Source organism: Microcebus murinus, chromosome 19 (genome assembly GCF_040939455.1).
Source record: "Microcebus murinus isolate Inina chromosome 19, M.murinus_Inina_mat1.0, whole genome shotgun sequence".
Lineage (NCBI taxonomy): Eukaryota > Metazoa > Chordata > Mammalia > Primates > Cheirogaleidae > Microcebus > Microcebus murinus.
The window spans coordinates 42,372,734-42,444,822 of NC_134122.1; the positions used below are offsets into that span (position 1 = coordinate 42,372,734).

The 72,089-nt window shown below is 42.4% G+C and overlaps 1 protein-coding gene across 1 annotated transcript; it reads left to right on the forward strand.

Moving 5' to 3' along the window:
* The first annotated feature begins 6,934 nt into the window (after nt 1-6,934).
* On the forward strand, nt 6,935-56,806 carry KCNK1 (potassium two pore domain channel subfamily K member 1). Its single transcript, XM_012738243.3, has 3 exons — nt 6,935-7,376; nt 50,883-51,278; nt 54,357-56,806. Exons 1-3 carry the CDS (start codon nt 7,022-7,024, stop codon nt 54,614-54,616), a joined length of 1,011 nt encoding a protein of 336 aa, XP_012593697.1. The 5' UTR covers nt 6,935-7,021; the 3' UTR covers nt 54,617-56,806.
* Nucleotides 56,807-72,089: the final 15,283 nt, after the last annotated feature.

The following is a 72,089-nucleotide window of genomic DNA, read 5'->3' on the forward strand; positions in this document are numbered from 1 at the left end:
ATTGTGCCGAATGCTTGAGGTTGGCAAAAAGAATCCATTTTTCATCACGTGTAACAATACAGTGTAGAAATGGTTTACTTTGTGTTGTGATAGCAAAGAAAGGCAAGCTTTGAGATGATTTCTCTTCTGATGCTTGTTTAACTCATGCAGGAGCCATCTACCCAGCTTCTTTAGCTTGCCAATTTGTTTCAAATGGTCCAATAGTGTTGGAATACTAACATCAAACCTTGCCACTCATTCATACATAGGTTGAGATGGATTCACTTCCACTACACCTTGCAGCTCATCGTTATCTATCTTGGTCCTAGGTCACCCACATGACTCATTTTTAAGCGTACTATCACCAGAATAGAATTTCTCAAACCACTGACATACTATGGGTTCATTGGCCACATCCTTCCCAAACACTTTGATGATATTTCACACTGTCTGTGCTACATTGGTTCCGGGACGGAACTCACATTCAAAAATAACATGAATTTTTGACTTATCCATGGTTTCACAAAAATTGCTCTAAAAAGAAAATTTTGAAAGATAATCACAAGCCAAAACATATGTTTGAAAGAATGAGGGTGTATCTTCACAATAAAAATAAAAAAGCAAAACAAGATGTGTTAAAGTGAAATATCAGAGATAATCAACTTAGTACTTAAGGAAATTGGACATTCCATACTTAATAATCTAATAATTTGTGGTTGTTTGTCTTCTGCTCACTGTTTCTGGAAGCAGCTCATCCCACTGATAGCCAGTTCATAGGAATGCAATGTTCTCTCTTATAGTGATTTTTAAATCTTACACTGACTCTTCCACCCATTCAAACTAGCTCTGCCCTTTGAAGACATACAAAAGAAACTCACTTTTTGTTTTCCAATGGAGCTATCAGATTCTACTAAGTTTTCTTTACTCGTGGAAAACTCTTGGGATCATCCACACATTTCTTAAGCCAAGTTTCCAGACCTATCACCAGCCAGGTGCCTCTCACTTGGGTTTGTGCCAGGTCCCTTATCCACCTAAACCATCCAGAACTCTCTGGAAGTGGAGGCTGTCTGTGTCTTCAAGGGCTCTATTTCACAGGTACAACCTGGAAGCTCACTGGCCAGTGGGAGAGCTTCAGCCAGCTGTCAATGCTGTGTCTCCACTGTCAACCCAAATGCTAAGTTTAGGTTGGGCACGGTGGCTCATGCCTGTAATCCTAGCACTCTGGGAGGACCAGGCGGGAGGATTGCTCGAGGTCAGAAGTTCGAAACCAGACTGAGCAATATCGAGACCCCGTCTCTACTATAAATAGAAAGAAATTAATTGGCCAACTAATATATATATATATATATAGAAAAAATTAGCCAGGCATGGTGGCGCATGCCTGTAGTCCCAGCTACTTGGGAGGCTGAGGCACCAGGATTGCTTGAGCCCAGGAGTTTGAGGTTGCTGTGAGCTAGGCTGATGCCACAGCACTCACTCTAGCCTGGGCAACAGAGTGAGACTCTGTATCAAAAAAATAAATAAATAAATGAAAACAAATGCTAAGTTTAAAAAAAAAATTGTGCTAAAATACATATAACACAAAATTTACCATTCTAACCATTTTTTAAGTGTAAAGTTCAGTGGTTTTAAGGACATTAATATTGTTAAGCAACTATTTCCATTGCCTACCTATCTCTAGAACTCTTCATCTTGCAAAAGTGAAACTGTGCACCTGTTAAACAATATCTTCCCATCCTCTTCTCCCCCCAGTCCCTGGCAGCCACCATTCCATTTTCTGTTTCTATGAATTTGACTACTCTAGGTACCTCGTGTAAGTGGAATCAAACAGTATTCATGGTTTTGTTACTGGCTTATTTCACTTAGCATAATGTTCTCAAACTTCATCCAACTTAACAGCATGTGTCAGAATGTCCTTCCTTTGTAAAACTGGACACTGTTCAACTGTACGTATATATCATTTTTGTTTTTCCATTCATCTGTGGATAGACACCTGCGTTGCTTCTACCTTTTAGCTACCGTGAATAATGCTGCCGTGACCATGGATATACAAGTATCTGTTCAAGTTTCTGCTTCCAATTCTTTTGAGTGTATACTCAGAAGTGGACTTACAAGTGCTAAATTTCTATACTCGTTGCTGATTGATTGGATTTCCCTAAATCCATATTTGTGAATTTCATTTTGATCCAAAGTGAAAGACTTTCCCATAGGGCTACCATCTCTACAAAACTGATCTCATCATCTCAACCTGTTGAGATAATTAAGCCTATTTATGCCTAATTATCAGACAACACATTAGTGATCATTTACATCATTAGCTCTATGTCAGATTAACTTGCAGGGATCTGTGCCAAGTGCAAGGTTGGTTTTCACAAAGCATGGTCACCAGTCTACAAATTATGTCAATTAGAGGCAACACCAATGCAGAAAACAGCTGGGATTGCTTCCTCCACTCTCTCCCCTCTCCCACTCCACACCTGTACCCTCTTGTATATCTCTGCACTTATCTTTGAGTTATCTTCCATATTCCCTTTCTCTTCTGAAAAATGCTTAGGTATGGCCTCTGGCATCAGGAGTGTGGGTGAGGCAGCAGGGATGCCAGCTCAGATGATCTCCTGAATCCATGTTGGGAAGAGGCCTGGGGGAAGTAGCTAGTCAGCAATGAGGTACATACAAACCATATAGGGTAAAGGTTTCAACAGAAGGAAAAATCCTAACATTTCTGAGAGTGCTAACTTCCTTGAAGATAGGTGAGTCTGCCCAGAGCAGTGGGCCAGAAAGAGGAAGGGAGACAGCCAACCCATATGATCAGGATTCACGTCATCTCTGAGAGCCTGAACTAGAGACGTCTTTGCGTCCCTCCACCCCACACCCAGGCTGTACTCCACAGATCTCACCCTGCAGGGCAGGACCTATGCCCCCATTAGCCCATGCTCCTGATATGTCCAGTTTCTACTTGTAGTCTGAGGATAAATATGATCTGAAAGTATTTGATATCTTTGGCTTAGTTGCAATACAGAACTGGGGCACAGTCTTAGCTAGAGAAGTGACATATGGAAAGAATGGCAAATTCATTAGAAGAAAACTTCTAGTGAAAAAAAGATTTTTAAGGTCCAGCCAGATGCATGCTGTTCATTACCTATTATTGTATAACAAGCTACCCCAAAATTTAGTGGCTTAAAACAAACATCTGATTTCATCATTCGGATGGAGCTCAGCTGGGAGATTCTTCTGTTCTAGGGGGCATGGACAGAGTTATGTCACCTAGTGCTATTCAGGAGGTAGATGGCCTGGCCTGAGGGTTGAAGATGGCTACACTCATGTCTGGTCAGAAGGCTGGGCTCAATTGGGACTATCACCTGGTTATACCTATGCGTGGCCTCTCCAGCATGGCAGCCTCAAGGTAATCAGACATCTTATGTGACGGCTCAGAGCTCCAAGAGAGGAGTGTTCCAGTGAACAAAGTTGGAAGCTGCTGACCTTTCATGATCTAGCCTTAGAAATCACCTACTATCATCTCTGATGCACTCTGTGGGTTGAAGCAGTCACAAGTGCACCCAGATTCAGAAACAGGGGACACAATGCCTATGTTTTGATGAGGGAGTATCAAAAGCTGCCATATATGTGCATGTATATTTGAGCGTGTGACGATATAACCACACCTATACATGCATTAATCCCTAGTACCCGCCAAACTCTGGCATTCAAAGAGTTACATGGTTTGAGAGGAGGAAGAAAGCACATCTTCTTGGGGCACTAGAGGTTTCATGGATGATGTATGGCATCCAGGCCAGGCCCTGAAGTGTAGAAACTCTATCACAGGTGGAGAAGGAGGAGGAACAGTCTGGGCATAAGGAATCATGTGAGCAGAGATATGGGGAGGTAAGTTACCACCAGAGGCGGGAGGAGAATTATGAGGGTGTGCTGCAGGAGGAGATGGCCTCAGGAACAAAAAAGTCCCTCGGCAGGTCAAGTAGATCAAGGTTAGAGTGAGCAAGGGTTACAGAGCACCTGCAGAGGACAGTGCAGGATGGAGACTTGACATGATTTGCAAGCAAAAAAAAAAAAAAAAAAAGGAGCTAGTAGAGAAGAAGAAATTCATGTTTTAAAAGAGTAGAGCAGGTGGGGCACAGTGGCTCACACCTTTAATCCTAGCACTCTGGGAGGCCAACGCGGGGCGGATCACTCAAGCTCAGGAGTTGACACCAGCCTGAGCTTGTCGACTCAAAAATTGGCCAACTAATTTTAGCTTGGCCAACTAAAAATATATAGAAAAAATGAGTCGGGCATGGTGGCGCATGCCTGTAGTCTCAACTACTCGAGAGGCTGAGGCAGGAGGATGGCTTGAGCCCAGGAGTTTGGGGTTGCTGTGAGCTAGGCTGACGCCACAGCACTCTAGCCCAGGCAACAGAGCAAGACTCTGTCTCAAAAATAAATAAATAAATAAATAAAAATAAAAGAGTAGGGTACTCACTGATAAGGTAAGGTTTCCCAGAGGCTGAGGGACTGGGAGTGGCAGGTTAATAATGTCACCTTGAAAATAAGGAGGTACCTGTTTTTCCTGAGGGTAAACACAGAGGAAAGAAATAGATTACTGATGAGATTTTGAAGTGCAGAGAAGTTAAGTGGAGGGATGACGTCAATCTTCTGAGTAACATAGGAGGTGAGGTTATTTAGTGAAAGTGAAAAAAATCACTGATGCGTATGTTAGACAATTTCATGAGTTTCTATGAAAATACAAAATACGATCTTGTTTTGTTTCAGCATATTACAGAGGTACAAATGTTTAGGTCACGTATATTGCCTTTGCACCCATCAGGTGTGAATATACCCATCCCTTCCTCCACTCACACACCTGCCTGACGGCCAATGAATGTTACTACTAATGTGCAAATAAGTGTTCATCAGTTAATATCAATTTGATGGTGAGTACATATGGTGCTTGTTTTTCCATTTTTCTGATACTTCCCTTAGTAGAATGGGCTCCACCCCTATCCAGGATAATACAAGTGGTGCTAGATCAGCATTATTTTTTTGTGGCTGAGTAGTACTCCATGGTATAACATAGACCACATTTTATTAATCCACGCATGTATTGATGGGCACTTGGGGTGTTTCCACATATTTGCAATTGTGAATTGTGCTGCTATAAACATTTTAGTGCAGATGTCTTTATTATAAAATGTCTTTTTTTCCTTTGGGTAGATATTCAAGAATGGGATTGCTGGATCAAATAAATGGTGATTCAAGTTATATTTCTTTGAGGTATCTCCACATTGCTTTAGAAAGAGGTTGTACTAGTTTGCAGTCCTACCAGCAGTGTATAAGTGTTCTTATTTCTCCGCATCCATGCCAACATTTGTTGTTTTGGGACTTTTTGATAAAAGCCATTCTCACTGGAGTTAAGCGATATATCATTGTAGTTTTGATTTGCATTTCCCTGATGATTAGAGATGTTGAGCATTTTGTTTGTTGCTCATTAGTCTGAAAATATGACCTCCTTAAAAAGAACCTCAGGCTACATTTTGTAATAAATAATTGGACAATTCGGTTTTATTTATCTTTAATGTTTTTCCTGATTACAAAAAAAATGTCTACTGTAGAAAAATGAAAGATAAGAAACAGATACAAGAAATGAAAGTCACCTACGTACTCCATCCACTACTACCCAAAGACAATTGCTAGGAGCTGGTTTTTAATTTTCATGCAGTATATCAATTACGTAGATATAGTTCTATTTTACAGTACAAAATACAAATGTTTTGCATATTTGAGATTCTACAGTTTTACTTCAGTAGTCTTCAACACATCTTTAATGGCTATACAGTATCCATGCTGTAGAGATACCGTAAGTTATTTAACCATTTTCTATTTTGGAATATTTAGGTTGTTCCTGATTCTACATTATTTCATCTACACAGTAAATATCTCTAAATATAAACATCTCACATACTACATATGTGATATGTTATAGAACATATGCATGTATGCACAGATACCATTTATGAACAGCTTTGCATATAAACATTTGCCCGCTTACTTTTTCTTAGGACACATCACTGAATTAGAACACAAACTCTGTCAAGACTCTCGGAACATCCTGCCAAATCGCCTTTCCAGAGAGGTACATGGATTTTTACTCTCATCCACAATAAGGCAGCTCACCAATCCTTGTCGACATTTTTGACACCCTAAAAAGAAACACCTGGGAAAGTTCAGTTTCTTCTGGTAGTTGACACATTGGGACATTTCTTCACCATAAAACCTAAGGTGTCACGTTTTAGAGAATTAGAGCTCAGAAATAGGACCTTACTAAAACTTTCCTTTGTGAGAGAGTGGGCAGGTGGGAACAGTCTTTCCTGAGCCAAGGTGTCTTCCACTCTGAGCTTCTGGTGTTTTCACCATCATCACTGGCCCCAGATTTCTCAACCCTCCAGCCAATGAGGCAGAGAAGGAAAGTATTTCAGCGCTCACTATTTCGTAACGCTGGCTTTGATTAGGAGGAAACACGAGGGAGACAGGAGTATCTCCGGGACAGGGGGCTCGGCCGGCCAGCGCGTCGCCCAGAAGTGTCCCCACCACACTCCAGCGCGCGGGACACACGCACACGGACACACACACGCACGCGGACGCGCACCCACCGCGCGGGTTTGGTTACCGGACCCGGGGAGGGAGCTAGAGCAGCCGCGGTGGCCGAGCTGGGGTCTGCGCGCCGCCGAGCCCCCGCCCCACCCCTCGGGACAGCGCCAAGCGCTGGGGCGTCCCGGGCTCCGGCCAAGTTTGCGCGCGGTCTCCGCTGACTCTCCGGTTACCTGAGCCGGCAACCACGTCAGCGCCACATCATCTGGGCTTTTTATATTGCGAGGAAACAGGAAAAGAAGGAAGAAAAGCAGCGCCCGAGCCGGCCAATCGCAGGGAGCCGGCTGTGCCCGGAGGCGCGGGGCGGCGCGGGCCGAGCGCGGCGGGGGCGGCGGGGCGGCGGGGGCGGCGGGCCGCGCTCGGCCGGTCTGCGGCGGCGGCCTTGGCTTCGGCGGCGGCGAAGATGCTGCAGTCCCTGGCCGGCAGCTCGTGCGTGCGCCTGGTGGAGCGGCACCGCTCGGCCTGGTGCTTCGGCTTCCTGGTGCTCGGCTACCTGCTCTACCTGGTCTTCGGCGCCGTGGTCTTCTCCTCGGTCGAGCTGCCCTACGAGGACCTGCTTCGCCAGGAGCTGCGCAAGCTGAAGCGGCGCTTCCTGGAGGAGCACGAGTGCCTGTCCGAGCAGCAGCTCGAGCAGTTCCTGGGCCGGGTGCTGGAGGCCAGCAACTACGGCGTGTCGGTGCTCAGCAACGCCTCGGGCAACTGGAACTGGGACTTCACCTCCGCGCTCTTCTTCGCCAGCACCGTGCTCTCCACCACAGGTAAGAGGCCCGCGCTGGCCCCGGCCCTCCGGCCGCCTCGCCCCCACGCCCGCCCCGGGACCCTCCGATCCACCCACCCCACCCGCGCCTCTGCCACCCGGCCGCCTCCCGCCGCCTCCCTCTACCGCGCCCCGGCCCCTCCGACCTTCCCCGCCGCGGCGCCCGGCCCCTCCCGGTGCGGCTTCTGCGGTGACTCCGGGAGGGCAGGCGCCACCGAGCCGGAAGCCAGCGAGGTGGCCCTCAGAAGATGACTTGGGCGTTGCGCGCAACTCTTGGAAAGTGCCCCCTAAACCCTTCGGCCCGGGACCCTGCAGGGGCTTCCTCCTGCTGCGTTCATTTTTGGGGGACACTCTGTACGGCACCAAACGGCCGCGTTGGAATCTGTAGCAGCCTGGCTGCCCAGCGGCGGGGGCAGTGGGGCGGTGGAAACTCCGAGTGCGCGCACCTTCCTCCCGACCCCAGCCCGGAGGCCGCAGAATCCAACCACACTTTTGAAAGGGTCACCTTCCGGGGCGTGTCTTCGCTTTATGTTGAGCACAAATATTTCGGCTCTTTAGTACCTTGGAGGAGGCAGTTTGGGGGGTAACCGAGTGACCTCACTCTGCTCTTTGCAGGTGACCTCTGTCTGAGAGGGCAGGCAGATCCGGTTTCTTTTCTGAGTAAGAAGAGGGGTGGGGGGGGGAGGAAAGGGAGCATCTCATTGCCTAGGATCTGACACATTGGGGGCACCTTGATTCAGCAGTTCTTTCAACTGAAGGTGTGCGAAGATCCCCATAAACTTCGAAGAGCTACTTACTTGCACTGCTTACCCTTAGGCCACTCAGCCACGGAGGAGCGTCCTCAGGTGAAAGTAGAGGCCGGGGGCATGGCCCAGGGCTAGGGGGCTGTGTTAGATCTGATGACTGAAGGGTGAACTTTCGCAGCTGGAGTTAGTGGGACCCTTTCCCTGGGTGGAGATATAAATTGGTATTTGGATACTGGAAAGAATCTCAAAGAGCGGTCAACACAGCCCCTCCTTTTTTATCTATGAGATGCAGTCTTTGAAACAATCCATCTTGGTGTGCACAAGGTCACACACTTCTTATTCTTAATTACTGGTGTGTTTACCTGGCCTCCTGATTTCCCTGCCAGGAGCACTTTGTAATCCTCCACCTTCAGCCTTTGTTGGGTTCAACTTCCCCTCCTGTGACTCCAACTCTTCCTTCATTCCCACCCCCTCTCCACCTCCCAGGGTTTATTTGTTCATAATCCCCTTTGAACTATACCTAGTTGATTGCTAATTACTTTGTAATGAGTAATAATACATTGTTTAAGGTAGATCACAGAAAACAATTATTCACAAGTCTGAGATGAATTACTGCACAGATATAAATTTACCCTGCAATAAATAGAAGTAGAATTCAAGCTTGTATTGTGATATTTTTAAAGCTGTGTTAAACATGTCCCCAAACAAGACAGACCTGTTATCTTACTTTCCAAAGAATGTCTACTCCTCTGCCAACACTACTCATTAATTTTTATTTGAACAGCTACTGCCTCCATTGTCTTTACCTAGCTCTCTCTTCCTCAGATCTCTTAGAAGTCACCGTGCCTTTCCTTTGGAGTATTGTTTGTGCTAGATTCAGAGTCATTCATTCTCTACAGAAGTGTTTCCACTGGATTACAGAAAGTTTACAATTGGGTCACAGTGTTGGGTAAACATTTTGAAGAATGATAGCTTTTAGCATTTTCTTACTAATGGTTTCTAAGATAGAACAGGAATAAGAACAGTGTTATTAGGAAAAGGACAAGTTTGCTCTTCCTGGGCAGGGTTTCCATCACTGATGAAGCTCCTGTATAATGTTAACATTGCACATACCTAATTAAATGCCAAAAATTAATTTGCATCTTGAATAGACAGAGACCTGGGAAATACTTGCCTATTCAAGATATAAACTCCCTTTTTCTTAATTAGGAAAAGTTTCCGTTCTTGTTTAAAAAAAGGAGGTGGAGTTGGGTTAGATGTCTTTTTATTGGTATTCAGATTGCATTGTAGTTACTAAGAAAGTCTGTATTCATGCAAAACAAGAGTTCATTTAGGAAATTGGTTCAAGGGGCACATAAGGATAAACCAAATGAAAACGATGCCTCTTGATTTGTAAAATTAGCAGGTCAATGAATTCTTATAAATAAAACTCTCCTAAATCAAAGATACTCTTCTATTGGTTTTATACTGGTGCCCTTTTGACATTTGATATTCCTTATGGTCTCAAAACACTGATTTTGTGGCAGAAGATCAGATAATTTTTAGAGTAAAGCTGGTATACTTCATTACTAGAAAAATATTTTCTTGAAAAGTACCAGACAACTCAAATGAATTGAAATAGCTTCTCTTTCAGGTGGATATTAGACATGCTGGGCTAAAAGAAAAAAAAAACAAACAAATCACAAAACTCTTCTGTTAAAGAGTTTCCCTGAAGATTTGCCCTATTGATGGCAAATCACTGAAATAATTGTCACAGGGTTCATCAGTACAGTCAATCCTTGACTTGTCCAGAATGATAATGATGGTCATTACAAAGATGGTGTTATTGGTAGTCACCCTCGCAATGCAGAGCCACGAGTGCATTTATGTCAGAATCTTCTCATCCCAGAAGGCTTCCATTTCTGGAAGGAACTGGGTAACATCTTCATGGTCTATTTGGAAGAAGGTTTAGGTTGGTAATTCACCAATGTTCTCATTCTCTCTTCTGCCAAGGGTATCTCTTTACTTCACCTTGTAGGGAAGAAAATATTTCTCACCCATTGTAAGGTTCATTGCTGAAGCACCTATAAATAAAAGACAGATTAACAAGAGAAAAACATACTCATTTATTTAATGTAAGTTTTACATGACACAGGAGCCTTCAGAAATGAAGACCCAAAGAAACAGGGAAACCTGGGTCATTTTATGGTTACGCAGAAGTATGATTGGAAGACAAAAGGTTGTTATCTAAAGATAATACACTGGGAAAACTTAGCAAGGCCTGTTTGTTTGGATTCTTCTTGGCATCTCTTCTGTCTTCAAAGATTACAGGTATAGAGTGGGCTCCCCTGGAATGAGGATCTTCCTCAAAGGAAGGGCAGAGAATAATTTTATGGTCTGCTTCAGGAGAGACGAGAAAGGGGAAGGTGAGAATGACCTTCCAACTTCTGCTATTTTCTCTAATGCCAAAGTATCATATTTTGGAGGACCATGTCCTAAACTTTATCACCTTTGATTAAAAATGATATAGCAACGTCTACATAGGAATCATATGCGAATGGAAGAAAGAATGCAATATACTTCTGAGCTTTTCAGAAGGAGGAGTTGTATAAAAGTAAGAGGAAGTATTATAGACTGCATTATTCCTCACATTCCTTTTATACTGTGATTTTTTCACCCCCAAGGATTAAAGAAATAATGTCTAGGTGATACTTAGGGAGTAATAAATAATTTTCATTAAACTTATCTTTAGTATTATCTAAAACTTTGGGCAATGTCATTCATTCTTAAGAACATTTTGTGATACTGGTTTACTGTAAGTTTGCTTTTTCATTCATTCCCCTAAGCAAGTCCATATCATGATGATGAATGTTTGGTAAAAATGTAATTTTTGTATTCATGCAGTATATAAGCTGTCAGTTTCTTTTGCTGCTTTGTAAATGTGAGATCCACATGACAGCTCGGATCCTATTCTTGTCATTTGTAGCCAAAGTGCCTCTAATCAAGATGCTGCCTTATGTTTATGAAGTTCTATTTTGAAACTCTCATTTAAAGTGTCCGGTAAAGGAACTTAATTGGCCTAGTTTTAATTAAGTCAAGTAGGGAGCTACTATCCCTTCAGGATTGGTAGTTTTCGAAAAGAGAAAAGTGGGAAGATGTAATGGGGATGCTGGATTGATCCTTAATTTTCAAATTGTTTTCGGTAGGAGGAATGTGTTGTTACCATCAACAAATACTGGTTGAACTTTTAGAGTAGAACTGGGTGTGACTGGGCATGGTGGCTCAGGCCTGTAATCCTTGCACTCTGGAAGAGGCAGGTGGATCCCTCAAAGTCAGGAGTTCGAGACCAGCCTGAGCAAGCAAGATGCGTCTCTACTAAAAATAGAAAGAAATTAGCTGGACAACTAAAAATACATACAGAAAAAATAAGCTGAGCATGGTGGCGCGATGTTGTAGCTATAGTCCCAGCTACTTGGGAGGCTGAAGCAGAAGGATCGCTTGAACCCAGGAGTTTGAGGTTGCTGTGAGGTAGGCTGACGCCATGGCACTCTAGCGGGGGCAACAGAGTGAGACTATCTCAAAAAAAAAAAAAAAAAAAAGAGAGAGAGAATAGAACAGGGTGAAAAAACTCCAGCTTCTGGGTCTAATCTGATCCACCACCTGTTTTTTTGCTGCCTGAGCTAAGAATGACTTTTATATTTTTAATGGTTGAGAAAAAAATCAAAAGAAAAATAGTATTTCCTGACACATTAAAGTTTTATGAAAATCAAATTTCATTGTCCATACAGAGAGTTTTATTGGTGTGCGGCCACACCTGTTTGTTTACACATCATTTATGACTGCTTTCCGGCTACCTGGGCAGAGTTGAGTCAACAGAAACCGTATGGACACAAAACCTACAATATTTACTATCTGACCCTTTACAGGAAAAGCGTGCTGACTTCTGCTTCACAATGATACTTGGAAGGAATGCTAAGGGTAGTTCTTAATACTTTACTTCCTTTTGGCAAACTCTGTATAAGAAACTTCAGCTTCTCAGACTTCTCGGTGCTGTTGTTTCAAGTGGTACGCAAAGTCAAGTAAATTATGCGTCATTGCCGCTGACCACTTCCAAAACAAATGGCTGTTTATTTCTAATGTCACTAGTTTGGGGTCAAATTTATGACACTGCCTTTTTTCCCCTTTACCAGTGACAAAGCCACACTTCACATTGTGATTATCTTATCTAAAACGTGCAATAAAGACTGTATTACATCTGGAATAATAAGTTCAACAAAGATAAACGAGCCATCAGCCAGAAGGGAGATCTGAAATCCCACGCTCCGAAGTGTGTTCTCTTTATTCAAAGGAGAGCCTTTGGTCTCGATTTTGAGTCTTTATATTTAGTTCTATAATTATCTGATTTTTGAGCCCATAGCAGATTAGAGTAGGAAAGGCACAGCTCCAGGCAAACATAAGTGACAGGTGGTGAAAAGACAAATAGTTAAAATATCTTAATACTAAAATGATATTTAAAAATAGCACATTTATTGAGCACTTTGCCTGTGCCAGGCAATGTTTACATGTATTATTTCCTATAGGTATCGTTATTCTCACTTTATAGAGGCTAAAACTGAAATTTAGGTTGAATGACTTCTTTACCTGGGTCACAAAGCCAAAAATGACATGGCCTTAATTTAACCCATGTATATCCAGGAGCCTGAGCTTTGCATAGCATCTGGGCATAGGAGCTTGTTTTGGGCTGAATTTTCTCCCCCCAAATTTATATGTTGACGTTTTAACCCCAGTATCTCAGAATGTGACTGTATTTGGAGGTGACATCTTCAATGAGGTGATTAGGTTAAAACGAGGCCACAACAAGAAGGTGGTCATCTGCAAGCCAAGAGAGAGGCTTCAGAAGGAACGAAACCTGCAGACACCTCGAGCTTGGACTTCTAGTTCCCATCCTGAACTTTGAAGATAAATGACTGTTGTTTGAGCCACTCAGTCTGTGCTATTTCGTTACCACAGCCCTAACAAACTGATATTAGTTGCACAAAAAAAAAAAAAAAACAAATGGTAGAGTACAAGACACAGAATCTTTAAGTCATTATTCTTGCAATACTTTCATATGCCTGGATAAGGCATTATCGTTTTAGAACACAGTATAGTAACTGGTGTCCTTGAATCATCAAGAAAAATACTTCATCATGCTTCAATTTAAGAAGGCAGCGAAGTGTATAACATTATAAATTCTGGAAACATTTCCACCCAATAATGGTCAAAGAGAACAGATATTTAGTGTTTTTAATATGTAAACTCATACCTGTCTATAAAACATATCAGTTCTTTAGTATTTTCAAAGGTTTTTTTTTTTTTAAACTATAAACTTGCTGTTATCTCTGCCTATCTTGTAGCACCTGGAAGATATTGCTACTATCATAACTACAAAAGGCTGTGACTTTTATGACATAACCGTACGTTCTGTGAAGAACAGAATCTTCAATTGAACCAATGACCTAATGGGAACTCTATTGCCTTCAGGACAAGTTGTTTTACGCACTGCTCCTTGCACCGTTGCTGTGTTGGAGCACGCCTACTGTCTGCAGAGTAGGAGAGTAATGGAATTTTGGAGCATGTGAATTGCCAACACACAATTGTTTTGACCCACAGAAATGACAGTTCTATAAGCTTCGACTTACTACAAGGTTGGTTTCAGGGGCAGAAACACCATCTGCATCGCAGGCCGTCTTTGACATAGAGCTGCAATGTGCTTGATTTTATTCTCAAGAGACATCGTTTGATCCCAGTTATATATAGCCCAATCTATGAAATACTGAGGCGGCGTAAGATCTCCACCGACGGTGGGTGTCGTGCTCGTGTTGCTTGTTCCTGGTAGCAGATGAAGGCTGTCTCTCTGTTGGAAAGCACACATGTTTGGGGGGGATTTTCTTAGCTCCCCTGACCCTTCTATCTCCTGGACTCAGTGTGTGCTCCGACTTTCTTTGTTCCTTCTTTGTATAGTCCTCAGAGTTGCTGGCGGCTCTGTCAGCAGCACACTGCAAGGTTATAGCCCCGATCCCAGGTCAGAAGAGAGGAAGGAAGAGAAGGAGGGATTTGGGGGTGTAGCGTTTGTACACCCGAAAGGACTGTACGATTGTCTCCCCAAGCTTGAATCACACCGGCAGGGCTTATCTGTTATTATATTTTCTAGCAGTGTTCATGTTCCCCTGATTTAATTTGTAAAACACAGCCAGTTGTTATACTGATGAGATTAATTGGCTTATGTTAGACGTTGGCAGTGTTTTTCATTTGCTACTGTCTGCTTGATCCCAGATCAGAGTCTAACTTTTTGCATTAGTTCCTCTGACTGAGACTGCCTTGCTGGGTGAAATAAAAGCCCGCCCTCCACCACGTCCGGAGATTTGGTTATATGTACCCGGCAAAGGGCTGTAGCTGGACATCTCTCGGGACCACAGATCCAGGTAATATGGAGCCTATAGAATCATGGCTGGGGGATTCAGAGGACAGAAAGCCGGGAACAGAAAATTAAATCCCACATGTTCTCACTTATATATATGTGGAAGCTAAAGGAAGTTGATCTCATAGAAGTGAAAAGTAGAACAGAGGATACCTAGAGGCTGGGAAGGGCAGGCAGAAGGGAGGATAGGGAGAGATGTGTTCAAGGTTATAAAATCACAGCTAGATAGGAGGACTAAGTTCTAGTGTTCTGTGCTGTAGGATGAGTATAGTTAGCAGTAATATATTATATAGGGTCAAATAGCTAGGAGGAGGATACTGAATGTTCCCATCGCAAAGAAATGATAAATGTTGGAGATGATGGATATGTCAATTACTCTTATCTGGTCACCCTACATTGTATGTATTCAAACATCACTATGTGCCCCATAAATATGTACAATTATTGTATGTCAATATCAATTAAAAAAGAAGAAGAAAAAAAATGTTAACCAAGAAATTAAGCCTAAATCTGTACAGGTATAAAAAAAAACAGTTCCACGTAGAATACCTCTAAGGGATTTTAAAAGAATAAAACATGTCAGTTTTCATCTCTCTTGATTGTGGTCAGTGAGGCTCTCATTGTAATGCTTGTCCCTTATTAATGTTAAGGGGCTTTTGTGACCGGAGTTAAGCTGTTCACTCAGGTTGATGCTTTCCTTTCCTTTCTGCTTTACTGCTGCCTCTTAAGGTTTCTTCAGACACTGGTTTCACTGTTTGGTGTGTAGTATGTCTGAAGTACAGCGTTAGTCTAAATGTGCACGTGGAGTCAGGCACGCACAGGACTTGGGGAGACACAGGCACGCACAGGACTTGAGAAGAAGCAGGTTCCACTCAGGGTCTGCCTTCCCAGACCCTCCCCATTTCTTACTGTTCCTTCTCCCCAAGGGTTCCTGTGACATGATGGCCTCACCGGGCACCTGGCTCCCACGACACCTGTCATGGCCTCACTCTCCAAAAGAGCAATTTAAGGTCCATTTCTTCTCATGCCTGAATCTGCTTCCTTTTCTGAAAAATGAAGGTTCCAGAAATGTTACTCTTTTTCGAGAGACCTTAAATGTAACTTCATTGTGTTGATGAGGAAACAGGCCCAAATTGCTGAAATGACTTTTGAAGTTATTCATATAAAGATAATGATATCATAATTTATTTAGGTATTTTAATTTTTGCTAATAAAGTTCTATATTTAAAAATAAAAATGGTGACATATATATATATATATATATATATATATATATATATATATATATAAATATGCTCAGTGTACAGCCCAGTCCTCACAAACCACCTGCTGGATGCTTGGGCTGACCAGGTACTACTCTGGGCACTTGGGAACATTTTTGGGAACAAAAGCAACAATTCACACTCTCCTAGATTTGTCAGTGTAGTGGGGGGAGAGAGAGACAGCTTTAGGGTCCAAGGGAAAACTTATCCTTCACCCTCTAAAGATTCACTGGAATTCAACTGAAAAAGACAAATTAATAGGACAAAAGTCATATAAATTTATTTGATCATAGTTTCATGTGACACAGGGCCTTCAGAATGCAGACTCAAAGATACTAGGGGAAATGGTTCATTTGTATGCTTAGGTCCAACAAAGTGGGCAACCATGTAGAAATACGATTGGACAAAAGAGTGTGGTCTAATGCTAAACCCAGCAAGGCTTGTCTGTCTAGATTCTTCTAACAGCATTCCTCCTCTGAGTGTGGAGCAAGACCCTCTCTGGAATGGGGGTCTTATGACCTACAGTCAAACCAGTTAGGTGAGATAATTTCTTTGACCAGTGTTACACAGAAAGGCAGGGGGGAGTTAGAGTAGTATTTTGGGGTTTTATGGCAGGCTTTGGGGAAAGGGAGTTCTGGTTTCTATGAGCTGCCTTGGGGAAGAAGGATTCTAGTTTTTATGGCGAGCTTTGGGGAGAATGAAAGACAGAGGGTCAGAGAGAGCTGCTGGTGAGGGCTTCATTTGGGGGAACTGCTTTCTGAGCCTCAACGTAATCAAAGAGATGACTTAGTGGAACGCACACAATGTGCAATGGCACTAAGTGCTGGAGCTAAGGAAGAGGGAGTGTGCAGTCGGTGTGCTTGGGAGCGGGGTGGAGCCCAGGACTGCAGTCTTTGCCAACATTGTCCATGAAGGCCTTCCTGAGAAGGTGGCATTTGAGTAAAGAGTTGGAGGAGGCGGGAGTGCATTATGCAGTTATCTGGGGAGCTGTGTTCTAGAACGGTGCAGCTAGAAAGCCGTGTGGCTGGAGCTGAGTGAGGGCGTGGTGGGGTGAAGGAGAAGGTGGGGTCGGATGCTGTAGGGTGTCCTGGAACACCGCACAGCATCCAGCTCTTGTCTGAGCGACGCGGAAAGCACTGGGGAATTTTGGGCAAAAGCAAGGTGTGATCTGATTATTCTAACACATTTCGTTCATTCTGGCTCGTGTGGGAGGGCCGGGGCCAGGCTGAGAGTTAACAGGAGGCTGTTCCAGTGACCCAGATGAGGCCTGTCGGTGGCTCAGAGCTGGGCGGTGGAAGCCGGTGGTGAGAAGTGGTTAGATTCTGGACCCGTATTGATGGCAGAACAGGGTTTGCTGATGGGTTGCATATGAGGGGTAGGAGAAAGGGTTGTCAGGAACGACCACAGGGGTTTTGGCCAGAGCCCCTGGCATCGTAGGATTTCTCTTCACAGACAGAGGGAAGCAGATTTTGGATGGAGGGTCTGGAGCTTAGTCGTGTGCCTGTTGAACTTGAGATCACTTTTGGGTGTCTGGGGGGATCCACATTAGGCACGCACTCAACTCTAATGGGGTGTCATGAGGGCCACACTTGGTGTGTATGTGACAGTGCCTTCTGTTTGTTCAGCGGGCCATGATGTCATATTACATGCACCAATTCTCTGACAGCAGAGTAGTAAAGAAGGCTTTTGAGGAGTGATATCTTATTTTGACCTTGAAGGAAAAATAGAATGTCAATAAGCAAAGAGGAAAGAAAAGGTATTTCAGACTGAGAATGTGGATTCTGTGGGCTGATTCCCCAGGTAATGAATACATTTAATAATAATCGTAAACACTTCCAGACTAAGAAAGGGTATCTGAACTGTAACATTGTTTTCTAATTTAATATTACATAAGTCTTTATGGAAAACTGGAATAAAAGCTCAAAGGTGAGAAGTATTTGCATTATATTTTCTTAAATCTAACAGTTTATCATTTAGCATTTTATATAACAGTTTAACAAAAAATTATATTTTATATAGCTCAAAGAATAATAATAAATAAATATCTTCACTACATTTTAGGAGTAGCTAAGGAATGAATCTAGGTGGTTTCTGTTTTTAGGAAGTAAATATTAATAAGACAAGCAAGCACCTTTTTTTTCTCCACAAGCGATCTAAACAATTTAAGAGTGTATGCTTCAAATAAACACATTGCAAGTTTTTACAGGTGGGAAAATTATCACGTGCCTCTTGGAAAAAACACCTGCGTGATTTTCATTTCTTCTATGTTGCTGATTTACCGTTTCAAATGATCCTGTTAGTATAAATACAGCTTCTTGCTTCTTGTTGGTGATCAAAACATCTTTTCTTTTCTCAAATACCATATTTTTGATGTAATCCCAACTTGTGAATAACAAGAGGGAAAGTGAAATGTTTTAAGCTAGAATAAAAAGCTTAAAAGATTCTTATAGCTAAAATTCTTCGAGTGTCTGAGCACGGTTACCAAGGCACTCAATTATTTAAAGACCACGGTTAGGTGGATCACGTTAATTAAGGGACCTGGAGTGGCTGTTCCCAACCGGAGCTGCCTACGCATCACACTCAGAAACTCTGAGCGGGGCAGAGAAGCCAGGCATCGCTGCCCACCTGCCACCCAATGCTTCAACAGGAGCCATCTCCAAAAAACGTTCTGTCGCCCACAGCCCAGCTCCAGCAGATGCACCTCGCGGTGGGGGGCGGAGGGTGGGCAGGCGGGATGCGCCCTGCAGTTTCACACCCACAAACAGCAGGGAAGAGCTTGCTGTTGTGCGGATCCTCAATCTGTCATCTGCTGCTCCCCCTTCTCACCCTCCCCTGGCAGCTGATGTTTAAAAATCGAACCAACAAAGATGGGAAGAAAGAAAAAAAAAAGATTTTTTTTAAAGTAGAGAAAAGGGACAAAAAAAACACCAAATTTCTGTTAGCAGTTTATAGGACATGACCTAAAGCTACATGTGCTCTTTCAGCAACTCTGGTGGGAATGAGGCTAAAATGACAGATTATTAACCCTTTGCACTTGGATGTCGAGTGTGACTCGACACGGTTAGCAAAAATGATAGAGATTAAAATTAGTCTTTGACTGTATCAATAATTTGCAATATAAAAAAATCCAAATAAATAAGTTTGTATGAAAAGAAACTCCAGTTTTTTATTCTACTGCGGCGCTTTGTAAAATCTGGGGTATTTAAAAAATTAAATCCCGAGTAGAATAAAGGGATCGAGGAAAAAAAGCAAGCGAGTGCAAAGGGTTAACAACATTTGGCACCTGAACTTGCCCACGGAGATCTCTTTCGCTTCACTCAGAAGCACGATGTGTGTGCGGGTTTGTGTCAGGCTGTGTCCTGTTGACCCAGGGGTGGCAGAGTGTACCAGTGTGTGGAGTTTCTTGTCTCTGTTGCGTGTCGCCGTCTCCACGCGTGGCCGGCCAACTTGTGAATCAGTTGGGTAGCAACATCTTAGAGGAACATTCGCTCGCAGCCCTCATTTGGCTCGGGCAATCGAGTTGGGTGAGATTGTTATCAGTGCCGTTCTCCGACTGAATGAACACTATTAAAAAGTCCAGCCTCGTGTATTGAAAAGTGAGAATCATGAATTATTTTTAGGGAAAATGTTTGTATTCAGGTATGCTGGATGACCCTACCTAGATCAAGGAAACGTGAGAACTGGAGGTGTGAAAGTGTTGAACCGGGGCTGGGCCCGGGTTTCCTTTAGATGAGCCACCATCCACAAAAACTCACTGGTGATTTCTCCAGCGCTCAGTTGCTTAATCTGTACAGCGAAAGGGCTGACTAAGGTCCTCTTCTGGCTCTATCGTCCTGTGATCCTGGGTCTCCACGAGTATTTACTGAGTATGTCCCTTCTCTTTGCCCTGCATGTGGGGATACATAATATACCATAATGGGAGAGTCACTGATCTCAAAAAGCCCACAGCCAGCCGGGGAGACTCTATGGAAACATAAAACCCTCCGAGGGCTGTATAGGATGTAGAGACCTAACTGTTGCTAACCCCTGTAGGATTGGGAGGCAGAGATGGGTGTGGGCCGAAGTGGTCAGAGAAGCTTCGTGAAGGGGTAAGGTCAGGTGGAGTGTGGGAAGCAGAGTTGACACTTGACTGGGTAGGCGATAGGGAGCCACTGCAGCCTCTGGGTCCCACACGATAACGAACAGACTGGAAGGCTGGAGTCAGGCAGCAGAGCTTTGAGGCTTTTGCAGTCTTGCAAACACGAGGTGGCTTGCATGGAAGAAGAGCTAGCATTGACCAAAGGACCATCAGGATATGAAGATGAACAATCATAGGGTTGCTTTGGAACAGCCCTGGGCGGAGCTTCTCGTAGACAGCACCTACGTATACATAAATGGAAGCTCATAGGTCCTGGGACACGGTGGAATGAGGTCTTGGGCTGCCACCGAGAATTTTACTACCCAGACCGACTTGAGGCCTGGGTGCATAGACATTGTTGCTGCGTGTAGGAGTGTAGCTTCTTTTCGAGTGGCTATGTGGAAGGGAATATAGCAGGGGACAGCCCCCAGTTGTGCGTACTTTCACCTCCCTGCACTTCTGTGGGTTGGCCAGACTCCAGACTTGGGGTGTGCTTCTGAGGGAGGGAGAAGGGGGGCTCTGGGGAGCTGGTTCTGCCGCCCAGAATTCTCACGGATTCAGCCATGAGGTGGGGAGTAAGCACTCAAGGCTGCAGCAATAGGATGGTACTTGTCATCAGTATGTCAGTTAGTTACAAATGGGGACTTCTGAAAAGCTTTGAAAAGGTCCAGGTAGAATAGTCATTCTCATCATGCTTATGCTGTTAATTGGCTTTAAGTAAATTATTTTTTGTCAGAGTAAAGCCTTAACATGAGTTCAGTTCCTGAGTTACTGAGTTATAACTTAATAAGGCTTTGCTTTTCTTTCATCTTTAAAAGAAACGTAGGTATTACGGGTACAGTTCTTTGCATTTTGTAATTGTTCAAGATATTTTCTTAATGCATTAAACTCAGATTAAGGATGTCTGGCTTCCATTTAATATCTTGGTACTTTAATTTTTGCTCAAGGGCACCCAGTGTTACAAGTCTATTCTTACTTCACAAGGAAGTTGGGATGGCAGAACCACTTACAAAACTCATAAATTCCTTGAGGAAAGGCACCCCTTAGGAGAGATCTTTAATTCTGTTTTCTTCCTCATCAGATGTGAATTTTTGTTGACACTTGCGAAGTCTTCTTTTCCTTCTTGCTACTTTATTTATGTGAATCCAACCAAGATGTGTGTCCCATAGGACTGTGGAAATGTTTGAAGAGCAAAGCAAGGTCGATCAGACTTTAGAATCTCTTAATGATCTGTCATCTGACTTCTGAGGATGCAGTCTGATAAATATCGCTGTCAGACACGCTCCGTCTCCGGGTCCCATCGGTCATGTGGACTCTCAGGGCTGTGAGTGCCAGCGCCTTAGAAACCTGATACACAGTTGCTGCAAATGAGAGGTAGAGAGAGTATTGGTGCTTGCAAAAGACTTAACTTAAAAGCAATTCGAGTAGCTGTCACCCTTACGTCTATCCTAATATGCGCTTGTGAAAAGGCAAACAAAAGATCGGGCTTTACCTTTGGCTGTGATAATTATGCCTCATCCACAGTCTATTTTACTTATACCTACGTGGGAATTACTAACTCAAATAGATTGTCTCCCTTTGCTGTCAAGTTGGGAGGCTGACAACATCAGGGTATGCCCATGAGAGAGTGCCACTCACTGAGCATCTAACGCTTGCTTATCTGTTGGGGAAAAGGATGAGAATCACTGCTTCAAGGCACGGAGTTTAATTAGGCCCGCTTCATTATGTTCCTCTTTAACGACAGGATTTTAAGCCCAGACATTATCAGCCTCAATTGCAGAAAATGTTCATTCTAGCTTGTGCCCTGGTACCTTGAAGAGAGTATGCAGTAGGTGAGCTCCCATTAATCTAATTGGATTTCTCCTTGCCTGTAGATACAATGGTTCTGAAAGCCACTCCGCCTTCTAAGAGTGCAATAAAGTCACCCTCACTCAGCATTTCTACTATGCATGTCTAAAAAGATGACAAGTGAGGATACACAGTGAGACAATTCATTTGTTTTGGAGTTTTTCCATCTTCCCCTTACTTCCTCATCTGTGAAATGAGGCTGGACTGGAAATGTAGCTCTGTGTTCCTAAAGAAACGTGCTCACAGTGCTCACACTTTAGGCTTGTTCCTATGCTTGGTCCCATTAAATGCTGATAGGTTCTGCTTTTTCCCCAAGCAGATATTTCTCCAGTTCCCATCTAATGCAGAGATAGGTTGTACTAATTTCCAGTCCCACAAGCAATGCATGAATGTTTCTATCCCTCCGCATTCACGCCAACATTTGTCGTTTGGGGCTTTTTGATAAAAAGCCTTTCTCACTGGAGTTAGGTGATAGCTCATTGTGGTTTTGATTTGCATTTCTCTGATGACTAGAGGTGTTGAGCATTTTTTCTGTCTTCAGAAAAGACAGACTTCAAAAGTCTGTCTTCTTTTGAAAAGTTTCGGTTCATGTCCTTTGCCCACTTTTTAATGGGATTGTTTGGTTTTTTTCTCACTGATTTTCCTGAATTCTATATAGATTCTAGTTATCAGCCCTTTATCAGATGTATAGCATGCAAATATTTTCTCCCATTTGTAGGTTGGCTGTTCACTCTAGTGATAGTTTTTTCTTTGGCTGTGCAGAAGCTTTATAATTTGATCAGGTCCCATTTATTTATTTTTGTTGATGCTGTGATTGCCTTTGGTGTCTTCTTCATAACTTCTTTGTCTATCCTATGTCCATAAGAGTTTTTATAACATTTTCTTCTAGAATTTTTATGATTTCATGCCTTAGGTTTAAGTCTGTTATCCACTGTGGGCTGATTTTTGTGAGAGGTGAGAAGTGCAGATCCTGTTTCAGTCTTCTATATGTGGCTATCCAGTTTTCCCAGCACCATTTATTGAATAGAAATTATTTTCCCTAGTGTATGTTTTTGTCTGCTTTGTCCAAGATCAGATGGCTATATGAGGATGGTTTATGTCGGACAGGTGGGATGGGGGAGGGAATGGCTAAATCTATACCTAATGGGTGCAGTGCACACTGTCTGGGGGATGGGCACACTTGTCAGGTGCTACAAAGGCAATTTATATAAGCAAAGTGTTGTACCCCTATAATATTCTGAAATGAAAAATAGTCAAGAAAAAAATGCAGGGATGGGGGAGGTGTGTTACCCAACAACTTTAGCAACTGAGACTGTCTCATAGGTTAGTCCCCTTTGGCTCAGGCAGTGGGAACCTCTATGCTAGTCCCAAGAGGTGTCTCTAATCTCAACCTGGCCATAGCCCTGAAAGTTGGCTGCACAGCATCTGTTCAAAGACATCGTGGCGAAATATACCCCTGCCCCTGTCCACACACGTGCTGCTGTGTGCCTTGGAACAGGAAAACATTGCTTTGTCTTCTGCTAAGTGGGAATGGGACATTTGGCTGAAGAGCTTCTTAGCATGGGTTAATATGTGCTCTGACCACTCAGCTCAGGCAGTTCTCTCACTTTATTCCCAAGGGCTGCTGTCTGAGTTAATGATTTCTTTGATGATAGGTTCTGCATGAATTCAATTTAACATGGACATAGTTGCCCTGTTTTCTACTGTTTTTTTTCCCCCTAAAATTATGAGCTCTAATTTGAAGCTAATAAGTTTTGACATGCAAGCAACCAAATTACCCAATATAGCAAAAAGAATATTTTATTAGTGATTTTGACCAGGTAGGATAATAAGGTCAATTAATGGACTAATGACCCTCAAGTGTTCATTTTTTTCATAACTCTACCAGTACTGGATTTCCTTTCCTTTTTTTTTTTAACTGCCAGCAGTCCTTGTTGAGATCCAGTGTAGACACTACTGCTGACTCTCCTGGCAGTGGTTTGTCCTCTGTTTGTTGTTTGGACCTCACCAGGAGATGTGGTTCAGTGATTCCAGTAATGACCACCACTTGCTGACCACATGCTGTGTGCCATGCACTGGACATGACTTCTTTGTCCTTCACTTCGTTGGTGCTTATGCTGGTCCCACTCCCTCTTTCTGACAATGGGCATTTGGTACCTCTTTTCAGAAGGACCCCAGTGTGCAACTTCCTGACCTGCAACTTTGCTTTCTTTGTCCTGCACCTGTTCTTCCTCAACAGATTCCCTGGGCAGGCCAGCTCTCTGAACTTAGTCCTGGGAGCTTCCCATCTTGTAGACAATCTTTTCATGTAACAATCGATATTAGTGAGGAGAGCATCTTCTTTAATCTCAGAAGTGTTTTGTAACATGTTTTCCCAGTGTCTCGCGTCTGCCTGTAGCTCTAGACCAAAGCTTCCTCCTTGGCCTTTTACAAAGGCTGGCTTAGTTTTTGTTGACTTGGGTTTGATTCCGTGTGCCATTTCAATGAAAGTTGTGTTGATTGATAGAGAGTGAATCTTAGGAAAATAGCAGGGAGATCCTGGAGAAAGATGGTGTGGAAAGAAGGAGGAGGTTATAAGCTCTACTGATTCCTTTTGTGACTCTCAGAAATCTGTCCCATATCAGATGTATTTGTCATTTGCCTCTGTCTGACAGGTATGAAACAAGGTATGTAAAAAAAAAATCACCATTTTTAGAAGAAAGCTCCATTAGAATATGTATTATAGAGTACTTCTGCAGGGCATTTTCATGTAGATCAGGACATTAAAATAAGACTAGATTAACATAATATGCTAGGGAAATGTTGATAGCCCAGTGAACTTAATGTTGGTTTTCTGCAGAATTAAAGAAATATTCTTGATTCTAAGAATATTTGGCTTTATTATAGTCCTTAAACTGCTAATTTTGTAGGATGGAATTTGCAGTCCTATTGTTAAATAGGGCTATCTCCATAGAAAAACAAAATTGTGGTGCTTATTTGTGTAAAATCTCGACTACAACCCTGTAAAATATTAAATCTATTTAGTGTTTAGGGACAGTCTGAAAAAGAGACAAGTTCTGGTAGGTTCCAGTGTCTACAATTCTGTGTTTTGCCTTTTGAGGAGATAGTCTTCTGTTTGGAGTCGAATGGGAAGATTGTAAAGAAGGGGGATACAAAAAAGTACAGGATTTAGGAAGAAAACACTAAGCCACATTAATGGTGGGAGTTGGGGATGGTTATTGCAGCCTTTTGTATAAGGAAGCTGGAGTTATCATAGTCATAGGTCCACAACAAAGCCACGGTTTTGTTTATTCATTTATTAATCACAGGGTGCAAGAAATTGCAAAGACAGGTGCTCTGAAATGACAGTGAATATGATAAGAAGGGGACAATAAGAAATAGGCACACACAGTAAGACTATTAACATTTTGGTTCTGCTCTCTTGGACATCGCTTCTTTTGATTGTCAGAACATTAGTGTGTAGGTAGTAGGGTAGACCTTAATCATCCCTGTTTTATAGATGTGACATCTGAGGCCAGAAAGTGTAAATGTCCTGTTTAAGGTACAGCAGTTGGAAATGGCAGTATCAGGACTCAAACCAAGTGCGTAGAGCAGGTGTCCTCAAACTACATCCCGCTGGCCACATGCGGCCCACCGACGACATTTATCCGGCCCACCAGGTGTTTTTGCCGCCTCTGCCTGTCCTGCTGAGCAGCCGACTTGTCCAGGGCCCACAGTGCGCATGTGTGGAATGTGTGCCGCACTCTCCAACGGCCCTCCAACGGTCTGAGGGACAGTGAACTGGCCCCCTGTTTAACAAGTTTGAGAACCCCTGACTTAGAGGGTCCCAGGGGCTCTGGGAGAGAGTCAACGAGGTTGGAGGGCAGAGTAGTAATGGGATTGTTTGGCCGACTAGATGTCCTGCGTACAGCGCTTTAACTTTATTAAGTAAGTGCCTCCCATCATTCTTTGGTAATCGGGGTCACCAGGGAAATTTCAGTTGGTGACGATCTTGCACTTTAGCTTCCTTAGAGTCACTTAATGAAAAGCTGAAGGAAAACCAAGGTCATCTCTGGGGAGAGACAGAGGCTGGATTCCACTTTTTCAGTTTGCCAGTGTGTCCTGCTGAGGCATAGGAATGTGAAGAGGTCATTTTGTCCAGACATAACACTTTGTTGCAGAAATGATTGTTTCTTTCCAAAGCTAAATGGATATATTATAACCTTTGTGGTTCCTCAGGGCTTCTACTCTGGCCCAACTCCAAAAGAAGGAAGGAGGAGGACTTCTCATACTTACATATGAGCAGTCCTCTGGTCCAATCTATCTGTTGATAAGGCCAGTTCTTAAAATGGAATTCTCATATTAGCTAAAGTAGGTAAATACCCATCTCTTTCCCTTTTAGGAGCTACTTTAATATTCTGTTAGTAGCAGTTATCAATTTGTGAATGGAAGAATGATAATCTTTTCCATATAAATGTTTTGTGTATATGTCTGCTTGGATGGGAGTATTGCTGAGAGTATAATTCCAGCTTAATAAATAATGATGTTCAACTACAAAATAAAAGCCATATTTAGTGTTCATTCAGGCCACACATAAATTTGAGTTCCCACTGTGAGCTGGTCTCTGCTAGGCTTGAAATATAATAATAAATATAGTCCTTGTCCGGAGGAAACCTGGAATCTGGCCCCAAGACCATCATATCTTTGTTGGTCTCCGTGCATTTCAGTGGTTGAATAAACATGGAATGTTTAAGCCAGTAGTACATCACAGCTGCATAGCTTTTATTTGAAATCGTGATTCTTCTTTACGTAGGATCCAGTTAATAACATGTTAATGAGCCATCAAAGCCAATAACTTGTGTTTTGGTTCAAGACTAAGCTATGGATTTGCTTCTGCCAAGTGAAATTCATTCATTCATTTATTCAAATTTGCATAACACGTCTTCGGGGCAGGCTCGTTTTTTTTTAGGAGCTGAGGAGCATGGAGGAGCAGCACAGACTAAAATTCTTGCCACGGAACATAGAGTCTAAAAGGAAAGAATGACAATAATCAATGCAAGAAAATAAAGCATAAATTATTTTACATAAAACAAGTGCTAAGGGAAAATAAAATAAAGCATCGAAGGGTGATAAAGGGTTGCAAAGAGGAGAGCACTGGCATTTTACATAAAGCGACTTGGGTAGGCGTCTCTGAGCAGGTGATCTGAAGTTGGTGAGCAAGTCAGCCACGTGGACAGTTGAGGAAAGAACGTTCCAGGCCATGGAGGCAGCACATGCAGAGGCCCTGGTCTGGGAGTGTGGCAGGAGGCTGGTGGCACTGGACCTGAGCAACCAGTGGACAGGGGTAGCAGATGAGGTCAGAGAGGTAGCAAGGTCAGACCATGTGGGACCTTGTGGGCCATAATAAGGACATTAGGTTTTATTGTGAGGGAGGGAGGCAGAGAGCTCTGGAGGATTTGAAGCAGAGGGGTCAGATAGTGTCGCTTGTTTTCTTAGGGCTGCTGGGACTGCTGTTTGGAGAATAGAGTGTGGGGAGCTGACCAGGGTGACGAGCTGGAAAGCGATTACTATGATCTGAGCCATCCCGGTGGCTTGGACTACAGCAGTGGACTGGGGGATCGTGAGAATTGCTGGGTTCTGGATCATTTAACAATAGAAGCAATAGGATTTGCTGCTGGACTGGACATGAGTGAGAGAGAGAGAACAAGAGGAGACAAGCATGACTGTAGGGTTTTGGCTTCAGCAACAGTGAACTGGAAGTGCCAGTGATTGCAAGGAGATAAACCCCGGTAGAAGCAGTTTGGGAGGTGGAGAAGAGGACCCAGGAGCTCTGCTGTGGATGGTGGCCTTTAGGTGCCCGCGTGACAGCTGAGTGCAGATCCTGGGGAGACCGTTGGATGTGAGGGTCTGGGCTCCCACACATCAGAAGTCAGTAAGGGGAGGAACGGGGCCAGGTGTGGTGGCTCACACCTGTAATCCTAGCACTCTGGGAAGACCAGGTGGGAGGATTGCTCAAGGTCAGGAGTTCGAAACCAGCCTGAGCAAGAGCGAGACCCCGTCTCTACTATAAATAGAAAGAAATTAATTGGCCAACTAATATATATAGAAAAAATTAGCTGGGCATGGTGGCGCCATGGCACTCAGCCTAGCTCATAGCAACCTCAAACTCCTGGGCTCAGGCAATCCTGCTGCCTCAGCCTCCCGAGTAGCTGGGACTACAGGCATGCGCCACCATGCCCGGCTAATTTTTTCATGATGAGATTTTCATCTGTGTGCAACCCACACAACAGGAATTCTGCTTTTTGGTGCTAGGGACTGGTTAGACTAGAATGTAGCTTTGGGAACCTCTGGATTAAGAATAAATCCAGTTCATTCATTCGAGGAGCAAGAAATTCATTTTACATTTTAAATAGCTCTATATATTGGACTCAATATTTAAAGCCTTTAAGACTACCAGTTCTCTATGGGTATGGGGAAGGAGAGAGACATGTAGTTTGAATACTAAATATTATATTTTGTATTTATTATTTATCGTGCAGATTAGAGAAACGAATGCTTGACTGAATGTCCTGGGCTGTGGGAAAAGGAAAAAAAGACACAACATTATCCCTTCCTCCCTCCCCAGCAAAAGCAGGGCCCACTCCTAGGGTAGATTTCTTTTTGTTGTGTTGTTTCAGCCAAAGGGGGCACTGACGTAAAAGTTAGTAAAATGCTGGTGTGGATTTTCACCTGTGTTGGCTTACTTGTCTGAGCCATAAAAGAAAGCCAAGTAAGTGTCTGATACGAGGTGCTTGAGAGTGGGGGACCCCAGGAGCCCCTCCTAACCCTGCCCCAGGGCCCCTGCCCTGAACGGTGAGCCCACCTGTCGCTCTTTCCATAGGTCACACAGACAAGTGTGTGACGGTTAGGAAAAGAGGAAAATATGAGTTTCCCCCCATTTTTTTCCCCTTGTTTTTTTTGATGACCAATTCCCAAAAAAGAAAAAAAAAATTATCAGCTCAAGAAATGAGGGCTTTGCAGAAGCAAGAATGTTTCCCCTTCCTCAGCCTGATTGGACCGAGATACTGCACAGTAACTCTGCTCTGCGGCAGCTTTGTAAAGTGTTGATAGATTGTAGAGGCTGCAGAGCAGCGATGGCTTTGGTGACCGCCAGCCTCCAGGCCTCTCTTTGCGGAGGCTGCCCTGGCCGCCATTTTGGGGCTGAGCCGCCATATTGCACAGGTGCAGGGCTGCGGGAAGCCAGCTGGGGACACACAGCATGTGATGAATACACCAGCTCTGCATCCACGGGCTCGGTGACTAAGTGGAGCCAGGCTCAGGAAAGTGTTTTTATGCCAGAAAGTAATATTTTTAGAAGGGGAGGAATCCATGTGATTCTACTAAGCAGCTTGTTCTGCCTACGTTTGGCTCGACGTTGTGGTGTGTGCATCCGGAAATGCCAGATACATTTTTCCTGCTCCCTCGGGGGTAATTGTCCAAAAAACGAATGATAACACTCACTGTTTGGCAAAATAAAAAGTAAGCCTAGTGATGATCAGTTTCGTCTAAATTAAGTCGTTGGAAGTTTTCTGTCCACGTTGGTGTCCTACGTATGATTGGTGAGCTCCAGTCCTGATGCACAGAGTAAAGAGGTAATTATACAGGACTTGCATTTTTCACTCACGTGCTCCTAAATCAGGACCAAGTCCAAAGAAGGAGCTAACGTTGACTGCACACAGTGTTTACCCTCCTCTTTCTTTCTTATATAGAGTGTTTTTTAACTATACCTTTAGCCCCTAGTAATATGCTGTTTTGCATTTTTAAAGGTTCTTTGCTTTTTGATTCCACAGCTATATTTTTCATAAAACCTGAGCAAGGATCTGGTCCTATGTTTCTTTGAAGAATCTGCTGCGTGTCAAAGGGTTTGATAAATAGATATGTCATAGGGACCTGAACTTCAGAACCCAAAATGTATTCCTGTGTTTTTTTAGCTAAATAGAAAAGGGTTGATTTTCTGACTTTCATGTTGCCTAGTTGAATCCATTTCTTCTGTAAAAGACATCTTCCTCTTCCTTTCCAAATTTCCTTCTCATTTATCTACCAGGAATAAACTAGAAGAACCTTAATGTCTGACAAAGCCTCGGGCATTCTCTGTGTGTTTGTATACTTGATTCTCTTTCCCATTGATATCCTAGGGAAGAGAATCAAGGCTTTTCAAGCTACTCAATTATTTTAAAAAAACAACTTAGGAACAATTGGCCATCTCATGAACTTGGCATTATGGTTGTTTGTATGTTTACTTGGTTTTGGTTTTATGCTCCTGACTTTTATCCTGAGAACTCCTTCCTAAAAGCAGTACTGAGTGCTGGTTCCTTCTCACACGTGTGGCAGTTTAAAACTTTTTGGTGGATCTCCTCTGTGGGGCTCTTCCTCTTGCCTCCTTCATGCTCCGGGGCAGTTGGCAGCCTGGAACGTTGGGATGAAAGGAACAGAGACTGATAAAATTGAACCGGGTGGGGTGGAGTTGCGGCTGTTACTTCCATCTTCTCATTTTTGAAATGGAGGGTTGCCAAGGGGACTGTAAGTTTTCTATCCAAAGAGAGATCAAATTGAAAATTCTCTTCTCCAAATGGCAGAGATTGGGATCGCCCCCACCCCACCTTGCCACTCAGTGTATGGAAAGACGCGGTGAGAAAACCAGATTCTGGTTTGAAGAGTTAAACATTTTTGGTAACATTTGAATGAATTGGATATATACTCCTCTGATAAAAAAATAACTTTTTTTGCACCATGGATAGTTTCTAAAAGGTGTGGAAACACTCGGAAGAAATATCAATTATGCAGTGTTGGTGTCGGGCTTCACCCTAGATCGCTTATTGCAGGTGGGCAGGTGAAGTACTGAAGGAATAATTGGCTCTGAGGGACTGTCAGGAAACCTGACCTTACTTTTGACCTACTGATGAGCTCGAATCCATCAGACTCATTATATTCTAATTCCATCTCCACTGAAAGATAAAACAGACTTGGAAGGAATTAAGTAGAGTTAGCTGCTAATGATCAAATGAATTGACTTCAAAAGTTATTTTCTTATCATGTGAACTTAATTTCCCCATCACGGAAATATGGAAATGTTTTACATACATATTTTTAATCTCTTAAGTAGCTACTCTTGTAAATTGCTCCAGAAGAAGTGGTTTTCTGGTCTAATGTGGAGGGAATAAAGATCAGGTCTGCCTCCTGTCTAAGAGCTCTGCCTTCCTCATGGGCGACACCCGAAGGTGCTCACCCAGGAGTGGCTAGAGATTCTAAAACCAGCCTTGCCTAGATTGGCATCTCTCTTGGAACACAGTGAGTTCATTTTGCGAGGATAAGTTTTATGGAGAAGTAAACTGAGGCATGGATTGGCCAGAAGACTTGTCTAAGGACATTCTGAAAGTCAGGGGTAGAGTCCAGTTCCCACCAGGTATCCTCACTTCTGGAACTGAGTCATGGTGAAGAATCTTCAGCCAGAACCCACCTCCTGGCCAAAGTGCTGCCTTTGGAGTTCTCTCAAGTTTCACAGGCCTCTGAGCTTGCTCAGTGCAAGGCCTATGCGAGGCTTTCAGAGTTAGAGAGAGGCACAGGATACAGGGCCGATAATCAGGCAGCTCATATCTTAGGGAAACATGTGATCTGATTATTATAGTAAAATATATGCTATATACCAATTAAGAATGCTTTCAGCTACAATCTTCAAAAATCCCAATTTATGTGGCTTAAATTTATGGGAGGGACATGTAATGTTCTCACATTGCAAAGTCTGACAGTGAGCGTTTGCTGGTGTTGGTATTGCTGCTCAACATGGCAGGGTCCCATGGTGCTTCCTGCCCTGCTTGCTGCTCTGGTGTGTGGGAGGAAATATAATTTATCTCTCTCTTTTTTTTTTTTTTTTTTTTTTTTGAGACAGAGTCTTGCTCTGTTCCCTGGGCTAGAGTGCTGACGATGCTCACAGCAACCTCAAACTCCTGGGTGCAAGCAATCCTCCTGCTTCAGCCTCCCAAGTAGCTGGGACTACAGGCATGTACCACCACATTCATAAAAAAAATAAAACTTTATAAAAAAAATAATTTTTTTTATTTTTAGTAGAGATGGGGTCTCACTTTTGCTCGGGCCTCGGGCTGGTCTTGAACTTCTGACCTCAAGCAATCCTCCCACCTCGGTCTTCGGCCTCTCAGAGTGCTAGGATTACAGGCGTGAGCCACCGCATCTGGCCAATGGAAATATACTTTCTCCTCAACCCTTGTAAATTCCTAATTTGGACAGACCCCTGTAACAAAAGACAAATTAACGAGAGAAGGACAGGCAAGTTTATTAACATGTGCAGTGCACATCAATGAGAGGTGTCTCAAAGCAGTGGCTTAGATAGCAAGGAGAGGTGTCTGAAAGCAGTGGCTTAGAGAGCATCTTCAACAAAGAACAGTACATTTTAGACAAGTGACAAAGCAAAGGAAAAGGACTTTGAGTCTCCACAGGCAGCAACTTGGGGAGAAGGCAAACAAATGGCAGATAAAGATTAGTTAATAAAGCTTATTAATACTCGGTATCCTCTCAAGGCTGATGAAGATCTAAAGCTGCCTTCCGTGCTTGGCCTTGGTTCTCACTGGTGGGGAGGGGTGGGCCAGATCCCTTTTGTCTTGTAAATCTGTCCCCTGCTTTTAGCCAAACACAAGGAGGGCAGAGCACTCTCCTGCATCTGCTTCTTGCTCATTGTCTTCAGCCCAGTGGTCCTTCATGCTTTTTGGGGGTGTATTCTGGTCTCTCATGCTGGCTTTGCCTCCATGCTTGTCCCCCAGCCTCACGAGGTGGCTGCCCAGATGCAGGCATTTTGTTTGCAATAAAGGCAGGAAGAAACAGAGGTTTCTCTAAACCAGCTTCCCTCCAGCAGATGTCCACTTCTATCCCATTAGCCAGGGCTCTGCCTGTGGTCACTGCAACCTTCCAGAGAGGCAAGGAAAGGAAGTGCATAGCTTTCCCGGGAGGGACAAGAGAAAAGGGTGCCTTGTACCATGAGAGCATGAGCAGAGACTGACCCTGGGGGCTTGGGGACAGATCAGAAAGATGAAAGGAAGCAGCTTGTGAAAAATCATGCAAGTGTGAGAGGGAAGGGGATGTTCTGAGACCATGTCCTGGTTCTCCTATCCTGGCATGGGCACGCAGTGAGGCTGGACAGGTGGGTGGCGCTCGTTTGTGAGGGACACTGAGCGTTGCCTGTGTGACCTGTGCTCTGACCTCTCGCCGCGGGAAATGGTGGTTTGGGGGATGGGCACGTTAGAAAAGCCTGAACCAGGAGACACAGTGGTGATAGAGAAAAAGCAATGAATTGGGGAAATTATTCCAAAGTCAGCAGCTCTTGATGTCCCTTTGAATGTCAGTGGCGAGGCAGAAAGAGTCAGGAATGACTCTAGGCAGCTAGTGGTGGACGATGGAGCTGTTCTGTGAGCCGCGGCAGGTTTGAGGGGGCACTTGCTGCTCCAGTTGTATATATGTTGGGCCAGAGGTGCTATGGGACATCCGTAGGTGGTTGCACATGGAGGACTGGGTTTGATGAGAGAAGAGGGGCCGGGAGTATAGACAAGGGACTGGGCAGGGGGTGGGAGGCTGTAGATCTTAGTTGAAATGAAATGGATGGGAGTGTCCAGGGTGAGTGACTGCTCCACGCACTATACACTGACTGGAATTCATGCCTATCTAGGAGCTCATAATTTCGCATTTCCTTCCAAAGTACCACATTTTCTTTGATGAGCTCCTATTGTTGGTATAGCACTTTCTCTATAGCAGATCCCACGCTGTGCTCTTTGTTCCTCTTATCCTCAACTGGGATACCTGTTGTCACCAATTTATAGACGTTAGAAGAGGAGAAATGGAGAACTGAACCTCATAACTGGTGTAAGCTGCCCACTGGGTCTTAGATCAGGTTGGCAGAAGTAGCCAAAATTGTTGTACTTCTCTTTCCCCAATGCATGAGTGCAATGAGCTGTTTGTATCTGCACATACCATAGCCAGCATCATTTCTACACAACGCATCATTTAAATTCACCTAATCTCAACCTCCAGGGTCAGTAAAAAATATTTAGAGTGGAGAAAAAGCATAACAAGACAAAATCATCTAGAGTAGGTTGCCACAATCCTAACAAAGCTGTTGCATTTCACATTTCTAATAAAACTGCCACCCATCTCAGGGAGTTCAAGGTGCTTCTTAAAGAGAAACCCTACTGTCTTAGTCCATTCTGGGCTGCTATAACAGAATACCACTGGGTAATGTACAAAGAGCAGAAATTTATTTCTCACAGTTCTGGAGGCTGGGAAGTCCAAGATCAAGGTGGCAGCATCTGGTGAGGGCCTTACTGCTATGTCTTCACGTGGTGGAAGAGTGGAAGAGCAAGTAGAATAAACCTACTCAGACAAGCCCATTTTATAGTGGCATTAATCTATTGATGAGGGCAAAGCCTTTATAACTAAACACCACCCAGAAAGCCCCACCTCCCAACACTGTTGCATTAGGGATCAAGTTTCCACACATGAATTTTGGGGGACACATTCAGACCATAGCATCTACTAATTCATTATTCCATGAATATTTATTAAGTGCGCCCTTATTGGCTAAGTAGGTCTTCTCAGCACTTAGGCATACAACGATAAACAAGACAAACAAGTTCCCCATCTCTATTTTAGTTGAGGAATCAATCACACGATTAAATAACATGGTGTTGAGTACTACAAGAAACGGAGACAGGGTCATGGGCTCTAGAAAGATGGAGGAGGGGGTGAGACTGTGTTAAGGAAGGTGACCAGGAAGCCTTTTCTTGAGGCAGTGATATAGGTCTGGAACTAAGTGAAGACTGGGTGGAGAAGGCATCACACCAGGGGAACAGTGAGTGAAAATCTTAGACTTTCTGGACAGTAGACAAAAGGCCAGTGTATCCAGAAATGTTGTGTGTAAGGGGAACAGTGGTAAGAATTTTGGTCAGAAAAGTAGTCAGGGGCCAGATCCTATAGTCCTGCAAACCACAATTAGGAATTGTAAGATTTCGTTCTATTCCCAATACTTGCCATGAGAAGTCATTGGAGGATTTTCATCTCAGGAGTGATATGACATAATTTTTCTTATTAAAAGGTAACCATAGTGTTGTAATGGGTTTCATGGTGACCCCCAACAGGTAGGTTCACATCCTAATCCCTGGAACCTGTGAACATGGCCTTATTTGGACAAAAATGTTCTTGCAGATGCAATTTAGTTAAGGATCTCCAGATAAGATCCTCCTGGAGTATCCAAATGGGCCCTAAATCCATGAGAAGTGTCCTTATGTGAGACAGAAAAAGAGAAGATACAAAGGGGAAGGTGTGTGGAGACAGAGGCAGAGATTGCAGTTGTGCAGCCACACACCAAGGAAGCCACCTTCCTTGAATCTTGGAGCCAACAGAAACTAGAAGAGGGACTGTGGCACTGCCAACATCCGTGATTCCAGGCTTCTGGCCTGCAGAACTGTGAGACATTAAATTTTTGTTATTTTAAGCCACCAAGATGGTGGTAATTTGTTATGGCAGCCACAGGAAATTAATACCAGTCCCTCGTAGGCTTGGCATATGTTAGGGGTTAGAGATGGGGAATCTAGGGGGGAAGTGGAGGCTGTCAAAGTATTCCAAAAGCAGAGTCACGTGGCTTGGATCAACAGCAATGGGAATGATCTTGTTTAGAACATATTTTGGAAGTAGAACCAACTGGATTTGCTGACTGTTTAGATGTTGGGTACAAAGGAAAGAATTTTTAAAAACAGAAACTACTCAATATTTGGCCTGAAGAACAGAACAGACTACTAATACTGTTACCTGAAATGAAGAAAACTAAAGACTAGAGTAGGGGCAATTTGCGCTGAGATTTTCAGCATCAGAGTTGATGCTGAGGGTGGAGGTGGTCCTGGGTATAACATGATCATGAATCCTTTTGTGGACATGTTTGGTTTTGAGATGTCTGCTATCACATCCAAAATGAGATTCTCAATGGGATCTTAAGCCTGAATTTGAAGCTCAGCAAAGAGGTAAGGGCCAGTGAGTTTGGAGTCATTAGTGTATAGATCAGTGGTTCTTAACCTGCTGTATAATGGAGTCTCTTGAAGAGCTTAAAAAAAAACATATCCATAACTGTGTTTCATCTTGGACCATTGAAACGAAATCTCCAATGTATTTAAGAGCTCCCCGGGTGAGGTTAATGTCCAGCTAGAGTTGGGAGAACCACAGGTATAAGGAGGGTATTTAAAGCCATAGGACAGAATAGGACCACCCATGGGAGCTGCCTAGAAGATACGATGCTGGTAACAGGTCACAGGTACGGTAGACTCTGATCCCCTTAGGCTCTCAGGGTGGCCACAGTTTTGGGGCTGGCACCATTTGTGTGTGTGTGTATGTGTGTGTGTGTGTGTGTGTGTGTGTGCTGTGAGGTGAAAGAGAAAATGCCTGGTGCAGGGAGAGAGTGTGTTTGTAGTAGAGTCCGAGGGCTGAGATCTGGAGGGCTCTACCATGATGGGCTTGCCTAGGAGGAAGGATCAGCAAAGGAAACTGAGAAAGATTCTTGAGCCAGGAGATGGTGGTGAGAACAAGGTGTGTGTGAAGCCAACAGAAAAAGATATTTCAGAAAGAGCAGAAAATAAATTTGGGCAAATGGTGCTTAGAAGTTGAGAAAGGTGAGGATAGAATTAATTTGGGGATTTGGCAAGGTAGATGCCGTTGGTGGCCTTAAGACAAAGGACCTATTTCAGCAGAGTGGTTTGGATGGAAGCTTAGATTGAACCAGTTGAGGCAAAGTGAGTGTATTTTGAGCCCATAAATCCTCCCACCAAACTGGGAACAGTGAGTGAGGGCTCTTACTGGTACATGGCTTCTGCTGTTTCCCCTTAAAATCCATCATTTCTGATCGTTAGAAAATTTTATTCAGAACGATTTTGTTGAACCAAATATTTAATCTTCTGGAATATAGTACATGAATCCCGTTATTAATGTGTCAGTTTTATAAACGGCATATCTATGCCTCTGTTCCTTCCATTTAATTCTTTTCCTTTTCAGTATGACTTTGCTCTAGATGAAGCCTCTTGGCATTTTCCTGGGCATGTGTGATTGTTTCGCTTTTGCTAGCCCCGTTTGTCTTGAGAGAGAGGTTGTTCTAGCTTAATGAATCACAGCTGCTTCGTAGGTGAATGTGAATGGTGCTGTCAAACCTCATTGCCTGGGACATAGTCTGGGCTCAGCAAACATGAGTTGAAACTTAAGGCAAAAATAACCCTATGGCAGACACTGCATCTGCCCCAGGGAGAGCAAGGGGAGTGTTTCAAGGTCCCTTGGGATAGAGGTACAGGAGCCATTGCTGTGGATGGGGAGCTTCTGTCCTTTAGAGCCCCCTGCCTGTCACCTGCTTGTTCTCTTTTCAGTCCTCACTTCCCTCCTCAGTGTCTCATGGTGCTCAACAGAGAGGGCTGCCTTGCTGTTGGAGTTTTAGGTACAAATTTTCTGCTTCACTCTGGCATTCTGCTCTGGAAGGATCTTTGGACACCCTGTAGTTAATAGGATTGTGGAAGTCATACTCAGCATGCGTGGAGGAGCTGTGTAGTTGCAGTTCCTCTAGCCTTAGTGAGACAGCATTTTCTGGAACACTGCACATCAGTGACAGCGTGGTGAGCCAGGAGGGGCCCCTCCAGCCTGGCAAACAAGCCTGGGCTTCTTCAGGAATTCTGTTTCATTCTCCTTCATGCTTCAAGAATTTCTGTTTCAAGAGGAGCAGACAGCCAATTGACTTTAAATTCCTGGAAACGCTACTGAGATAACCACCAAATATATTCCCCTCTATCCAATTTGTACTTTTGGGTTGCCTATGGCCTGGGAGTGAGTGCCCTCAAAGAACATTCTGAGAGTTTGGCTCTCCCATTGGAAGAGATTATGGAATCATTACAGATTTGGAGGGCTTCAAATTAAGAAATCACGTTTGGCTGGACCTTCATGTTTGCAAGTGCCACACCTCTGTGCTATAATTTGTTTTCTGTATATATGGTAAGGTGTACTTTTAGTACTATCTGTACAAAAGTAGGATTTTTAGGAGTAAAGAAAATCTAGAACTTTCTACTAGAGGTTGTCCAGGTAATAAACTGTGTTCCTATATCCACATTTCCAAGCCTCAACTTTTTTACTTTTTATTATGGTTATTTTCAAACATATACAAAATAAGAGAGCATTATGTAACAAATACACAGTGCATACATAAAGCAGCTGTCAAAACTTTTGAGTCTTGCCATTCTTGTTCCATTCATCCCACACACCTCCTCCACTTTCTTTTTATCTTTTTCCTGGCGTATCATTAGTAAGTTTTTACCAGGAGATGCTATAGTAACATGGCCCCAAACCCTCAGTGGCTTACAATAATAGTAATTTCTTGCCCAAGTTAAATGTTTGTCTTGAGTGCAGGTGGCTCTTGTTCCTCACATTCTTTATTTTTTAATTCATTAATTAATTTTTTTGAGACAGAGTCTCGCTTTGTTGCCCAGGCTAGAGTGAGTGCCGTGGCATCAGCCTAGCTCACAGCAACCTCAAACTCCTGAGTTCAAGCAATCCTGCTGCCTCAGCCTCCTGAGTAGCTGGGACTACAGGCATGCGCCACCATGCCTGGCTAATTTTTTCTATATATAGTAGTTGGCCAATTAATTTCTTTCTATTTATGGTAGAGACAGGGTCTTGCTCTTGCTCAGGCTGGTTTCGAACTCCTGACCTCGAGCAATCCGCCCACCTCGGCCTCCCAGAGTGCTAGGATTACAGGCGTGAGCCACTGTGCCTGGCCACATTCTTTATTCTGTACCAAGACAGAGAGGTGGTCTTCCAGAGAAGACCCCAGTCAGGGTTGTTTCCAAAGGAGATCTGGCACGAATTGGACCATCACCTAGCACCAAGAGAAACAAGATTTTTGAGAAGAAATGTCTATCAGTGTTGTCAGACACTTAGGAGAAGTAAAAAATATGGATTTTTTTCTGCACAAATAGTGTAATAGCATTTTTATTAATTAATCTGCACCCTAGAGATAGGGAGTTAACATTTGAAGTTCTCTAAGTAGGACTGTATATACTAGGGGAAGTGTGTGTTTGAAAGATCCTAACTAGGAATCTACTCTCCAGAGGATGTCTCGGCAAGTGCTTAAGTATCTAGACTAGAGAGTTCATTAATTAGCATAAAGAGTGCTAAAAGTAATTTTTCATTGGTAAAACAGGTAGTTTTCAAGTTATATATAGATTGACCGGAGACATTGTTCATCTACTCTTGCATAAAGGGATATGTCTTAGTCCCTTTGGGCTGCTATAACAAAATACCTTGGACTGAGTAATTTATAAATTACCAATTTATTTCTCACAAGTCTGGAGGCTGGGAAGTCCAAGATCAAGGTGCCAGCAGATTTGGTGTCTGGTGAGGACTTGCTTTCAGCTTCATAGGTGGTGCCTTGTTATGTCCTCACATGGTAGAAGGGGCATACAGGCTCCCTTGGGCCTCTTTTGTAAGAACACTAAGCCCATTTATGAGTTTATGAGAGTAGAACCCTTGTGACCTAATAGCCTCCCGAAGACCCTGCCTCTTAGTACTATTGCACTGGGGATTAGGTTTCAACATAAGAATTTATTTTTGGTGGGGGTGCACAAATATTTGGACCAAGGTAGGGAATAAACTCTTTTGGCACTCAGCAAATGGATATCCTTCAGAACAGGATTCTAGGTCTAGGACTCCATCCTGTACTGTTTTCTGCCACTTACTAAAGGATACTGGGGATTCTGTCACCTGATTTGACTAGAAGGTTGTTGTCTCCAGCTGCTGTGATAGGAATAGTGTTGCATCTGCCTCCAGCAAACCTTTCAGGTACCTCAAGGAGAGAGCTTGAACTTCCCTGAGCTTACAACAGATGGTGTGACTCTTTTGTGCCTCTTTCCCTTATAATATACCACCTAGTAGAGACATTTTAGTAGAGGGACTTGCAGTTCTCATCTACCTTTAATCATGGAACCTACTAGTTGTCTACCCATAAGAATGTGACCATGGTGAATGGCTGCTGTATTGGGTCAGTTCATAGTAAGAGGAGTAAGAACTTGAGAAGGGAGCATTTAAATTTTCTCTTGGGATGGTGAGGTCATTAATGTCCTCCCAAACTGCAGAGCAGCCATAAAATTCATACAACCCAAAATAAATGACTGAGGCAAAGATCTTAGTCGATGGAGGTTTATTAAGCCAAAGTTTGAGGAGGTGCCTGGGAAAGATAAATCATGATGCATCTGTGATAGTTTCTCCAAAGGAGGGTTTGGAAATTTCATTATTTAAGGGAAGAAGACATACAGAAATAAAGGGGGGGGGAGTAAAAGGGAGTAGCGAGGCAAATGGCTACATTCTTCTAAGGCCTAGGAAATCTACAATTTACATAGATAAGGTGAATGTTAGAAGAGAACAAGGAAGTAGAGGAAGCATCACTTATGTATTAATAGATGACTCTGGGTAGGTGGAAGAATGATTGATCTTGTCTCTGTTCTGCACCTGGGCAGATAAACCTGTAATCAATATTATTGGTGTGGAATCTAACAGACTTTTAGAAATTAGACTTAACCTGCAGACCCAAAGATGCAATTTGCACGTTCTTGTTTATGGGAGGCAGCAAAGAATTTCCTTATGAATAATCTGTAGATGCCGGAGGCCTTTTACCATTCCATGTGGATCTGGCTGATGCATAGTGTTAGTAGCAGCTATTGATTTGGAAGGGGCTGTTGCGTGACTCAGCCTCCAGGCTTGACCTTCCTTTTTGCATAAGGGGTTGGAGGGGTGGTCCCTAAATGTTTATATTCCTTTATAGTTTGTATATATCAGATTAGTTCTGAAGTGCTGCTGTTAGGTCTTTAATTGTTCAAGGACTGCTTTAACAACATCTAACCATCAATGGGAAAGAAGATGTATTGAAGGACTTGGGGAATATTCCAGTGTTATGCAGAGAACAGAGGGGAGCACACAGAGAATATCTAACCTCTGTACCTAAGAACAATGGGCCATCTGAAAGACAGCACAAATTGTGGAGGTAATTCAATTAGTCACTTCCTTCGACAACAATGGAAGAGTTTGCCTTCACATTGCTTCCTACGTGTGCACAATTATCTGTGCTAATTGTTTTAAATGGAGTATTTAACACTTGTGTGAGGCAGGAAGGAGTATTCATATTTGACAGATGAGGAAACTAAGCTATAACATTTTGCGGGGTCATCTAGCTGGTAAGAAGCAAACCCAGAGTTCACATTTAGAAAGTGTGATTCCTCAAGCCTGTTCGTTCCCCTAACCAAAGTCTGTAAAGTAACTGAAAAGAAAAACGGGTTTACTTCGTTCTAAGAACATTTTCCTCCAAAAGGTGCAGTGATTCCCACCAAGGCAAAGCTGGCACCATGTTTTCCTCCCAGGATCACAGAAGCCTTAGCAAGTGCCTGTTGTGAGTTTCTGTGAATGGAGGAGTGGAGGTTTGGTTGGATCCAGGGCTCCCCATCCTTTCTACAATATGAAAGTTTAGGACAACTTTGCCTTCTAGTCTAAGTTAAGCTTTGTGCCCAAGCTAGAGCTATATTGATTATCTGCAGGTTTGTGGGGAGAGGAGCGGAAATTCAGTGTGGTGTGGCTTCTCCTTGTCTTCTAGCATTTCCCCCATTACCTTTGAGCCTTTCTTCCCTCCACAGGGCAAGGTGCCCAATTGTTCCCAGAGGAAAAGACATTAAATCTTGAGTTGTCTGCACAGCATTCATGCCCAGGGGAAAAATGCCTACAGCATGAATTTTAAAACTCTGTTCTAAAAGTGGATCATTGAAAAGCTGTTACAGTATAATAACTTTTAAACCTCAGGCTAGTGATGCCTGCAGGATAATTTTATCAAACCTCAAGGCAAACCCAAGGCGGGGTAGAAAGTGGAGGTCATATTGCTTTGGTTAGTAGATCAAGAACCTTGTTTAAAATATTGGGGCTTTAGGAAGAACTAGATTCATTGTCACTGTTGGCTTCTTTAACTTTACTTCACTCTTTTATCCTGTTGTTAAAGTTCCTAAGAAATGGTCAAAAATGAGTGAGAGGAGAAAATTTACAAAAGAAAGAAAAAAAGGGCATATTAGAAGGTAACGTGTGATCCTTCCTCTGCTGTGCTATTTTCAGCAATAATCAGGCTTTGGGTCAGGTTTCTAACTCTCCCTTCAAGTCCCAAGGGTAGAAAAGTGGGTCTCTGTGTGAGGGACACTCTGCTGACTCCTGCCTGAGAGGAGGGCGTGGCTGCTGCCCAGGGCATGGAGGGAGAATGCCAGAACCTCACCTACGATAGGCTGCTGTTGCCTATGAGACCCATTTGTGGGTACATTCACCATGAGCATACATAAACCCTTTTACTCCTATTCTCATGGAATTAGGACCAGGTAGGCCAGGGATGACCTGGACATTTCATCCAGATTAGACCAAGGTGAACAAAGGTGGCCAGAAGTCCTGGGAGGAACCCCAAGGAGAAGGCAACAGTGGGTTAAAAGCAAACAGGACCAAGCAGTAGTCAGGCTCATATCCGGGGAGGATGAAGATGTGTCGGTATTTTGAGGAGGAGGTCTAGCCCTTCCCAAGGGCCACGGATCACGAGGGCTGGAGCTTGTTTCTGGGAGCTTTTGCTTGAGTGGGGTAGCCCTGTGGTCATTGTCTTAGGTCTGTTCTGTCTCACAGTAACCCTTTATTCTGGAAACGTCAAGGGATTTCTCCAGCTCTTATTTTCTATGTGGTTGGCTGCTGTCCTGCTTCTATTTTTCCTTGTTCCTGCTCACCACTACCTTTAAGGCCACACTGAAACAACTGGTAAACACAGCAAATGGTTCAACTACTACTCCCATTATGCACTTGTTCATTTAATTACATAATCTCTTTATTTATAAAATAGGGGCATGCGTGGCTATCTCAGAGAGTTGATGTGAAGCTCAAAGGAGGTCATATGTATAAAGCATAACATATTACATGCTTTCCATTCATTCTCTCATTGAAATAGTCTTTCTAGGTCTGGGGTGAGGGAGGGACAGGAGTTAACAAGTAACAGACATGGAGGTGATTTAACACATTAACTGTCATGAGAGTTGTATTTCACTCACTCTAGTTTTGACCCCAGGTGTGTGTGAAGCACATATAAAATCTTACTTGTTGATGTTCTTATTGTTACAATTAATATTGACAATTTAATTATAAAAGTATGGATTAAATGAACAGGTGTCAATAGATTTCATTTTTCTATTTGTGTTTACCTTTAAATTCTATTTGCATAATAAAGCACTGTGGCCCCAAGGAAAAGATTCTGATTATTGTGTATGGCACAGTGGTCCCCATCCTTTTTGGCACCAGGAACCATTTTCATGGAAAACAATTTTTCCATGGATGGGGCAGGGTGGGAGAGAATTTGGGAGCATTGAACTTGGATACTCAGCTAAGGAAATTTCTAAGCAAAATGTGGAAGTTGTGGTTTGACTTTTCTTGACTGCTTGTACTAAAATGTGAAAAGAGAGAGAAGACTTAAAGACAGAATTCTTGGCCAAAAAAAAAAAAAAGAAGCAGAAACTAAAGATTGGGAAAATTATCAGCCTAGCCATATTTTAAAAAATAAGATGCCAAGTGTGGTGGTGTGTACCTGTAATCCCAGCAGCTATTCAGGAAGCTGAAATGGGAGGATCACTTGAGCCCCCAATAGTTCAAGACCAGCCTGGGCAACATAGAGAGACCCCATCTGTAAAAGAAGAAAATCAGAAAGCTTGGTGGGAAAGAGAGAACGCCAAGGGTGTGGCAAAACCATCATCCGATAAATAGGTTAATCAACCATCTAAACAGAAGGCAATTCAGAAGTAATCAGGGCTTCCCCCCACCCCATCACAGGTCCAAGGTGCAGAAGCCCAGGTGACCAAGCCTGGGGCCACCACAACAAGCCCCTGTTAGGGCAGTCCCAAGGGTAGCAGTGTGGCAGGGCCACCTTAGCAAGCCCAAGACTGTGGAGCCATAAACACATAATTCTAGTCTGGGAGCCTCAAGGGTAAGACCCAGGTACAGAGGTGCCGTGGGGATAAGGCTGCCACCCTGGTGGGCTGGGAAGGTGGGACTGCAGCCTGGGGGGCCTGGAGGGCAGAGCATGGAGCCAAAGATTATTCTTCAGCCTTAAAGCTTTGGACTTGCCAGGGACCTTTCTTCTTTTCAATTTCCTGCCTTCTGTTTCTCCTGTTTGAAATGGAAATGTCTAGTCCATGCTTGATTTACCATTGTATCTTAGAAGTACATAACTTGTTTAATTTCACAGACTCACAGCTAGAGCAGAATTCGCCTCAGAATGAATCTTACCTTGTATCTTACCCATATCTGATGTGGATGATATTTAAATGAGACTTTGGAATCTAGACTTCTGAGTTGATGCTGGAATGAGTTGAGATTTTTGGAACCATTGGGATGGAATGAATGTATTTTGCATGCAAGAAAAACATGAAATTTTGGGAGGCCGGGGGTGGAATGTTGTAGTCTGAGAGTTTGTGTTCCCCCTAAAGGAGCTCAGGAAGTTTTACCCCAAAATATGACTTCTTGGTATAAAGAGTATTTTGAATTAAAGGTCATTAGAAGTCAATAGGCATTCGAAGGGCCTTTCCCTCTATCTGCATTAAAAAAAAATCAGACCCATCAAAAAAGAACCATTGTCTTTACTTCCCCTCCCTGCTCTCTCAATATATTGTAGGAAAGAAGATCAAGAATGTAACCAGACCTGGCCAAAATCATTTTAAATATAATATCTGTCCTGCCAGGTTAATTTAATTTGCAAGGAGAATCATTTACAAGTCAATCTTGTTTTCCCCCATCCATTTAGTCTCCCAAGTATCTATTCTTTCTCCCTAGTAACCACTCATTGCCACTCCCCTCTCCTCTGAAGTGAGGATATATAACCTTCTGGACTCCATGGGATATTGGGTAATCACTCTGTGATTCTCCCCATGCACACAGTAAATAAACTTGTAATCTCTTTCTCTTATTAATCTGCTTTATTGTGAGTCTGTCTTTCAGTGAACCTTCTGGGACGAAATACCCTGAAATTGACATGTTGAAATCCTAACCTCCAAGGTGTTGGTATCAGGAGGTGGAACCTTTTGGGGGTGATTAGGTCATGCGGATGGAGCCTCCATGAATGGGGTTAGTGCCTTTCTAAAGGGGGCATGAAAGAGACTCTTTGCCCTTCTGCCATGTGAATGAATTTAGAGTGAGGAAGTGGCCCTCATCAGACACCAAATCTGCTGGACTTCCCAGCCTCTGGAACTGTGTGAATAAAAGTTTTTTTTTTTTTTTTTTTATCTAGAAGCCACCCAGTCTGTGGTATTCTGTTATCGCAACCCAAGTAGACTAAGATTCCCACTGAGGAGGAGCCACGGGGGTAAGATATGTGAAAAAACCCGGTCCCATGCCTAGGGTGCACTAGACAGAGGTCTTTAATTTGCGCTGACAAATAGCGTCTCTCGTCATTTTTAGTTTCTCATAAACCAGCCTAGTTTTGTGGATTTCTAGACCTTAGGAAAGGATATTAAAGAAAACAACAACAGCTCTGTGGCATCATCAGCAAGTGCAGTATTGACCTCTCTGCCCTGAATTGGGTTTTCAGGATTAAACAAGTCAGGGTGGCAAAGTTTCATTTTAAGTCCTTTTTATTTACTTTAGTTAATCCTGGTAGTCATAAAACATTGTACATTTACTTTTTTTAAAATGTTAGAACAGTAGATAGCATGCTGTTTTTTAAATGGCTTTTCTAATTAACCTGTCATGTAATTTAGTAGAGAAAATATTACAGGGGACTCTTACTAGAGAGATAGCCGATACTCAGAGTGAGAAGCCCATCCTATTTGTGTCTGGGGAAGCTGAGAAGCTGCTAACAGTGAGGGTGAGTTTATTTTAGCTTTGGTTAGAGAGAGACGAATCAACCTTTTCACATGAGCTGTTTACTTGTCACTCCCCCACCCCCCCACCCCCCATCAATCCTGCTGCCCTCAACCAAGGCAGCATCAGGGAGTTATGGGATGGAAAAGCTTGAGGTGGGATTCTTGCGTTTTAAAAATGTGACATGGAGTACTATTCAGCTCTAAGAAACAACGGTGATATAGCACATCTTATATTTTCCTGGTTAGAACCGGAACCCATTCTACTAAGTGAAGTATCCCAAGAATGGAAAAACAAGCACCACATATACTCACCAGCCAACTGGTATTAACTAACTGAGCAGCACCTAAGTGGTCACATAGGTACTACAGTAATGGGGTATTGGGCAGGTGGGAGGGGGGAGGGGGGCGGGTATATACATACATAATGAGTGAGATGCGCACCATCTGGGGGATGGTCATGCTGGAAACTCAGACTTGTGGGGGGAGGAGGGGAAAGGGCATTTATTGAAACCTTAAAATTTGTACCCCTATAATATGCCGAAATAAAAAAAAAAATGTGACTGCTTGGGATTCCAGGAAAGCTGTACTAATACTGTGAGGTAATGTCCTTGTTACCCCGTATTCGGTAGTGGGCCGTGTTTCTGTGCTGCTTTTATCTGGGCCCCTAACTTAACAAGGCATAAATGACAGTGCTCAGTAGGTGGTTCAGTGGAACAAGCCATCTTGTCTGTGGAATCTGGGGAGGTAAAGAGGCTATTACTTGATTTTTCCCCCCCCAGGAAGGAACAGTGTAACTATGATGATTGGAAGGAAAAAAGCCCCAGTTTGAAGTCACAGCTGCTCACTGCTCAACTGTTCACTGTGGATTGGGTAGCAGATAGCACTGTGGTCCGGAAGCCTGGAGAAACTGAAAGTAGGGGAGGTCATGGTCTTCCCCGTGGGGGCATACAGTACAGTGGGAAAGCGATAATGAATGAGCTAAAGTTTAGGATTGCAAAGTAAAGTCTGTTTTACAGAAGACGAAACATTACATCTGATTTCAATATCTCTATTGGAGTTGAAATCAGAGGCCAAGACTTCTTTTGTAGCTGTTTTTTTTAGCATGCATCAAAGTAACTTAATGGAGAACGTATACATTGATGCATATTATACTGAATAAAGTAGATAAATGAGGCTGTGTATTATGTGCTCCAGATCACAACATGGGGTCCCTGTAAGCTGCACCTCTCTCAGAAGCATCTGGTACGTGTGAAGAAACTGCATGTCAGTGACTTGCTCCAGTGTCCTAAGAGGAACCCGCGGAGGCTGTCTGTCTTGTCCCTCATTGGGGGGCGTTTAAATACGAGAAAAGCCAGAAGGCCCATACCTGGTACAGCATAGCCCCAGCTAGCATAGTGTCAGGACCGCTGTAGTAAAGTTTTCAGTAGATTTTGTTATGCTCAATCTTTTGGGCCCCCAGATTATAATTAACAGCCTTAGAAAAATTTAAAAGAACCCCCAAATATGCAGGGTTTCTTAATATTTTGCTAAATTCTTCATGGTTTGTGATGGAGTTAAATATGATTATAAGATTTTAAAATATGAGCTTTGCTTCACGATTTATCTGTAGGTTTAATTGACTGAACTTGAATAAATTATTCACCACTTCATTAAAATGCAATAGGACTGAAAGTTTCCATGCGTTGCATTAAGCTGTCTGTTGCAAAGGAACTGCTGCGTGGTCCATATGGAGGATGGTTTTCCCAATAGGGCCCACGCTAAAAGTGTAGGGAATACGAATGCCATGTAAAATTTATATTTCACTTTCCATTAACAAAAATTATTTATGTACACATCAGGAGAAGAAAATGGCTTTCAGTAAGGATCTGCATGTTGGTGACTTTTCATCTCTCAGTGGGAATATATTAGAGTAGTAGCATAAAAATGCCATTACTGCAGAGAGATCTGAGAGTCTTAGAATGATTATCTTTATTGCTTGGAGGTAACATTTTAGTAAATGAGATTTAGTTAACATTCTCATACAAAGAGCTATCATAATTTGAGAGAAAACCTCATGTCCCAAAATATTTTAAAACTAGAAATTTGTTTATTTTTTTTTTCCTCTGCTAAGTACCTAAACTGTGTAATTTATTGGAACAGATGGCACGGAAGATGTGGGCTGTGTGAAATAGGTGTGTTATACTTTTAGGAAAAGCTAATGTATCAAAATGCTACCCCCAAAAGTCATAAAATTGGAAACTTCAAGGCTTTTTGTAATCCAGCTGACTCAACTAATGTGTGCTAATGTGTGCTGCCTCTGCCACATCCATGCCAAAGTTAAATCCAGCTCTTGTGGTCTCTGTTGACCCTCTAGTCGTGTGGGTACTTTCATCTCCTAGTACTGTTAGTCACTGGTTCATCACTAAATCTGTGAATCCCTTCCCAGTTCGTTTGGGTTTTGTTTTTGTTTTTGTTTGAGGCAGAATCTCACTCTGTTGCCTGGGCTAGAGTACAATGACATCAGCCTAGCTCACAGCAACCTCCAACTCCTGGGCTCAAGCAATCCTCCTGCCTCAGCCTCCCAGGTACCTGGGACTACTGGCATGCACCACTGTGCCTGGCTAATTTTTTCTCTTTTTGGTTGTTTTGGCTAATTTCTTCTTATTTTTAGTAGAGATGGGGTCTCACTCTTGTTCAGGCTGGTCTCAAACTCCTGAACTCAAGCAATCCTCCCGCCTCAGCCTCCCAGAGTGCTAGGATTACAGGCGTGAGCCACCATGCCTGGCCTCCAGTTGGTTTTGTTATAGTTAAATAAAATCCCATTTTCAGATTCTATTCCGGATTTCTGCGATCATCAGAACAGCCTTCCCTAAGGCCTAGCTAAAACTGGAGCTGCCATCAGCCCCAGTGTTTCTGGGATGTGGGCTGCTTTGCTCAGAACAAGCCCCATTCTGCTTGCACATTTTTTTCCCTTAAAGCCAAGCGTTCAGAGTTTCCTGCCTCCATATGTTGCATGAACGTTATTTGGCAATGCTCGCACCATCCTTCCCGTTGTTCTCTAGATACTCCCCAGCTCGCCCATTTCCGTCTTTAAATACCAGGCTCAAAATTAGCCACCACATTCCAGGAGCAGTAGGGTGTGCAGGGACCAGATGGATTCAGGAACTGACACTCTGAACGGTGATTCTTAACCATTTGGGGACACATAGCCCTTCTGAGAATCTAAGCTCTGGAATCTGTTCACAAGCAAATGCATCCGTGGGCAGAGGTACAAGTTTCCATGCAATTTCTTAGGATTCCTGGGGCTCACTATAGTTCATTCATAAGCTCTGTACCCTCTGGGACAGAGGATTGAAAACCCCGACTCTGTTGTCTTGAGCCTGTACATAGGTATAAACCAGGGAATTTTTTAATAACCATATGGACTTGGGCCTTAGGTAGAAGGCAGAGAATTTGGAGGCTCTGCCACTGAAGGTTTTGTTTATTTTTAAGCAGGACATAGTTTAGAGATCAGATTTTGGAACTCCTTTTCAATTATAATCGCATATGTGAGTTTTTCTCAGAATCCGCTTTCATAAAAAATGTATTTAGTTGGCTTTTTCCTGAACTCACTTGTTCAGACATGTTAGTCCTTTTAGGATAATGTGCTCATGAGATTTGAAGAACAGCCCGCCAAGCCTCAGGCCCAGCTGGGTTCCCTCCTGCTGACATTTGTTGGGTGAAGAGTCCCTTGATTGGATTGATTAGAGAATAACTCAAACCTTGTAGAAAGTAAAACAGACATATGTTTTGACCACTGGTCCTAATGTAATTTTTTTAATGTTTGTGGAATTTATACCATCTTTGCACATATGGAAATAACAGGAGGGAAAAAAATGTGTTGGTTTCCAAATGTGCTACTTATTTTTATTTATTTATTTATTTTTTAGACAGAGACTCACTCTGTTGCCCGGGCTAGAGTGCCGTGGCCTCAGCCTCCGAAGTAGCTGGAACTAAAGGCATGCGCCACCATGCCTGGCTAATTTTTTGTCTATATATTGCTAGTTGGCCAATTAATTTCTTTCTATTTTTAGTAGAGACGGCATCTCCCTCTTGCTCAGGCTGGTCTCGAACTCCTGAGCTCAAAGGATCCTCCCGCCTCGGCCTCCCACAGTGCTAGGATTACAGGCGTGAGCCACCGTGCCCTGCCCCGAATGTGCTATTTAAACGGATAATTGGGCAAAATATTTAAAAAGAAGTGCTCAGTCCTTTGACTTGATGTGCTTTAATCCTAACTTTTCTTCCTCTTTGTTAACGTCTATATTTGCATTGTGTCTACTCCACCCTCCCAGTGTACTCGTATCAGCTTGCTTCTATTCACACACCTTTATTTTATTTGTTAGTCATTCCTGTTAGAACATTCTATGAGTAGTGTGTTTGGGAGGTGAGTATAGACTGGGGTTTAGATGCTAATGAGGATTCTTGGGGGTTGTGGGGGGTGCAGGTCAGCTCTCCCGAAGCAGGTGGTGAGTTTTTCCTGGTGGGCTAAGCTGGGGGGCCTTAGCTCCCAACTACACAGAACTTTCCGTTCAGCCTAATGGTGAATCCAAGACCAGAGACTCTGACATGTTGGAATTGCTGGTCAGAGTTTATAAGGAGTGGTGGACTTCCAAATTTTTGGCATTTAATATTGAATTTTGCTGACATAACAGTTGCACTGGAGCCTTTAAAATGGGAGACCTCTAAAGTCTCCTTCTTCTCAGTTTGAGGGGAATAAGGGCAGACGATACACATATAGTCTTTAAAAATGTGTTTGCAGGCTGGGCACAGTGCCTCACACCTGTAATCCTAGCACTCTGGGTGGCTGAGCCAGGAGGATCGCTTGAGCTCAGGCATTCAAGACCAGCCCGAGCAAGAGTGAGACCCTGTCTCTACTAAAAATAGAAAAAATTAGCCAGTCAACTAAAAATAGAAACAAAATATTAGCCAGGCGTGGTGGCATGCGCCTGTAGTCTCAGCTATTGAGGAGGCTGAGGCAGGAGGTTGCTTGAGCCCAGGAGTTTGAGGTTGCTGTGAGCTAGGCTGACGCCATGCACTCTACCCAGGGTGACAGAGCAAGACTTTGTCTCAAAAAAAAAATGTGTTTGCCACTCCCTCTCTTCCTCATCACCCCAGTGACCTTGTTCTTCTTGCAGGTTATGGCCACACCGTGCCCTTGTCAGATGGGGGCAAGGCCTTCTGCATCATCTACTCCGTCATCGGCATTCCCTTCACCCTCCTGTTCCTGACGGCCGTGGTCCAGCGTGTCACCGTGCACGTCACCCGCAGGCCCGTCCTCTACTTCCACGTCCGCTGGGGCTTCTCCAAGCAGGTGGTGGCCATCGTCCACGCCGTGGTCCTCGGCTTTGTCACCGTGTCCTGTTTCTTCTTCATCCCGGCTGCTGTCTTCTCTGTCCTGGAGGATGACTGGAACTTCCTGGAATCCTTTTATTTTTGTTTTATTTCCCTGAGCACCATCGGCCTGGGAGATTACGTTCCTGGAGAAGGCTACAATCAAAAATTCAGGGAGCTCTATAAGATTGGGATCACGTGTGAGTATCCGGGTTCACGGGCTGCCCCTTCTGTCTCCCGTTTTCCCATTCCAAGCCCCACCTCGCCTGCCAGAGAAGAGTCATTCATAAAAGCCCTGACTGCTTTCCTCTTGTTGATAAGGCTTCTGAATTTACCGCCTTCCAGTAACTATTTCATTTCATGATTCCCTTCAAAACTCTGCATGCAAAAACCTTATTACTGAGTTATTTTTCCCAGGTACCTTAAAATGACTAATCGATTTCTTACATTACAATAATAATGTAATAGGCATTATATATATTACGGTGTAAAAATACATCATATGGAATGAACCTGATAACCAACTTTTAATTAACAAAAAAGGTTGCTCTACTTTATTAAATATTTGATTTTAAGCCCAAGGAAACTAGGCCTCAGATAGAGCCTGTTACTATCAATCATGTTCTTTAATTTGCCAGGAAAATCTTAAAAAAGCTGCTTATCTCATTTGTCCATCTGGTTCTTTTTCGAAGAAGTTGGCCTATGTTAATCGTTTTCAGAATTTTATATTTGGAAAATTAAATGGGCATTAAGATTAAGATGGCCAGTGACTTAATAACTTTTAAATAATTTTTGTTTTAAATTCAAAAGAATATCATAGAAAACTTAGCCATCCATTTTCAAGAAGCTGTTCGATTTTGTGTGAGCCTTTCCTACCTTTTTCAAGATGCATAGAATTGCAGTCATAATGCACACACAGTTTTCATTTCTGCCTTCTGAAGAATTTTTCAATTCATGAGGTCATGTCTTCTAGGAAATCATAGCTGATATCCAGGAGTCAAACACTCTGTCCTGACCCTGTCTTGTAGTCTTAACCTCACAAAATGCTTAGTTGAACTGTGTGTATTTTAACATTTCCATTAACCCGTGGACTTGCCCAGAACAAAGACTTCACTCATAAATCCCCAATACTTTGAACAGTGCCTGGCTTCCTTCCAAATTCAATGGATATTTGCCAAATGACTACAAGGATGATTTTATATTTCCTCTAGTTACCATAAGGAATATTTATAGAGTCCATATATTTCACCGGGGTGCTATCTCACAATCCAGCCATATCTTTATGGACCATTTAGGTTTCTGCTAATTTGCAGGTAATATAAGTAACACTGTAGAAAATGTCTTTGTATGTTTGTACTTTTTCTACTTTGATATCCTTCCAAGAAGTAGGATCACTGGCCCGAAGTGAATACACCTTTTTGTGACTCACAGAACATATTGCCCTGGTACTTTCCAAATGGTGCTACAGGTTTACACAGCGACCAGTGCTATTTGAGTGTGACAGTTTCAGCACACCTGGGGTGGTGGTAGCCAGTACCATTAGAGATGTTTTTTGTGTTTGTGAATTTGGTAGACCCGTGAACATTATCTTAACTTCCTTCTCATGTAATAGGTTGTTATTTTATCATTATTTTTTTTTCATGACTTAGGAAAGTAGAATGTTTATGTAATTATGTTTGCCAGCTTACAACACCTTTCCCTGAGGTAAATTGTCTTCTCATGAATTTTGCCCAGCATTTTAACTTCCTTAGTTTTTCTTATAATATTAAATCCTTGCGTAACATTTCATCACTTGGCACAATATGGATCATATTTTTTTAGGCACTCTCCATAGAGTTAGTTTATGTTTCGAGTGTTAAGAACTTGAGTATCTAACAAATGAATGCTCCAAAGGTATGTTATTGTGGATAGGACAAAGCCCCTCAGATTTGCCTGAAATCCTGGTTATTTTTGTTAGCACTCAAGAGGTTTGCTAAATAATGATAAAAGAAAAGGAGTGGATTCGTCAGTTAGTCTGACAGTGTTATTACTGTTTCTGTAATACAAAGAGCATGTTCATGCACTATATTATTATGAAAATCTGTAGTCAAATTCTGAAGATACTAACACTTTGCATTTTTCAGCCTCTTTATTCGTATTATGCCGGCAATTCTAGCTTTCCTACTCAATAGATTTTCTGAAAATCTTCCTTAAACATTTTATTACTGGGACATGAACTTGAAATTTTTGTTACTCTTGGAGTTTTCGTTTTCACTTTTGTGTTCCTTTCCATGATGATTATTTTTTTCCCAGAAACTGATTTTTAAAATGTTGTAACTCATTCAAAATCACCACTTCCCATCATAAATTCCACTGTACCCAAATCAACTGTTATTTTATTTTAAGAATAAGAAACTGGTAGAGTTATCTACTGGGTGGTCCACGTGCCAAAAAAAAAACAGCTGTCAGATAATGGAGAGATCTGGTCCGATGCTGGATTTAGGTGCAAGTGTAAACAGCCACACACAGAGACCTATTTAATATCAACACCAATTCTTAAAGGAATTTTGACTTAGCTTAAACTGCAGTTTCTATAATTAAACTTCTTATTCTACAGTAGAAATCACTATAAGAGTATTATTGAGTTCTTAAAAAGGTGCCAAGTATTGTTCTGAGCGCCCCATGAAAAATAAAAAACTTTTCTAAAATGTCACTGGCTTTTTGTAAGCCACTGATTATAAAGCAGAGGTGACAAGCCCTCCTTGCATGGAAGGTCTGGCTTGGATGAGTACAGTGTGTTAATCTTATCTGTCTTTAACAATGCCACATCAACCCCAACTGTTTGTTTGTTTTTTTTTCCTCAAAAATTTCAGGGCTGGGCACAGTGGCTCATGCTTGTAATCCTGGCATGTTGAGAGGCTGAGGTGGGAAGGTCGCTCGAGCCCAGGAGTTTGAGGTTGCAGTGAGCCATGATGAAGCCACTGCACTCCAGCCTGGAGGAGTACCTAGTGACAGAGCAAGACCTGTCTCAAAAAAAAAAAAAGAATGTAGCCTATGATTCTCAATAATCCAAGTTCATAGAAGGTTAAATGCTGCTTCATTGTCTTTCCCTCTTTGACAATGGGTAGTTCCTCTTTAAACCATGGACTTCAAAACATTCCTAGAAATTAGAAAATTTGCAAAGAATTTATTCCATAATGAAAGTTTCCAGGAAGCATGGGAAGTGGGGAGGTAAGTCACTCATTACTTGATTTATCCATGAGTAGATCACACTGAGACGCTGTCCTGTTTCTCACCAGGTTACCTGCTACTTGGCCTGATTGCCATGTTGGTAGTTCTGGAAACCTTCTGCGAACTCCACGAGCTGAAAAAATTCCGAAAGATGTTCTATGTGAAGAAGGACAAGGATGAAGATCAAGTGCACATCATCGAGCATGACCAGCTGTCCTTCTCCTCCATCACGGACCAGGCAGCTGGCATGAAAGACGATCAGAAGCAAAACGAGCCTTTTGTGGCCACTCAGTTGTCTACCAGCTCCGATGGCTCCGCAAACCATTAAGTGCAGGCTTTGCCACACCGGGGTCCGGGCATGAGGAAGAGGCTTAGTTATGTTCATTTTTATCAGAATGTAAAAGCTAAGGTGTTACCATTTTAAGAAATATCTACTGTTTTGCAATATTTTAATAAACAAACACAATAAGCAAAAAATGGAACAAAGAAAGCTTTGACCCCACAGGGCTTAATAATAAGTAAAGAAAGAGGATGTATACCTATAACCCACATGTGACAGAATTATCTAGACTTTGCATAGGAGAAGAATACTTGAAGCAGTATGCCGCTGTGGATAGAAGCAGATTTTATACTTTTAATTGGGAACTTTGGGGTTTGCGTTTAAATCATTTAGCTGAGGGCCAAATAGCAACATTTATATTTAAAATATTTAAAATAAAAAAAAAAGAAAGCATAGAGATGTGTTTTATAAATAGGTTTATGTGTACCGGTTTGCATGTGCCCATCCAAAATGATTATTTTTGTAGAATCTAAGTTAAACCTACTATTTATAATGCATAGGTAACCATTAACTATGTACATATAAAGTATAAATATGTTTATATCCTGTACATATGGTTGAGGTCACCGGGTCCCAGTGTACTTCTTAAACCAAGATGTTAGATACTTTTTCTTTTGATTTCTCTTTATACTACAGAATCCAGAGTTGCTGCCACAAAATAAGGGTAATAATAAACTTAAGAGTGAGTAACTATATTACTCAGCTACAATAAATGTTTCTACCCTCTTGCAATACAGTGGTATCAGATGTCTAAAATGTTTATGAACATTTTTTGGACGTGAACAAATAACAAAGAATAGGATTTGTAAAAAGGTTACGACACTTTGTTTTGAAAGTTCGTTGTGGTTTGCAGCCACCTAATACTAAAGCATAGAACTTGTACGTAAAAGCCCCAAATGAACAGATTATGTTACATTAATCTGATAATTTTAAATTTACACGTGGAAATAAAAATCACAGCTGGTTGCAATGCTATGATTTCATATATTGAAAGTTTTCCTCCGTGTACATTATGCGTAGGTATTCCTATATAGAAACCATAAAAGTAACATTTATATGATGCACTCAGGATTTTAGAAGAGAAAATGAGAAAGACACCATGTGATGAGAGATACTCAGTGACGCCCCCTAACCAAGCCTCACCTCTTGTATATGGCTGTCCAGGAGGTGATACCTGTGGGGTTGGTGAAAATCAGCGCCCTGCAGGCCAAGCACTCCTATCACAGGGCAGGGCGTCCTGATATTAGATAGCTGGCTCGGTAATCTCCCAGCCCTGTCCTGCTCAGAGCTGTGTTGTCCTTCAAACATCCTAAGTCCCCCGACTTAGAACAGGGCCCTTATTTTTATTGCATAAAACCACATCTTATCTCAGAGCAATAAAACCGTATGTTTGGGGTGATATAACAAGGAGTTGCTTTTGACCCTGCACCCCACACGACCGCCACCACCACTGTGCCACTTCATAGCTCCCGTGCTGTGGGTTCTGGGGTCTGCAAATCCTTTGCGGTGTTTCCAAGTCTGGGCTCTGCTGCCCCGTAAGCACATTTCTTCCCTGTGACATTGTCTCAGAGATGGCAGATAGCCAGACGAGGGGCAGACCACTGGGGAAGGAACGGAGTAGAGACCCCTTAGAGAACAGAGGCATGGATCTGCAAAATCTATGGTGGTCACAATGCTTGGGTGAGCCTTGGAGAATGTCATTCTGCTTTATGCAATGCAGGGGGTGGCTGGTTTGCCACAGTTGCTTGGCTCTAACGTGAGAGGGGAGTTCTAAGTTGAGAAAATGTAGAAGTGCGTGAAGAAAAATTCTGAATCAGATGACATTAATAAGAAATAGAGTGTCGTACTTAATTTTAAAAGCTTATATGAACCTGCAGAGAGGACATTAGACCTTAATGTGCCCTTCAAGTTGTTGTTGTCATTAATATGATGAATGAGGTACCAAAATTGGAGCAAATTTCACCACCCCCGCCCCATCATATAGGGAATGTAATGAGTGCGTCTTCCCCGAGCTTTCTTGTCTGGCCAATGGACAGATGCTGCTCTTTGTGTCCCCAGGGAGAAGTATGCTGTGACAGCCAGGAGGAGCTTAGGGTCAGCCTCTTGGAGAACAGAAACAGGGTTTGCTGGGGCATGACAAGGAGTAGGAAGGTAGGGTAGTGTAGCTAAGCCAGAACTGGTATTGGAAGCCCTTTAGTTGTAGGTAAGAGAGTAGAAAGTCAGAGGCGGAAGTGGATACTAGATGATTCTGGGTAATGAGTAGAGGCTGAATTCACCTGTGAGTGTGAGTGTGCTAGATTCAAGTTCCTGAGAATCCCACAGAATGCCCTTAAGGTTCCAGCAGCAGCGGAAATCCTTGTCCTTCCAGAAGAGTACTGCTGTGTGTGAATTTAAATGTTACACAAGTCTGCTAGGGATGTTGATTTCAAAACAGGAGATATGTTCTACGTGAGCAGAGAACAGCGTATCTCAAAGGGGGAGCTCTCAACCTCCCCGGAATCCAAAGGAATATAGACAAAGGGTTGGGAGCAGCCTCTAAAAGAATCTTGTAAAAGATTTCTGGAACAGAAAACGTTTGCCCTAGGCCACTCCATTTAGGACACTGATTTGTCTCTGTAGTAATCATGCTCCAAGATAGTTAAGATGAATTTGTTCAAAATTTGAAGAGAGAGACAAGTGAGAGAAAAAAGAAACATTTTCTGAGGACAGAAATTTGATGTCACTTAAAAAAAAAAGTCTAGGCCGGGCGTATGGTGGCTCACGATTGTAATCCTAGCACTCTGGGAGGCCGAGGCAGGCGGATTGCTCAAGGTCAGGAGTTCGAAACCAGCCTGAGCAAGAGCAAGACCCCATCTCTACTAAAAATAGAAAGAAATTAATTGGCCAACTAATATATATAGAGAAAATTAGCCGGGCATGGTGGTGCATGCCTGTAGTCCCAGCTACTTGGGACGCTGAAGCAGCAGGATCACTTGAGCCCAGGAGTTTGAGGTTACTGTGAGCTAGGCTGACGCTATGCCCTCACTCTAGCCTGAGCAACAAAGCGAGACTCTGTCTCAAAAAGAAAAAAAAAATGCCTGGAAATGATTAGATTACAAAGACATGGGGTCATTTTTTTTTTTTCTTTTTTGCCTGAAAAAGAGTTACCTTCATACTTTTGACAAACCAGCCTTATGTGCCTTTTGGAAAATGAATAAGGAGATATAAATCTGGAGACCTCAAGATCACCAAAATGGTCAATGCAAAATCTTTTTAACTTTTTAAAGTTATCAGTAGTACATTGTCCTCATACTAAAAGCAGTTATTTGCTTCAAATAAGAGTTCATTTTAGGCCAGGTGCGGTGGCTCACACCTGTAATCCTAGCGCTCTGGGAGGCCAAGGCGGGGGGTGGATGGTTTGAGCTCAGGAGTTCGAGACCAGCCTGAACAAGAGCGAGGCCCCCTCTCTACTCAAAAAATAGAAAGAAATTAGCTGGACAACTTAAATAAATATATAGAAAAAATTAGCAGGGCATGGTGGTGTGTGCCTATAGTCCCAGCTACTTGGGAGGCTGAGGCAGGAGGATCGCTCGAGCCCAGGAGTTTGAGGTTGCTGTGAGCTAGGCTATGGCACTCTAGCCTGGGCAACACAGTGAGACTTTCTCAAAAAATAAAATAAAGAGTTCGTTTTAAATTGACAGAAGCATGCATTGAAGAGTGATAATAAAATTATCTGTCTCTTATTCAGAATTCAGTGAGAGCAGAGCTTCCTGATTGTGGGGCATGATACATTCAGTTTGAAATTCGTAGTTGTCAAGGCCTCCATGCTGTGAAGAGCTGTGATGAATACTGATCTTCTCAATTTTCAGAAGGCAGTCCCTTTGGGATGTCGTTTCAGAAATGCGTATATGGCAAATTTAGAAACAAAAGTTTCTTAGTAACATAGCTGAAGTTGAGATGATACGATATTTGCCTTTTACTTTATTTGACCATGCTCAGTAAAGTTTAAACCTGCCTCTGTAGTACATTTAAAGTTTTTCCTATTTTCCAAGAGTTTTGCTTTATGGAAATTTGGAGCTTTGAAGCCTTTTGTGTGAGAATTGTTTGCTGAAGGCAATTTTCCTAACATCTCACTTAACTAATATGTGCTGTTAGGCAAACGCAGCTTTCTGCAATACAGTAAAGAACCCAGAAGTAAATAAAAATTTTGTATGGCCAGGCAAAAAAGCACATTTAATAAGTAAACCCTCTCTTTGCTTTACTCAGAGCATGCTCACACTTAAAATACTTTGCACACAGTTCTGCGAAAAGTGTTACCCCGGTTTCCCAACCCACAGAAAACAAAGGTGAGAGTTGTGTTAAAAGAAAAATTTAAGACAAAGTTAACAAAACATGAAAGGACTCATGAATTAGTCAGCACTCAAAACCTGAAGAGGTTCACAGAGCTCCACTTTAGCAGAGTGAGCAGTGGGCTTTTATAGGCTGAACACGGAAACAAAGTAATTAGCTGATTGACTACATAGGCATTTGTCTGATTTGGGCATGATCTGGTGGAATGTCCCTCGTTAGAGGTTTGTTGGTAGTTTCTGATTGGTAAAGTTTAAGTGTTGTTTTACTGTTTACATTGAATTGGGTTTTGGTTTGCTCAGCCTAATGGCATCTCAATCATTTTAGCAATCACTACCAAATAGTTCTCAAATTTTGTGTTAGCATACTTCATATTACAATTTCTGGACACGAATTTTTAAAAAATTGTGTTTTGAAATGTAAGTTGGCAATAATTACTGAGCAATTGCTTAGGCGGCCTTAAAATATTAAATACCATTCTTTCTCAGTTCCTATAAAAACATCCACCGTACTTGCACCACCCCCTTGGCAACCTGTGGCACTCAGCGTCCGGGTAGAGCAGGCTGACTACTCTTTTTTATTCTGAAAAGGAAAAATGGTCACATCCTCTAGGGACATGACAGCCTATCTTACTCATAGCAACTTCTAGCCATTGTAAGCCAATGGCAGGCCATACTCAGGTCCAAATGATTGTAAAAGTATGAACGCTTACTTGTGACAAAAATGGATTTTCCATAAGAGTAAAAATTTGCTGGGACACCTGTGTGCGGTTTCTGGGTCCAAGTGCACTGACCCCGATGTCACATGCTAATAGCTAGCAAGCACAGGAAAGAGTAGACAGCACCGTCAACAGCCTGCAAACAAACCCCCAGGGCAGAAGACCCAGACTAAGGAGTCAGGAAGGGGCAAGTGGTCCCCAAAGACAGCACAACATTTCTTTTGATGTTATTTCAATAACATAATTTTCATAACAAAATTTTCATAACAACATTATACTGTGTTTAAAGAGAATAATATGTATTTCCATACAAAATGATTAAAATTTGTTTTAAGAGGTTTGGTTTTTAAGTGGTAGTTCCCTTTGCCTGGAAAATTCCCTTAGGTAAGCATCTCGTTGTCCACTTTGAGGTATCTTGCTGTCATTTACATGTGAAGAAGACACTACTGCAAAAATCTTATATAAAGAAAGAAAATATCTATATTATTTATTTTTGGGTGAAGAACTTTTGAGAATTTTTGCGTCCTATCACTTCCCATTATTTATATAAGTGACACATATAAATACAAATATAAATATTTTCACTCATGTAACTCAGCATTTAATTTCCACTTCTGAGGAGTGGCTAGAAACCCAGTGTTTTTTAGCCACCAGATATTTAGATCTTCCAGTGAATCTATAGGTGCTCAAAGACATCAGTTTATTTTACCCAAAGCTCCTGCCTTACTTTGTTCTTGCTCTGCATAAACATCATTGGTTTAACTTGCTTCATTCGATTGGTGGAAGGGCCCTTTTTTATGTGCTCACTTGCATAATGAAAGCCTTCCCCTAAGCAGTTGTTACCAACCTAGTATATGGTGTGACATGTAACAGTTTAGGACAGTGTGACCTTAAAAACCAAAACTAAGCCTATTCCCACCCATTCAACAGTGACCAAGCTAGATTTTAAGGATCACTGCAATTTATGGCACATGCTATAGTTGGCAGAACTCTATTACAAAGTAAAATAATAGACCACTTTTTTTGTCATGGTCTATCATTTCTCCCCATACTGTTGCCTCAGAATTTGGGTAGCTGAGAATGGGAGCAGGCTGCCCCAGGCATACCTGTCTTGGGGCAAGAGAAGAAGAGCCCATGGGCAGAGCCAGATGTTGATACCACTTGTTCCTGTTGGTACTCCCTCTGGGAAGGGGCACTGGCTAGGGAAGGACAAGCCCGTTTGGTCTGTGCCAAAACCTCGCTGTACCATCCAGAACACTTTTCAGATCACTGAGAAGGATTTATAGAAAAGAGCCAGGACTGTAGACTCTGTAGAGGAAAATGAAAATCTCAGGACTACCCAAGCCTGGAGGCGGTCATGTAACACCCCTTCTGAATGAAATAGCTGTTACGAACGTTTTGCATTAGCCAGATACCCATGGAGAGGCATCTACAGAGCATGGGACCTCTGTAGGTCATTGAGAAGGAAATTCTGTGCTGGCTTGTCCCATAGACAAGGACATGCCAATCATAGCTCTAGGTCTACAGGCTAAGTCTAGCTGCTATAGTCTGTTCAATTCCACGCTGTTAACGTTGACTCCAAGCTTATCTTCCCAGGTGCAGAACAGAGGCAAGACCAGACCAATCATTCCTCCACCTACCCAGGGACATCTGCATAATTCATTCTTCCTTTACTCTCTTTTTCTCTTCAAACATTCACCGTATCTCATGTAAAATGTAGATTTCCTGGGGCTCATAAGAATGTGACCATTTGCCTCACTACCCACCCCCTCTCCCTTTTCTTTCTGTATATCCTGTCCCTCTTAAATCCTGAGTTCCCAAACCCCCCTTCAGAAAACACAGTCATGGATGTGTCTGCAGCTTGTGTTCTTCCTGACATGTCCTCAAACTTTGGCTTAATAAACCTCCATTGATTGAGATCTTTGCCTCAGTCACTTATTTGGGGTTGTCAACTGACATTTTTTTCTCTCCACTGACCTTCTGTGAAACTTAAGTCTACAAAGCTCAGGTTTTCATGGCTATATCTAAGGCAAAAAGAAGAGAGGTGTTTTATGAGTGTTATGCAGAATATCTTGTCAAATGCTTGTAAAACAGCTTTTCACCCAAGTCATATAATGGGAGAATTCTGTGTGTTTATTTCCCTTCATACATAACATGTGAGAGGTCTATTTTGTGACTATTCACAAAATCCCACTGAGATCCAGGCAAACTCACTGAGAAGAGTCGGACGTGTGATTTTCGTGACCATTGTATCTGTGAGCCAAGGAGAAGAGAAAAGATGCAATGATGGGGATAGAAAAAGAATGAAAAGGGCACTAAGCGATACAGTATTTTCACGGAAAATTTAAAAAAATTCCAATTTAAGCTACTAAATTCATCTGAAAGCCTGCACTTATTTCATTTCCTTTTTATTCTAAACAATGACTAAAAATTTGATACAACTGTAAATAATGAAACATAATAGTGAATTATTACCTTTTAGGGGAAAATGAGTGGAATCTCTGCGTGTGTAAAAAATGCAAAGTAATTTTACATCATTTGCACACTTAAGTTTTGGGCTGTTTCTCCCAGTTCCTTTGCACATGTCTCCAAATCCTCCAACCTCCCAGATGACCCATGGAGCCCCCAGTCAGGAGGCAGAGGCTGTGTAGGAGTTGATGTTAGGAACTATTCCCCTAGTATCTACAAAGGTAGAACCAAACGGCTTCTAAAAGGAGTTTAGTTCTCATGGAAACAGGTAAATCTACAGACTATCTGCAGGTATTAGAGCTCAAGTGTTGCAAAAGTGTGTTTCTATAGGCAGAATGGGATAATGAATGCAAAGCAATGAGTTTGCTAAGTGGCATTTTCACGATTGTTAGCTGCTACTATTAAAGCCAATTTTAGACATTTTTCTAAAAGACAAAATGATACCTGCTGCTGTCGAAGTGAAATATGGCATAGGTCTTCAAGGAAATTGCCCATGTTTTATTTGGAGTATAAACACATACCAATTAGCAACACAGGGTCATGAAATTCCAGTGCTAGCTGGTGTCCTGCAAGTACTCAGGGAAATAAGAATGAACTCAAAGGAAGGAGAGGTCCCTCAGGGTTGGAGTGGGTAGTGTCAGGACCAAGGGAAACCCTCCCCCTTCACCTTCTGAAGTTTTGTTGAAAACCACTGACAAGAAAGAGGCAAATTAATAAGAGAAACAGAAATGGCATGCAAATGTATTCGATCATAGTTTTACATGACATGTGAGACTTCAGAATGAAGATCCAAAGATACAGGGGAGTTTCCTATTTTTCTGCTTAGGTTCAACAAAGTATGGACAGCCCTGTGGAAAAATGACTCTATATAAAGGGTATGATCTAATACTAATACAGTGAGCAGGGAAACCTGCAAGGCCTGTCTGTCTAGATCCTTCTCGGCCTCTCTGTGCAGCCTTCCTTCCTTCTGAGTATGTGACTGGACCTTCTCTGGAGTGGGGGTCTTACGACAAACAAAGTAGGTCAGATAGATCAATCAAACAAAGTAGGTCAGATAGATAATTTCCATGGCCAGTTTAACACAGAAAGATGGAGGGAAAGTTCGAATAGTATTTTGAGGTTTTATGGCTGGCTTCGGGGAAAAGGTGTTCTGGTTTCTACGGACAGCCTCGGGAAGAATTGTTCTGAGAAACACGAGGATGGGAGAAGGTCAGAGAAAAACTTTTGCTTCTGAGGCCTTTATTCTGGGGAATTGTTTTCTGAGTCCCAACATTTGGAAAGGTTTGCGGGACTCCTATGGTGCACCCCCTACATGTGAGTTACATCTGCCCTTCATCCTGTCCCCCTCTCGGGGAATTGGGACATGAAGACTCAATGCTCTTATGGTGTTCTATAAACAACAGTCTATTTCTTAATCTAGATACCTCAGTTTCCTGTCTAAACAAATATATAAATATAGATATAAAAATTTAACAGGCTCTCCTGTAAGGCAAGTCTTACTTTCTGACAGCAATGCTATTTTTTTTAAATTTTTTTTTAACACTGAGAGTATGTGATACAATTCTTTAGCAAGTTGCATGTTCTCACTGATCATGCACTGACTGGAATGTAACTACTTTCAGCCAACTTTCGTCTACCTGCCTCTCATTTCTCTGAAGCACTAACACACGCATCTCTGATTCACCCCACATAACAGATCCGATCCTTTAGAAAGTTCTCATTGATACAGAGCTATCCTATTACGGGATCCTAGCATCATTTTAGAAGCTACTTAGTTTTTGACATTTCAAAAGAAACATAATCCATAATTTCTTCTTTTGTTTATGTCTGCAAGATTTCCAGGACAGGCGTGGTGGCTCACACCTGTAATCCTAGCACTCTGGGAGGCCAAGGTGGGCAGATCATTTGAACTCTGGAGTTTGAGACCAGCCTGAGAAAGAGCGAGACCCCACCTCTATCAAAAATAGAAAAAATTAGTCGGGCATGGTGGCGCACACCTGTAGTCCCAGTTACTTGGGAGGCTGAGGCAGAAGGATTGCTTGAGCCCAGGAGTTTGAGGTTGCTGTGAGCTAGGCTGACCCCACGCCACTCAAGCCCAGGCAAGAAGTGGGACTCTGTCTGAAAAAATATATATATATTTACAAATATATATATATATATATATTTATATAAATATATATTTTTAAATATATATATTTTTAAATATATATTATATAAATATATATATTTATATATATATTTCCAGAAAATGCAGGCATGCAGTTGGAGGGAGAATATGTCATGTAAGGACACTATATGTCACAATTGAAGAGTGTATGTAGGAATTAATGAATGGGTCTTAGATTCCGTGTTCATTTGTCTGACATTAAACTTACTGCCACTTCAGGTTCCATTTGCTTTCTGCTTTATTCGCTGCCATTGTTGGCACGAGCTCTGTGCCCGTTTGTCCTGACTGCCATCAGCTGGTTGTTCTAATAGCCCAATCCTGTTTCGGTGCCAGCTTTCGCCTCAGTGTCTGTGCCTGTGCCAGTTACAGCTTCGTCCCTGCTGTCTCTAATTTTCTCTTCCTCCCTCCTCCTTCCCACCCCACCACCTGGTATGTACCAACATGGTGCTCATTTCTAGATTCTTCTGTTGTTTTTTCCAAGCTGCTCGCCTGAGTGATGCTTTTCAACCCCAATATTTTCTCTTAGCCCCTTTCCCATAGGGATTGGCTACATCTCATACTATGTCTTTCTTTCTTGCCCAGAAGGATTTTTATATTTTGTTATTAAGTGATTTGTTGGGCTACTGAGCAGGAGCCATCTCTAATCCTTCTTGTTTCTTGTGTCTGGCAAAAGTGAGATGAATATACACCAACACAGTCAAGCTATGTGGGGAGAAGAAACGTCTTCATGTTAGGCTCACAATGAATGACATGCTGAAAATGGGGTGGGGCACCCATATTTATTTTATCAACTAATATGTGTCTAACAGTAGACACGGTTCTAGATGCTTGGGACACAGTGAAGAACAGAAGAGACAAAATTCTTGCCTTTATGGAGCTTACATTTAAGGGGAATCTTACCATGTGCCAGGCCCAATTTAGATAATTCTTATAAGTTATCTAATTCACTTCCCACATGAGCCCCATGTTCCCCAAATGGCACTGGGAACATTCTTTTGCCTGTTTGAATCTTCGCTGTCTTGTCCCTGGTAGGTGGTTAATACCTGCTTCATAATGTAAACCTCAGGGAAGGACACTAATATCGCTGAGCACCTACTATGAGCCTGAAATCTTTTCTAAGTGCCTTATAAGCTTACTCGCCATTAACAACTCTACAGTGTAGTAGGGGAGATAAGTTTCATCCCAACTGTTACAATTAAAATGATTTATTAGACTGTAGAAAGGCAGAATACAGTCCAGATGAGTTGATTTAGGACACATGGGGATTTGTCATCCTGGGCTTCATGCATATTTTAAGGGGCCTTTGGGACACATTTGAAAGTTGATGGCCAAAAAATTTAGGTGTATGGTTGCAAATCTCAGGCACAAGATCTAGCAAATCTGTGGCTATGGGAGTTGGAGCTGTGTAGTGAATGGATTGTTCTGGACACGGTTGTAGAGTGGTGAGTAAAGAAGCTGGCCCAGACAGAAGTTCCCAAGGGACACCAGTGTGTAAGGCAGTGGTCCTTGAACTTCACTGTGCAGAAATGTCACCCAGGACAGTGCTTCCCAGTCTTTCTCACCTCGTGGCATTTACAGAAATGGTCCTATTGATACGGCACCTGAGACAAATGAATGAGACCATTCATGCAGGAGAACAGTCAGCCCAGAGCCTGTGGTTTTCTTTGTCGCCAGCCACTAGACAGCCAAGGGCATCTATGTCCTATTCAATTTATTTGTGGCATGCTTCCTGGGAAGTTCTGACCTAAAATGCCTGCTGAAAATTCAGATTATCAGGCCATCTCCTCAGCGATTCTGTTCAGTAGTTCCAGGAAGCTAGAGTTTTAATAAGCCCCTGTAGTGTTTCTGATCCAGGGGGCCAAGGATCTTCCTTTAAGAAACCCAATTTTAATAGATGTCAACCAAAATTCAATTTTAGGAAAGCAATCCCTAATAATCAAATGTTACAACTGTGTATCCACTTGGTGAAATAACCTCATAAAGAAGAACCACTCCACGTGAATTTAAAGCATAACAATTTTGTTGTTCTTTCCCAGTAGAATATTCTGTATGAAAAAATGTACCCCCCCCAACAAAGAAAATATTAAAGTGTTTTAAGATATCATAATGCGGATGGTACTGTTTCTCTTAAACTCTCATATGTGAATGGTGGGATAATCAAATTAGTAATTATAATGGTGTCATTTTTCTGGCAATGCTGAAAGAAGGATAAACATATGATTGATGAGGTTAATGAGCATCCTTAGCCCCCAGAATGTTGCATCTAAATTCATTTCCCACTAAATGGTTCCAGAGCTCTTTGGAGAGCTGGCTGATTCCAAGTGTGGGGCAGGAAATTATGATCCTGGAACATTTTGTCATATCAGAAATAAAGAAAACTATCAATGACTACTAGAGTTATGTCAAAATGACCCAGAAATCAACATGAATTTGCTGCCACAAGCCAAAGTCAGGATAATTTGATCATTAATTGGGATAACTGCAAGGGATTGAAACATATCAGCTATGTTTAATCCTTGAGCTCATAAAATTAATAAAAATTTTTAAGATTTTTAATTTTTAGAGAATACTAAGGAACTATTTTACTATTTTGAAATCCAGTATAGAGGGAAAGAATCAATACTATCCTATTTTTTTTCTAGACATATAACTCAGGGTAACCAGATATATAATGAAAAGAGTTTCTCTTTTTAGAATAATTCCAGAAAAGAAAAAAATGATAGGAGTAGAATATTATAATCAGTGGCTGTTAGCATCATGAAAGGAGAGAAAACCAAATGTGTACCCTCTGATGGAATGTCACATAATCACCTATGAAGAAATCTTTTTTAAAAATCCACCTGAATCTGATCAAGCCATTAGATATAACTAAAAATTTCTAGGAAATACAAAGAATTAAGAAGCATAGTGAATGACACTTCAAGGATGCAAGCACCAAAATGCAGACCTTGTGAAAACTTTTTATAAGACAATTGACCCAGATTTTTCAACTGAGTCAAGACAAAATGCAAGGGGAGGCAGGAAATATAGCAGGAGACCCTACAAATTAAGAGACTGAAGGGATATATCAATGAATCTCCATCTCTGTATCTTACTTAGATTTTAATTGGAATAAATTAATTTTTAAAAAAATTACAAGAAAGGAAATTGTGAATACAGGAGTTTACTATTAGGTTGATATTAAGGAATTATGGCAATTACAATATATTTGGTGAGATCATGGTATTGTAGTTATATTTTCTTTAAAAGAAATTCTCGCTATATATATTGTGACAGATATATATATTCTCACACATATATGATGAAATATTTTCAGATTAAATGATATAATTTCTGGGATTTGCTTCAAAAAAATCCAGGGAATGGGAAGGAAATAAATGAATGAAGTATAGAAAAAGTAATATGGTTGTGTACTATAATGGTAATTGTGAAGATACAGTCATGTGTACAGCTGGTTCATTATACTGTTCTCTTTACTTTATTTTTTTTTATTTTTTTTTTTTTGAGACAGAGTCTCACTCTGTTGCCCAGGCTAGAGTGCCGTGGCGTCAGCCTAGCTCACAGCAACCTCAAACTCCTGGGCTCAAGCGGATCCTTCTGCCTCAGCCTCCCGGAGTAGCTGGGACTACAAGCATGCACCACCATGCTTGTGACTAATTTTTTAATATATTTTTAGTTCGCCAATTAATTTCTTTCTATTTTTAGTAGAGATGGGTCTCGCTCTTGCTCAGGCTGGTTTAGAACTCCTGACTTTGTCCGCCTCGGCCTCCCAGAGTGCTAGGATTACAGGCGTGAGTCACCACGTCCTCCGGCCCTCTTTACTTTTATGTATGATTGAAAATCTCCCCCCAAGAGGTTAAGAAATAAAAAAGAAAGAAAGAAACATGATGCTGAAGATTGGAAGAGGGGGAATGCTAATTCTCTGAGTAGCAGAGTCCAGAAAAGGAAAAACAACTAGGAAGGGGTGGTGTCATGCAAACCAGGCAAACAGTGTTTCCCAAGAGGAGACAGTGAGGGTCATGAATGCTGCTGAGAAATCAAGAAACATGCTGTAAACTGAAATAAAATCTTAAACGCCATCTCACCCCTCCTTGGCCAAGGGAACCCCCAAAAAACCTTAAAACTGAGTTCCTGGCCATGAAGGGAAGAGAGGTCATATCTAGTTATGCCTCTTCTCTTTTGGAGTTTAGATGCAACAACTGAGCAGCATTAATGTTAAAACAGAGATCATAAGACTCTTTGTGACAATAAGATACTAAATCATTAACAGAGCCTAAGGCCATGCAGCACAAAGGCTGAAATACCTTCGGGCCATCCATTTGCTTAATAGATCACTTGAGTTATATTGTGGCTTGTCTCTGATTAACAGACTTCCTTATCTTAACTTAAACATTCCAAGCCTGTAGACAAACTTTATTTCTTTAACCAAGTACAAATCAAGGAATCTCTGAACCCACCTATAACCTGTAAGCGCCCCACCACTCACATATCAAGATGTCCCACTTTTGGGCCAAACCAATGGGTACCTTCCACGTATTGATTTATGGTTTTACCTGCAATTGCTGTCTCCCTAAAATGCATAAAATCAAACTGTAATTATAACACTGGGACCAATTGGTTAAGACTTCTCAAGCATGGCTCCTCTGGCTGCATTCACAAATACTGGCTTCAAATAAACCTCTTTAAATTATTTTACAGTTTCTCTCTTTTTTTTTTTTTTTTCTGTTAACCATGTGATCTCAGAGGTATGCTTTAATGGGCAGTGACTGGGATATTCAGGGGCTCAGAAGAGCAGTGCTCACTACACAGGAAGCAGGGGGCTGGAGGCAGTGGGGAGTGAGTGGGAATCAGGCTCCATGTGTGTAAATCAAGGGCAGAGCCCTGTTTGTTTTTCTAAATGGAAGATACTAGAACATGTTAAATGCTTGAGAAGGACCCAGTAAAGGGGAAGTGATTATAATATATGAGAAAGATGGGAGATTTTGGACGAGAGGGGATGATAAATGGGGAACGGGGTGAGTAAGCTTCCTCCAGACAATAGCGGTTGTCATTTCATGAGAGCTGTTCAGAGCTGGACTTCCCCAAATGAGTGTCATCAGAATCAATAGGGTGCTTAGAAAATAACTAAATTTCTCTTCTGTCACCCCCTACCCTTGAAGATTCTAATTTCATAAATATGGAGATTTCAATATAGTGAAAATACAGTGACCTATGTTATTTAAAAGCCAACCCTCCCCCCCAAAGATGTCTGCTAGTTAGCCAGGCTTTCAAACTATTGACTTCAGTGAACATTAAACTCATGAAAAAGTGCTTTTTCTTAGCTGTTTCCAGATAATAAACATTCAAACACTTCCTTGGGGTGAGAACAATACCTTTGGGGTCTGAATACCTGGGGGAAGAGAGCAGGCTTGGTCAATCTTTGTTCAAACACTACTCAAATAGCAAGAGTGCTCTATTTCCAAAACATAGCAACAAAGGCTTCATTACCATGGGTTACCAATGACCTTGAGCATGATTGTATTGTGGCATTCTTGGTTGTGGGAGACTAGGATATTAGAAAAATCTGTTTAAGAAGGTATATCATTGGGGGTGGGCTTATCTTTAATTTCACTAAAGAAACACAAATAAGATCCTGAGGGAGGGATACAGCCAACAAGGAAATCAAAGAACTGAGGGCTTTGGCATCTGGGGCAAAGAATTAGGGCTGCAATTGTAGAGATCTGGTTCTATTTCCAGTCCTGCCACTCCCTGCAAGGTCATTGAGAGCCAGACATCAGTTTTCTGATCTATACTATTGTGGGCAATAGTTCCAACCTAACTGCCTTTTGGGGAAGTCATGGTGTGAAAGGACATCATAGCTGCAGTGGTGTTTGCTATAAACATGCCATGTAGACACAATTATTTTTTGGCCAATGGCCTCAATGAAAAATTTACCAGTCTAAATAGTTTGTGAAATTAGGCTGTAAATCTTGAAAAACTTTGTGTTTCTAAACAGCATGCCAATTCCATCTACTTCCTATCACAATGAAAATGATGTAGAAGCATTTTTTTTTGGCACCTTGACAGTTTACTGATTATGGTGACATGGTGTGCATATGACATAAAATATTGTATGAAACAGCAATGCTGATCTTATTCTATTTCTTCAGCTACCAATTTTCATGGATTTTGGGTTTCCTGAATGGATATGGAACAAAAGTCTTTTTCATAAGCCTTTTTTCAATGAATCTTAAAGCTCCTTTTAACACCTATTCTCTTAATTGCTACCTAAAAAATATAAAATATGTCCAAAATTGGCATCTTGGCAACCCCAAAGTCTCTCCTATCTCAGTAGATGGCACCATCACCCCTTTTTACTTAAGCCAAAACCCCAAGATTTATTCTTTTATCTCGTGAAATCTCGTACCTTTTTCTCCTTCCTTCACTAGCTATAAACATATCAGATTCTTTTCAGTTGCTCAGATAAGCCAACCCTTTCCTTTTTCTTTTCTTCTTCTTTCTTTTTAAGTTCTGGGCTTTTGAACTAATATGTCACATTGATGCTAAAGCATGTATTTTAAAATATTTTAATATCATGTAATCAAAATGTATTTTGCAATCCATGTTATAGAAAGATCGGCACTTGTCCTCAAGGCCATGTCAGAAGAACAAGAACAAGTGGTTTGAGGAGAAGTAAAGAGAAGTTTATTAATTTTCCAGCAGATGGAAAGGATGGAGAGTCCTGTCTCTAATGCCATCGTCCTCATAATAAGCAGAAATACAGAGCTTTTAAAGGGCGAGTGCTATTTAGCTTCGATTGCTATTTAATTGCAGTCCATCCCATCTCCGGGGAAGATGATCTCATAACCTTCACCCAGACCTCGGTGACCTCTGCCTGTCTGGGAGGCCCACCTGGACCTCAGGACCTCTGCCTGCCTCTCTTAGTCCTGGGGCAGGCTGAGCCATCTCCTGTAGCACAAAGAACAAAAGACATTATCTTGCCCCTACAGACCCCTGGCTTGGGGCAGGGGTGTAGGTTTCAGTTCCCAATAAAGAGTTGGGGATGTTTTAAAGAGACAGCCATTCCTTCTGTTACATCCATGACAATTTATAGTTATAAATACAGTGGGCCGTCAGCCTTCTCCATTCAAGAGGGTTTTGATTCCAACAAGAAACGTGACATCCTGGAGCACCCTTGGGCTCCAGGCCATAGCAAGTGACCCCTAGCACACAGCTACACCCCTCAACAGTCGGTTGACGTCCTAGTTTTGTTCCTTCCCTGGATGTCCTGTTATTCTCTGAGTCACTCTTGAGTCTTGTGAAATGTGAACATATCCTACACTGGAAGGGAAAATGCCCTGGGAATCTTGTGATGTGTTAAGACAAGCAAATCGCACCCAGCTTGTATGGCAACTGGCATGTTACCAGCGGGGTTTACCTGTCCATTCACACCCCAGCCCGGCGTGGCCTGCAGCTGGGAAGTGCTGATTCTCACTCCCCGAGTCCCCTGCTTCGGGGCTTCCAGCTCTGGCATGTTTTCCTAACAAAACCACGTACCAGCAATGCTTTGTCTAGGTAGAGGGAAGCTTCTCAGCCCCCTGATTTCTTTTATTTCTTAGGTGATGATACTTTATTTTCTCACCCAATGAGTTAGTCTGATTTCTTCTGACATGCAAGCCTGCTATCAAAGCAAACTAGGCCCAGAATGGAAAACTAAAGCAGTCAACTTGACAAAAGACTTTAATCAAGGGTTGGTGGTGGTCTGACAGCTACTCTGGGCACTGGTTGCCACGGCTGTGTGT

Bases quoted from the DNA above. Each gene is read 5' to 3' on its own strand.
- KCNK1 (XM_012738243.3), top strand. From the start codon at position 7,022: ATGCTGCAGTCCCTGGCCGGCAGCTCGTGCGTGCGCCTGGTGGAGCGG. The intron at 7,377-50,882 runs GTAAGAGGCCCG...TTCTTCTTGCAG, and splicing joins CACCGTGCTCTCCACCACAG to GTTATGGCCACACCGTGCCC. The intron at 51,279-54,356 runs GTGAGTATCCGG...GTTTCTCACCAG, and splicing joins CTATAAGATTGGGATCACGT to GTTACCTGCTACTTGGCCTG.